The following is a 72,089-nucleotide window of genomic DNA, read 5'->3' as shown; positions in this document are numbered from 1 at the left end:
TCACGGACTGCTGTGCGGAGGGCACGCGAGACGTATATCCGGAACAGACGACTGGCAGAATGCCTGGTAAAGTGCGTATATCCCCGCTGGTTTCCATGATGTAACAGCCATGTGTCATGGAGCGCGAGGTCACGTAGCAGTGCTTGTAGAGCACCTTCGTGCTTTCCACTGTTGAAGAGCAATTCGGGGATGGCGACTCCATCTTTCAACACGATCGAGCACCTGTTCATAATGCACGGCCTGTGGCGAAGTGGTTACACGAAAATAACATCCCTGTAATGGGCTGGCCTGGACAGAGTCCTGACCTGAACCCTATAGAACACCTTTGGGATGTTTTGGAACGCCGACTTCGTGCCAGGTCTCACCGACCGACACCGATACCTCTCCTCAGTGCAGCACTCCGTTAAGAATGGGCTACGATTCCCCAAAACCTTTTAGCACCTGACTGAACGAATCCCTGCGAGAGTGGAAGCTGTCATCAAGGCTAAGGGTGGGCCAACACCATACTGAATACCAACATTACCAATGGAGGGTGCCTCGAACTTGTAAATCATTTTCAGCCAGGTGTCCGGATACTTTTGATCACATAGTGTATCTGTTACAGATCCCGCAGGCGTCAGCAGTACGATCCCAGGGACTCAGCCTTCCTGGCCAGCCTGTGGCTCTGAGCTGCTTGACCCGCTGCACTCAACAGCACTGGCCGGGCGGGATGCGTCATAGCGTGGACTGCGGCGCGCACTCTTAAGGCCGGTTCCCACTAGAGCGCGGCAGCGCGGCGTGCGGCAACGGCAGCGGCAAGCGTTTTCCGCTTTGACGCGGCGGCTCGCGGAATTGGCGTTCCCACCTGGAAGCGGCAGCCGCTAGCGGTAGCCAATGACGGACAGCCACCGAAACGACCGGTGTGTTTGAATAACGATATCTTACACCTACATGAAGGAAAGACGAAGTTGGGTGAAGACATACCAATTTTTCATTTTCTGTACAATGTACTCTTTCACATATTTCATTATTCGTGTTTTCTCATTTCAACATAAACATATTTCATGACTACCGTTCATGATTGTTCACTATCTCCTAACACGTTGAAACAATGTACGACAAAAGAGATTATTCAGATAGTTAAGCGAGACAAAAATTTAAAATGTGATACGGTAGCAGGTACAGGAAAACAGTAAGAACACAAAGGCTTGGGGGGAAGGGATGAAAGTGGAAGCCACCAGATAGAATTTCGCACAGAGCATAATGTAATCATCGCCAGCACCTTGCTTAAGAATCATGAAAGAATAATACATATTTGGAACAAAGTTTTCGAAACCAGATTTTAAATTATAAGACATTTCCTGGTGCAGACGCAAACCTACAATAATTTATTGGTTACGAGCTGCGGTTTACAACTAAAGAAACAGTAAACGGTGGCAAATTAAGGAAATGGAACTTGAATAAGTCAAGACCCACAGTTATTCGATAATCTTAAAGTTACCATAATGCAACGACTGACTGAAACAGAGGGAGGAATCCGCTAGAATACGAATGGATATCTTTGAGAGAAGAAGTGGTCAGTGCAGCAGAGTATGTGAACGGGAAGAAGGTACAGTAGAAATCGTTAGATAAAACGTGATATATTAAATTTGATACGAGGGAAAAATATAAAAATGCAGCAAATAAAGTAGGCCATAGGAAATAGAAATGTCTAAACATGACGCTGACAGAAAGTCCAAAATTGCAACGCGATTTTGCACTTGGAAAACATAAGAGAATGAAAATGAGAAAGAACAAAGTAAACTTTGCTCAAAGGAGAAGCAACTGTCAAGAACTCATTTGGCAAGTCAGAACTAAGCAAATAAGAGAAGGCTAGAAAGTGGAAGGAATCTGTAGAGAGGAGAGGGGGAGGGGTTGTACAAACTAACATAAGCACGATGTTAGATTCCTGTGAGATGTCTGAACATGCAAGGCAATACTGATCCTACCACTTAGCTAAGTAGACACACTGAAGAACTGCGAAACTGTGTTTATAGCATTTGCATGTTAAGAGAAAGGTTTTGACAATCTTAATTAAAACATTCCTTGAACCTCTGGAGATGTCATCGATAAAACACAGGGCCACAAGATTATCTACAACTTGTACAGAAACGAAATTGCATTCCTGAAACTTGAGTGACTTGAAAGGGAAGCAGTAATTGAGAAGGCAGAAGTAGAGAGGATATAAAATGAAGACTGTGAATAGCAACAAAAGCGTTCTGAAAAAGAAAATTTGTTCACATCGAATATAAATTCTAATTACTGGGTACTATTTTACAAAGGTATTTGTGTAGAGTGCGGTATTTGTGTGGAGTGCAGCCTTGAATGTAAGTGAAACGTGGGCGATGAACAGTTCTGTCAAGAAGACAATGGACGCTTTCAAAACGTGGTGATCAATAAGAATGCTGAAGATTAGATAAGAGGATCACGTAACTAAAGAAGAGGTACGGAATTAAATAGAGGAGGAAGAGGGGTAAGTTGACAGGACATGTTATGAGGCATCAAAGATTGAGGACAAAAGGGGTTGGGTGATAGTATTATGATAATAATCATCTGTTGAAATGCTATTCGACTATTTTATCTATTAATGTAAGCAGTGAATTTACTCTTCCATGCACTACTGCACAAAACATTTAAACCAAAACTGAAATCAGCTGAACACCAAATCTTTCAACCACTGTCTGACAACTACTGCATTCACTTTCAACTTTCTGTAACTATCACTGGCTAGCCACACACACATACAGATATAAGGAGAACAAAAATAAACAAACATTAGTTTTCAGCATATAATTCTTTAGGTTGGCAACATGTACATAAACAAACCAAACAGGAAGGGACATGAGGTGAACACAGTGTAGTTACGACTTCAAATCAGTGTTTTCGGTAAAATGTCTACAGCTAGTCACAAAAGAAAAAAAAAAGAACATGAAAATGTGGTTATGTTCCATAATATAAGTTTTAGTTCAACCTCCAGCATGTGACCAGGTGAGGGGAAACGCAGATGTCCGCCAAAAACTCGATTCACTGTAAGTAATCAGTTATTCACGTAAAAAAAGATGTGAATTGTTTTATGATCTGCAAGTATCACATATCAAAACAAAACTGAATCATTCTAGATTCCACCGAAGATGCCTTAAAGTAAAAGGCGAAACGCGTCTTGAACCAATCAAGCACACTGGATAAAGAAAAAAACGTTTGTTACTTCCAAAGGAAATAATCAATAGCTGTAGATAATTAGCAAATTACATCTTATGACATACCAGCAAATTAGTCTCGGTTTAAGTTCTCATTACACATGCTATTAAATGCTGTTTAAAAAAATTCGTCTATCCCTTCCGAAAAAACTAGTTTCTTTCATATCTTGGTAGTTAAACAGATTTTGGATATTTATCATGCGACGAAATACATGAGTTTTTACAAGTTATCGTTTGCAAAAAAAACACGTTTCGATTTCTTGAACCGTTTACGAAATTTGCAGTTGATACAACCACATGGTTTACGACGAGCAGGACGAAAGTATCGGTCGCGTAGCGAGCGACCCGCGCGCGGTCACCGCACAGCCCGTCCGTCGACATATCATCCAATATCTCGAGAACGGTGATAGCTATCGTTCTGCTCTCAGCTTTAAAAACAATTTCGATATGTTGACTAAATTTCATACGCAATAATGTATTACCTAAAATGAACTGTACGCAAAGTCCACGCAATGCGTTTTTACCTCTGCACACTCATTAAAATTTCGTGTAAAGGTTTACGTAAATGCGACACAGCAAGTAACCACGACGAATAACGAAAAGAAATTAGGTCCTTTATCGAGAGAAGATATCAGGCTGTAACATGCCCAAGAATCAAATTTTTCTACCGAATAGTTTCCTTGGAATCGGATGATAAGTATTTCATAGCTGCCGCCGCGTCCGCGCCAGCGGTTCGGCGAAAGTTCGTGTGGCCCGGGGGTCCGTACCTGACGTCACGCTCAGCGCGTTCTGTGATTGGCGGCGCGCACCTGGAGCGCGGCTCGCGGCAGCGGAAGCGGTTCGACATGGTCAAACCGCGACGCAGAGCCCGCCGCGCCTTGCCGCTGACGCCATTTCCATGGCAACCACGCCGCTGACGCGCCGTTTTGACGCGCGGCAGCCCTAGTGGGAACCGGCCTTTAAGGCCGGTTCCCACTAGAGCGCGGCAGCGCGTCGTGCGGCAGCGGCAGCGGCAAGCGTTTTCCGCTTTGACGCGGCGGCTCGCGGAATTGGCGTTCCCATCTGGAAGCGGCAGACGCTAGCGGTAGCCAATGACGGACAGCCACCGAAACGACCGGTGTGTTTGAATAACGATATCTTACACCTACATGAAGGAAAGACGAAGTTGGGTGAAGACATACCAATTTTTCATTTTCTGTACAATGTACTCTTTCACATATTTCATTATTCATGTTTTCTCATTTCACCATAAACAGATTTCATGACTACCGTTCACGATTGTTCACTATCTCCTAACACATTGAAACAATGTACAACAAAATAGATTATTCAGATAGTTAAGCGAGACAAAAATTTAAAATGTGATACGGTAGCAGGTACACGAAAACAGTAAGAACACAAAGGCTAGGTGGAAGGGATGAAAGTGGAAGCCACCTGATAGAATTTCCCACAGAGCATAATGTAATCATCGCCAGCACCTTGCTTAAGAATCACGAAAGAATAATATATATTTGGAACAGTTTTCGAAACCAGATTTTAAATTGTAAGGCATTTCCTGGTGCAGACGCAAACCTGACTGAAGACTGTCAATAGCAAGAAAAGCGTTCTGAAAATGAAAATTTGTTCACACCGAATATAAATGCTAATGGTTGGATACTATTTTACAAAGGTATTTGTGTGGAGTGCAGCCTCGAATGTAAGTGAAACGTGGACGATGAACACTTCTGTCAAGAAGACAATGGACGCTTTCAAAACGTGGTGATTCATAAGAATGCTGAACTTTAGACACGAGGATCGTGTGACTAAAGAAGAGGTACGGAATTAAATAGAGGAGGAAGAGGAAATTACGGTACAACTTTGACGACAATAGGGGTTAGTTGACAGGGCGTATTGTGGGGCGTCAAAGAGTGAGGACAAAGGGGTTGGGTGATAGTATTCTGATAATAATCATCTGTTGAAATACTATTCTACTATTTTATCTATTAATGTAAGCAGTGGGTTTACTCTTCCATGCACTCCTTAAAACATTTAAACCAAAACTGAAATCAGCTGAACACCAAATCTTTCAACCACTGTCTGACAACTACTGGATTCACTTTCAACTTTCTATAACTATCACTGGCTAGCCACACGCACATACAGATATAAGGAGAACGAAAATAAACAAACATTAGTTTTCAGCATATAATTCTGCAGGTTGGCAACATGTACATAAACAAACCAGACAGGAAGGGACATGAGGTGAACACACTGTAGTTACGACTTTAAATCAGAGTTTTCGGTAAAACGTCTACTGCTAGTGACAGAAGAAAAAAGAGCGAACATGAAAATGTGCTTATGTTCCATAATCTAAGTTTTAGTTCAACCTCCAGCATGTGAGCAGGTGAGGGGAAACGTATATGTCCGCCAAAAACTCAATTCACTGTAAGTAATCAGTCATTCACGTAAACAAAGATGTGAACTGTTTTATAATCTCCAAGTATCACAGATCAAAACAAAACTGAGTCATTCTAGATTCCACCGAAGATGCCTTAAAGTAAAAGGCGAAACGCGTCTTGAATCAGTAAAGTACACTGGATAAAGAAAAAAGAAAGGAAATAATCAATAGCTCTACATATTTAGTAAATTACATCTTATGACGTACCAGCAAATTAGTTTCGGTTTAACTTCTCATTCGACATGCTATTAATGCCATTTAAAAAAATTCATCTATCCCTTCTGAAAAACTGTAGTTACTTTCATATCTTGGTAGATAAACAGATTTAGGATATTTATCATGCGACGAAATACATGACTTTTCACAAGTTATCGTTTGCAAAAAAAAAACATTTCGATTTCTTGAACCGTTTACGAAATTTGCGGTTGATACAACCACATGGTTTACGACGAGCAGGACGAAATACCGGTCGCGTCGCCAAGCAACCCGCGCGCGGTCACGGCATAGCCCGTCCGCCGACATATCAGACAATATCTCGAGAACGGTGATAGCTATCGATCTGCTCTCAGCTTTAAAAACAATTTCGATATGTTGACTAAATTTCATACGCAATAATGTATTACCTAAAATGAACTGTACGCAAAGTCCACGCAATGCGTTTTTACCTCTGCACACTCATTAAAATTTCGTGTAAAGGTTTACGTAAATGCGATACAGCAAGTAACCACGACGAATAACGAAAAGAAATTCGGTCCTTTATCGAGAGAAGATATCAGGCTGTAACATGCCCAAGAATCAAATTTTTCTACCGAATAGTTTCCTTGGAATCGGATGATAAGTATTTCATAGCTGCCGCCGCGTCCGCGCCAGCGGTTCGGCGAAAGTTCGTGTGGCCCGGGAGTCCGTACCTGACGTCACGCTCAGCGCGTTCTGTGATTGGCGGCGCGCACCTGGAGCGCGGCACGCGGCAGCGGAAGCGGTTCGACATGGTCAAACCGCGACGCAGAGCCCGCCGCGCCTTGCCGCTGACGCCATTTCCATGGCAACCACGCCGCTGACGCGCCGTTTTGACGCGCGGCAGCCCTAGTGGGAACCGGCCTTTACTGTGGGGGCACCCGCTAAGCGGCATGCTGGTCGTGCTGCGACCTGCTCTCTCTCAGTTATTTCGCTAAATACCGAGCCGGCCGCTGTGACCGAGCGGTTCTAGGCGCTTCAGTCCGGAACCGCGCCGCTGCTAGGGTCGCACGTTCGAATCCTGCCTCGGGCATGGATGTGTGTGATGTCCTTTGGTTTGTTAGGTTTAAGTAGTTCTAAGGCTAGTGGACTGATGTCCTCAAATGTCCCATAGTGCTTAGAGCCATTTGAACGATTTTAAAGCCTAAATACCGACTCTAAAGCACTATGATCCGAGGCTGAAATAAAACTGCCAATGTGACCCGTGTTGGACAGAAGCAATTTCGAAATAAACGTAGTTTTATTTCACTTCAATAAATCAAAAGTAAAATAAACGTAGTTTTATTTCACTTCAATAAATCAAAAGTACGAGGGACAGTCAAAAGTAATAACTACTATTTTTTGCTCCTTAAATAAAGTTTATTTAGGGAAAATTTGATTTTGGCGCTATTCTGCAGAGCTTCTTCTCCAATCCACTGCAGTAGTAGCTTTCTGCCTCAATAGATGCCAGCACTTGCAAACTGGCTGAACTTGATGCTTGCATTACACAGCGTTGTGTGATAAGAGTTCTTGAATGCAGAGGATAAAACGCCCTTTTGCATTCGTGTAAGACTGAAAAATGTATGCAGTGTTGTGACGGTGGACATCAGCACTGTTAAACGATGGTTTCGACGCTGTAATGAAGCAGAAGCGCAAACACTATTGGCTGACGAAGCACGGAGCAGCAGGCTGGGCAGAGAGTGTGATTGTGATTGGTTTTTTGGAACTGGGGTGCACAATAAATTCTCTTCAATACTTCATAAGTCTCAAACAGCTTGAAGCACGTCTTCAGCGAATTCGCCTAACAAAAGGTATGGCACATTTTCTTTCTTTCCATGAAAATACATGGCCACACTCCAGTCAAAAAATGGTTCAAATGGCTCTGAGCACTATGGGACTTAACTTCTGAGGTCATCAGTCCCCTAGAACTTAGAACTACTTAAACCTAACTAACCTAAGGACATCACACACATCCATGCCCGAAGCAGGATTCGAACCTGCGACCGTAGCGGTCGCGCGGTTCCAGACTGTAGCGCCTAGAACCGCTCGGCCACCCCACTCCAGTCATCACACCACTGAGGAGGTTGTGAAAACTGGACGGAAAGTCTTACCTCGCCCCCTCATACAGCCCTGACCTCGTCGCCATCAGACTTCCATTGTTTGGGCTGCTAAAAAAAGCATGGGATTCACTTTCAAGATTAGGGAGCTGTGAAAACGTTTGTGTTTCAATGGATTTGGAACGAGGACCGTCAGTTTTACCACACTGCAGTACATGCCCTCGTTAAAAGCTGGACCAAAACTGTGAAAATAGAGGGATATTATTTACTATTAAAAACAGTCTTGATCACAATTTATTTAGTAAGGTTACCGGTTTCGACCACTACTGTGGTCATCTTCAGACCAATGAGTAAGAACCTCCTTCTGCTAGAGAATCACTACTGTGATCCTTTAGCACAAGGAGGTTCACTCCCATGTTGTTGTTGTGGTCTTCAGTCCTGAGACTGGTTTGATGCAGCTCTCCATGCTACTCTATCCTGTGCAAGTTTCTTCATCTCCCAGTACCTACTGCAACCTGCATCGTTCTGAATCTGCTTAGTGTATTGATCTCTTGGTCTCCCTCTACGATTTTTACCCTCCACGCTGCCCTCCAATGCTAAATTTGTGATCCCTTGATGCCTCAAAACATGTCCTACCAACCGATCCCTTCTTCTAGTCAAGTTGTGCCACAAACTTCTCTTCTCCCCAATCCTATTCAATACCTCCTCATTAGTTACGTGATCTACCCACCTTATCAAAATGGTTCAAATGGCTCTGAGCACTATGGGACTCAACTGCTGAGGTCATTAGTCCCCTAGAACTTAGAACTAGTTAAACCTAACTAACCTAAGGACATCACAAACATCCATGCCCGAGGCAGGATTCGAACCTGCGACCGTAGCGGACTTGCGGTTCCAGACTGCAGCGCCTTTAACCGCACGGCCACTTCGGCCGGCCTACCCACCTTATCTTCAGCATTCATCTGTAGCACCACATTTCGAAAGCTTCTATTCTCTTCTTGTCCAAATTCACTCCCATAATGTATTCAAAAGTAAGACGGACATTATACAGGAAAATGTAAATTAATCGTTGTTGTTGTGGCTTTCAGCCTATTTAGTTGGATTTGAAATTATTGACACACAAAATAAGAGGCACCACTTTATGACTGACTCTCGTAAATAGGAGGAAAATTTAGGTAAATCAAATACACAGCAAACGTGCAGAAACTAAAACCTTTTCACGAGTACAAACCACAGAAAACTGAACATAATGTGCGAAAATAGTTTCAGAATATGTTGCATGAGGCTTTCCCAACGTGATGTATGGGATGTGTTGAATCAAATATGGGTGAGAGAACGCCGGAAGTCGTCCAACTGGAGGATGGAGACCAATGAACACAACTCCAGAACCACACACATGGCCTAACAGCGCTGGAAATCGCCACTGAAGGCGCTTCACAAATAAAAGAAGCGAAACGCCGTATGACAATAAACAAACTGCCTGCAATTAGTTGCATAGACGGAACATACTACCAAGAATTTGCAACCTACTATGGAACGATGGAACCCAGAAAAAATACAGAAACAGCAACATATTCACATTTTTGAGCTCCTATTGGAGCGTTTTTCCGCTGGTTTTCTTCTTTTCCCTGCTGCAACTGGGCATGTAATTCATATGAATAGAAATGTATTGGTCTGAAAAATTTAGATAGTTTACTTATGTGAAACTGAAATGATGGAAAACTAATTTTACACCTCAGATCTGATTTTATGTGCAAGAAAATTTTGCGTGTGCTTCAATACTATAACATGGGGTTACCAGATGATAACGGAGATACTTTACAGTATGCATCCGTGCTACGCCACTTTATAAACTATGTTTTCGCCTAACAGCGGATTTTATGTGTGTGTTTTACGTTTACAAGTAGGGTAACTTTGAACCTCTTTACCTCGGAAACGGATAAAATTTTCAAGGTTGTACAAGATCAGGATCTTAGGAATAAGACATAAAAATTTCAGTCACTTGCTGTGAGTAGCCGCTTGGAATCTTCGGCTTGGTTTTGGTCCGCGGGTTACGGCGAAAATATGGTAAAAACCTTTTTGTGCGATTTTCCGAGGAACTGTCCGTGAACTAATGGCGCCTCCGTAAGTCGAATCAAGCCCACTGTAGACCACATCTTAGTGCAAAAAGGACCAACCGATTTGCTCCATTTGCCTAAGCAGGAGAAAGTGTGTAATATTCATACTTTGACCTTGTACTGTACGATAGTGACACTACGACGATCCTACTGTTGGATGTACAAATGGTCCCTAGCCCAAGGGCGTTTTATCACCAATAGAATCCGGGGTTTGAGCACTGTAAAAACCTCTTCTTTCGCGCCGCGTTCTGGGACATATTAGGTACGCATGCATACTGATACAGTTGCGGATTGACGCAATGGTGTCTATTCTTTCTAACTTCATTGTGATTTGCTAGGAGTACGACATATTTACTTAAACAGAATAGTCGCTAACTTAGCTACAAGCGTTTCAAAGAGAAGAAAAGGTGCCTCCCTACAAAGACTGTTGTATGACACACGCTGAGAGAGTCAAAGAAGAAATCCTAAGCTTCATAATCAAAGATAAGGCTGCCGGAAGACGCAGTGAAAGCCATCGATATTCCAGGAAGTCTATCCACTCTTGAAGGAATTGTCTTAAACAGGTAAAGGAAGGTATTGTGAGTCAAAGAACGTTTGTTGTATGTAGAAAAATTTCCACTACCAGTCACTAGTCACAATCTGTTGGGTACCCATTGGGCTAGCGGGAACAGACTGCTTAACTGCTGGATTGTCCTAACAGTTGAAATAGCAGAAGTTGGAACATGTTTGTAGATCATCATTGTACCAAAAAGTATAAGACAGTGATGACCTAACAAAGAGCAATGGTGAAATAGCACTGGCGTTTCTTGTAATTTCATTTGATGTTGCTGCTTCTGTTGAGTGAATGGTATTTGAGAAGAGTATGTAACATAGAAACAAGGAAATTACAAGTTCGTATATAAAAGAAAATAATAATGTTAAGAAAAGAATTACTAACCCAGCATACCTGAAGAAAGTAGAACAACACGTGAAAACACAGTGTCTTAAGATAAGTTACAAAAGGAGACCAAGCAGTTTATTAAATTATTTTACAAGGCAAAGAAGAACTGCAAGAATAGGGAATGTAGTGCAGAGGAAGGAAAGGATACTAGAATGGACAATCGAATAAAAATCAGAATAATAAGCATGAATATCTGCTACCTAATAGAAAAAAAGCTTTCACTGTGCATAAATACGTGCAGTTATTGAGGGAGGATCATGCTGTTAGTATAATGTTTGGAAAGTAGTACCTTTTTTTCAACAAGGTAATTGAAATACAATACAGTGATGCAGTAAGAAGTTATGTTATGGTGTGTTATGTTAAATGGGGACCTAGAAACTACGGAGAGGCTCCGTCCCCGCCGCAGCCACAGTGGTCCACAAGCCCACGTCGACTGCCGCAGCCCACTTCACAGCTCCGCCGCCCCACACCGAACCCAGGGTTATTGTGCGGTTCGGCCCCCGGTGGACTCCCAGGGAACGTCTCACAGCAGACGAGTGTAACACTTACGTTTGCGTGCTAGAGTAATGGTGGTGTACGCGTACGTGGAGAACTTGTTTGCGCAGCAATCGCCGATATAGTGTAGCTGAGGCGGAATAAGGGGAACCAGCCCGCATTTGCCGAGGCAGATGGAAAACCGCCTAAAAACCATCCACGGACTGGCCGGCTCACCGGACCTCGACACAGATCCGCCGGGCGGATTCGTGCCGGGGACCGGCTCTCCTTCCCTCTCGGAACAGTAAGAAGTTACTACAGCATTTACTGGAATTGATAGAATTAAAACAAGGAAGATATGGCACTTTGGCGAAACATAATGAAGGCAAAACTATTATTGAATATGGGGAAACAGGACTAGACAGAACTCACGAATAAAATGATAAGCACTTTTAGTTACAGAAGATGTTTATGTCATACTACTAAAAACAAGCACATTATAACCTCGCATTGTTAATGCAATTGTAATACTTTTCATTATGTATAATACTGTTTCCAACAAATTTGTAAAATTTACTGACATAATCGTTTCATACTAGCTATAAATTTTATAAAATTCTTATTTGCTAACGGAGATTACAACGAAATTCATACCAGCTTTTCGCTGCTGTTTTCAAGAGTCTAAATAGTTTCAAGGTACTCACAGAGTTTTTAATTTCGTCCCTCATTATTCGTTGCAGAAATTACCACATTACCTTTCTGAGTTCTGTGAAACTCTCTCTGCAGAGTATTTTTTGTACCAGAACTGTGTCAGCTTTTCAGTAAAGGTGCACATGTATCACAGACACGCTTTTCGTCAATTCCAAAGTAACGAAACATTTCTCAACATCTTTCTCCATACCTACATGCAGCAAGGTGCTGCCACATTTTCACATCACAGACGTTTTCATATACAGATTCTGACTCAGTATCACAGTCGTGCTTTACTACGTAACTGAGCGTCTACTCGGCTTTGACTTTCACTCTACGTCCTGCGAGGAACTGGACGATCGCCTGAGCAGACAGATACAGTACATAGGCTGCGATGGCGGCGACTAGTAGAACGAATGCGACGACGTCCAGCAGCAGCCGCTGCCACCAGTGCAGATCGAGGGCGGCACTGCGCAAGTGCGGGGCCCCCTTGTGACGTATCACGTACTCCAGCCACCACACCGCGCGCTCCACAGACTCCGCCTTGTGCTCGCGGAATATCGACGACAATGTCCTCATGTTGTCCTTGTACCTACAAATAAAAGAACGCTACATCATTGGGCCTTACACGTAAGTACAGTAACGCAATAAGAGAAACGCAGAAACAGGAAATTCGTCAAATTATAGCCAGAATGGCAATAGTGGCCAGACAGAGAGAGGTTATGTAGAGAGAGAGAGGTCATGCATGCGTGAGGTACGGTTGCCTGTGTGAACGTGCGCGTGTTTTCTTTTCTTTTTGGAAGAAGACTTCGGGCTGAAGGTCAGTGTGTAAACCACTTCAGAAATTCAGGTTTGGAATATAACTTTACACATACATTTGTTTACATGCTTGTTCTCTGAAACTTCAGAAGTATATGTTGTTATCTATGAACGGTACCTGTTCTCTTCCGCAACTTTTCATCGTTACAGATATAAACAAAATTGTGTCCTGTAACATACAAGAAATGCGACAGTGATTTAAAATTTTGTGAACCACTGCATGGTCTCTCTCTCTTTCTTACTCACACACACACACACACACACACACACACACACACACTCACACATATACATCTCTTTTTCATTCTCTAGTAGGTTTTGTCCTAAGCAGGAATTCCTCTTGTTGGAAAGTGCAGGACCTCTGACTTGCGTGAAAAGACGTGACTTGCATAAAAAGACGGTGCGGCTGGCATCGATTGTGTGGGAAGGCACCTAGTTTTTGTAAGTCAATGGCATGACGTGACAAACATAATTCTGTCAGCGCGGGGCAGCAGGTGGAACGACATTCTTCTGTGGGTATTCGAACGAGCCGATATTGCCAACAACGAGTGAATATGGCAGCATGCAACTGGACATTTCGATTGTTCCATTAAGTTCAAATATGTAACTATCGGGGCATAAATGAAATCGAGCAGATAACGATGTGTTCAACTGAAGTCGTCCTGATTTAGTTTTCAGTTTTATTCGTGGAGTTTATAGTTTTCGCAGTAACATCTCACTCCACTTCAGTTTAATCTTTGCCATGTATTCTGATCAATGAGTGTGACGTCAGTCTCATTTCGAATATCATTTCGCAGTGCTTGGCTTATAGTATCCTTGCATTTGACTCGTTGCTTGCGTTTACGCAGCCATTAAGAGTTGCCGGCCCCTGTGGCCGAGCTGTTCTAGGCGCTTCAGTCCGGAGGCGCGCTGCTGTTGCGGTCGCAGGTTCGAATCCTGCCTCGGGCATGGATGTATGTGATGTCCTTAGGTTAGTTAGGTTTAAGTAGTTTTAAGTATAGGGGACTGATGACCTCAGATGTTAAGTCCCATAGTGCTTGGAGCCATTTGAACCATTACGAGTTATACAATGTTCTTAAATGCACATGGCAGTCAGTAAATAAAGATCTTGTGAAAGCCCAAGAGATGCTCTTTGTGTGTTTCCTAGTAGAACTTATAGCATACCATTGGTATTTTCAAAGTTGTCTTATACATACGTGGAATAAATGTGTGTGAACCTTCTCAGAGATAGATGCACCACAACGGAATTATCCGAATAGGACATAAATCTTTAGATGTGACGTGCATATACAGACAAACAAATGATTAGAATTACAGAAAAATTGGATGATTTATTCAAGAGAAAGAGTTTCATAAATTGAGCAAGTCGATGACGCGTTGGCCCACCTCTGCCCTTATGGAAGCTGTTATTCGGCTTAGCATTGATTGACAGAGTCTATGGATATCTTCGTGAGGGATATTGCGCCAGATTATGTCCGGTTGGCACGTTAGATAGTCATAATACTGAGCTGGTTAGAAGGCTCTTCCCATAATGCTCCAAAGACTCTGAACTGGGGAGAGATCCGGCTTGTAGGCCGAGGTAGGGTTTGGTAAACGCGAAGACAAACAAAAGAAACACTCGCCGTGTGCGAGAGGGTATTATCCTTTTGAAATGTAAGGGCAACAAAACGTGGCATAGAATATCGTCGACATACGGCTGTGCTGTAAGGCTGCCACGAATAACATCCAATGTGGTCCTGCTATGAAATGAAATGGAATTCCAGAGCATTACTTCCGGTTGCCAACCGCTGCTCGGGGCGCTAATCCTCAGTCTTCTGCAGTATTTTTCAGAAACAAATGTTTGCAGGCATATTCCATACTGGTAATTACAAAGGTATCACTTTCAACTGTTCAACTGCGTGTGAATTCCTAAGGGACCAAACTGCGGAGGTCATCGGTCCCTAGTCATACACACTACATAAACTAATTTATACTGACTAATGCTAAGAACAACACACACACACACACACACACACACACACACACACACACACACATGCCCGAGCCGAGGGAGAACTCGAACCTCCGGCGGGAGGGGTCCGCAGTCCGTGACATGGCGCCTCACACCGCGCGGCCACTACGCGCGGTTATCGCTTTCACCTTCAGTACTATTTAAGCGCCATTTTTAGTAGCAATTTTCCAGTATGATCACTTCAGTAAGGAACGTCATGAATGATATGAATTTTAAAAATCATTTTTCTAATAAATGCTCCATATCATCGACCACTAAAATTGACCATTTTGTTTCTTTCTTTCACACGATTAAATATCTGCAACACACTGTGACGTAAGTCTAACTAGTTTATGTATAAAAGATGGATTGCGTGGTATATGTTCAGATCCAAATACTTGTTGAGATATGGGCCATTTTGTTGGGACTAAGAGGGCAATTTAAGTAGCAACACTCTCGTAGTGCGAACTGAGGTCTGGTTCGCACTCCGTCGGAAAGTAATACAAGGTTACAAACAGCTGGCTGGGATCCCCTTTTACATGATGCTGATATTCCAGATATTGGAGTGGAGAGAAAAATCCTCGACGAAGAAAGAGTTGAAATTGCCAATTTATTCGAAATGTAGAGCGTTTTCTGTCTGTGAATCAACAAATAGTATGTTATTTGGAACAAGGATAACACATAAAAATGTCACATGCACGTTCGTCAGGGAACATGTGTTGTTTTCTGTATCGACAAGCTCATAAACGCAGCTAAATACGTTGATTACGAATGTTTTAGTATTACATGGAGCATAGATCAGATAGAGTGTTTGTCCGCAGCTCGTGGTCGTGTGGTAGCGTTCTCGCTTCCCACGCCCGGGTTCCCGGGTTCGATTCCCGGCGGGGCCAGGGATTTTCTCTGCCTCGTGATGACTGGGTGTTGTGTGATGTCCTTAGGTTAGTTAGGTTTAAGTAGTTCTAAGTTCTAGGGGACTGATGACCGTATATGTTAAGTCCCATAGCGCTCAGAGCTATTTTTTTTCTAACCGCAGAAAACGTGCTTCCAATAGAAATCCATTGAGGAATGAAAGCTGTGTACGGCGATGATTGTATGGAAATCAGTTATGAGCGACGTTGGGTTGCTCGTACTCGTAATGAAGGAAACGGGGGTACTAAACTCAACGTGTATCTCAGAGCTCGGAGCGTTCTCAAAACTTAAAGAACGCCTTCGAGGACTTCACTTCTATAGTGATGCTGCGGTGCAGGCAGACGTGAGGTTGTGGCTCCGTCAGCAATGTCAAACATTCTACAGTGATGGTAACAACAAACTGGCCGCTGAGGGAAATGTGTTCGTCGCCAGGGTGACTATGCCGAGAAAAAAGTATCTTGACATGAATGGTAAAGACGTAGATCGTTGATAAAGTTTGTATTATCTAAAAAGCTTTAAGAGTTGTCACATAAAACATTCGGAAGCCAACTGATGATGATGAGATAGAGTGTTTTCCTCTGCAAACAGCAAGAATGTAACAAAGAGCTCTAAACCTGATGAGCTACAACCTGTATCTGAATGTATTATTTTATACTCACGTTTTCACAGACAAGTGATATCCGGGTCTCACACGCTTCAAACCATCAATACTGCACTTGAATTCGTAGGACCTACTGATCCGATCTGAGTTTTAATACTGCTTTTTAAGTCATGAAGATTAAGACCATTTGATTGTAATAATCCAATAGGTCGTCAAGTATGAGAAAAACACGTAAACGTTGACTTACTTGGAGTCGTGGAGGACGCTCCGCAAATCCCTCAGCAGGGTGTCCTTGGTGACGTCACTGTACTCCAGCCAGACTCCTATTCCCGCCTGCTGTATTTTGGCGGCGTTGTGCGCCTGGTCGGAGAAGAACGGGATGACGAGCAGCGGCACGGCGTGGTACGTGGCTTCATTGAGACTCTGCAGGCCGCCTTGCGTTATGAAGAGCCGCACGTTTGGATGGGCTGTAACAACAAAACAACCAAAACGTTATTACAAGTCTGAAAATTCCATAACGATTTCCGAGATTTAATGTCCCATGCGTCTAGCACCAACTACCATTCAACGTTGGAAGTCTGTTAATTCCCGTCGTGCGGTGATAATCACGTCCGAAACCTTTTCACATCAATGATCTGAGTACAAATGACAGCTCCGCCAATGCACTGCCCTTTTGTACTTTGTGTACACGATACTACCGCCATCTGTATTTGTGCATATCGCTATCCCGTGACTTTTGTCACCTCAGTGTCTTCAGCTAGTCGACAAACATTAAACTACTGTTGTGATTCCACTGTGCAGCAAGGGGACGGGCACCCATATGCTAATCGTGGAACGAGGACGGTCACTTAAAGCGCTGCCATGTCTACGTTGTAGCGGCAGTTGGACCGCGCGCCAATGACTTGGGCCGGTCGCTTTCTGTAGCTTGGTAAATGCTGTTCGAGGAAACGACAGAGAAAGGATTAGGGCTCCGTAACTGCGCGGTTCTGTAAAGATTCACCTTTCACCCTGACTATAGATAAGTGTCGGAACCGCCGCCGCATCGAGTAACCATCTTAATTTCCCGTAAATAGTGTGACAACCAAACAAACTGAAAATATAAGGGTCAGTCGAATGAAAATGAGACAGATGGTAAAAAGTAAGTAAAGCTCAATGCCTTCATGAAAAATGTTTGTGGTTGCCAACAGACACATGATTATACCCAGGCGTGCACCTGTTCGTCCGAAGCAAATGGACGGCCATGATTGTCTATCTACAGAGCTCGAGTGGGCAGAGATCGCGACGTGGACGATGGGTATGGGCTTCCCAGCGAAACTTCCACAATGTAACCAAAACAGCCTTGGCAACATGTGGACGGACACTGTCCAGGAAGAGAAAAATGCCGCCCGTCAACACTCCTACGCGTTTGGACTCGATGGCGCGCTTCAGTTTTTTCAAACTGTCCAAGTACCACCGTGCATTAGTTGTGGAGCCGTGTTCCAGAAAGTCAATCAGCAGCGGGGTCTTGCAGTCGAAGAAAATGGTCATGATGACTTTACCGGAGCTGGCGTGTCTGTTGGTTCGACTATGCTGCAGAAATTTCGCTGGGAAGCCCTTATACATCCTCCATATAGTCCCGATTTCTCACAATGCGATTTCCATATTTTTGGAACCCTGGACAAAAACATTCGTGGCCGTCGATTAGCTTTGGACGAAGAAATGGGCGCCGGGGCACAATAATGGTTTCGCAGGCAACTGCAAACATTTTTCCATGAAGGCACTGACCATCTTGTCTCACACTGCGACAAATGCATTAGCAGTTATGGCGATGACTTTTGAAATAATAAACGATTTACTTAATTTTTCATCTGTCTCGTTTTCATTTGACTGCCCCTTGTATACAGGGTGTTACAAAAAGGTACGGCCAAACTTTCAGGAAACATTCCTCACACACACAGAAAGAAAAGATGTTATGTGGACATGTGTCCGGAAACGCTTAATTTCCATGTTAGAGCTCATTTTAGTTTCGTCCACCTACGCTCAATGGATGACGTTATCATGATTTCATACGGGATACTCTACCTGTGCTGTTAGAACATGTGCCTTTACAAGTACGACACAACATGTGGTTCATGTACGATGGAGCTCCTGCAGATTTCAGTCGAAGTGTTCGTATGCTTCTCAACAACAGATTCGGTGAGCGATGGATTGGTAGAGGCGGACCAATTCCATGGCCTCCACGCTCTCCTGACCTCAACCCTCTTGACTTTCATTTATGGGGGCATTTGAAAGCTCTTGTCTAGCCGGTCGAAGTGGCCGTGCGGTTAAAGGCGCTGCAGTCTGGAACCGCAAGACCGCTACGGTCGCAGGCTCGAATCCTGCCTCGGGCATAGATGTTTGTGATATCCTTAGGTTAGTTAGGTTTAACTAGTTCTAAGTTCTAGGGGACTAATGACCTCAGCAGTTGAGTCCCATAGCGCTCAGAGCCATTTGAACCATTTGAAAGCTCTTGTCTACGCAACCCCGATACCAAATGTAGAGACTCTTCGTGCTCGTATTGTGGACGGCTGTGATACAATACGCCATTCTCCAGGGCTGCATCAGCGCATCATGGATTCCATGCGACGGAGGGTGGATGCATGTATCCTCGCTAACGGAGGACATTTTGAACATTTCCTGTAACAAAGTGTTTGAAGTCACGCTGGTACGTTCTGTTGCTGTGTGTTTCCATTCCATGATTACTGTGATTTGAAGAGAAGTAATAAAATGAGCTGTAACATGGAAAGTAAGCGTTTCCGGACACATGTCCACATAACATCTTTTCTTTGTTTATGTGTGAGGAATGTTTCCTGAAAGTTTGGCCGTACCTTTTTGTAACACCCTGTATAGGTATTGCTAATGTCGCAATATTTCCCCTCGCTCTGCGCAATGTAAAATCTGCAATTTTCTAGAGTCGCAGACTGCTAGCAGTTCGCCAGAATCCTTATATGAATAAAAAAATCTGTACTCAAATCAGATTCCAGAAGGGGACGAGCACCGCCTCTTGCTACACTCACGGGCGCCAATAGTTAGAAATAAGAGAAAGCCTGAACGCCCTAACGATGTTATCTGTAAAAAATGCATAAATGAAAATAAAATAAACTATTTATAACAGTATAATTTAAATAACACAGGGTGAATAGGTCCGATTTGAATCCGTGGCTGACTTGGAGTGCCGTCTTCGTGCATAGCCTGGCCAGCCAGCTGTGGGACGTGACACACTAATGAGAGAGTTGAAGCCAGTTTCGGTGTTCTGAATTCTGGGCCCTCTTTGGGACCGCCAGGCTTCAGCTTCGATTCGTGAACTTCAGTTAACTTTTGGATTTTTAGGTCTTAACTGTTATTTTCTTATTGATACCTAAAGGTCTGTTGGGATCACTGCGATTTCTTAGCTGCTCTGTGTCACCACTAGTTGGTTCCTTGAATTGTGGCTGTTGTGTGCTTTTCCTCAGTCGATACTGGCCTGGGTTGTTTGTTAACAGGATATCTTAAATATGGCCGGGTGCCGGTTTCGGGATACCTTCGGGCATTGCAGACGTCATCGCTCTGTTAATTATATTGGATTAGGAGGTGCCTGGGTCTCAAAATTTGCAATTGCTGAGGCTATGTAATTGGGTTTGGCAGCCTAGTTTTCTTTCGGGCATTTCATCGTCGTCCTAGAAGTGGTATCTTGCAGTGACACGGGTATACAAACTGGCTAGTTGTTGCTTTCACGTTATTAACCTTGCTGTGTTAATATTTGTTTAGCCGGTCTGTACCCAACGAAAAGGGCCTTGGAAGTTCGGTCCTCTCGTTGTAACCTTTCTTGGCCATCCTATTTGGTGTAGTCTTGTGCTCCTTGCTATAAGCCTTCTGGTGCATCCCGTGTGAGCAGGCAATTCAAACTCTTGGTAACTTAATGAAGGAATTACTCATGGAAGCCTTCCTGTTTTGTACTTGGTAGTCTTACTTAACTGAAGCAGTTATTAAAGGAAGCCTGCTTGTTTTCTATTTGGTAATTTCACTAAACTGAAGCTATTATCATTGAAGGCCTGCCTGTTTTCTGTTTGGTAATTTTACTTAACTGAAGCTGTAATTACTGACGGGCTGCCTGTTTTGCATTTGATAATTTTGGTTAACTGATGCTGTCAACATTGAAGGCCTTCTGTTTTCTTTTTGGTAATTCTAGTTAACTGAAGCTGTTTTTATTGAAGGCCCGCCTGTTTTGTATTTGGTAATTTTACTTAACTGAAGCTGATGTGATTGAAGGCCTGCCTGTTTTCTATTCGGCAATTCTACGTAAATGAAGCTATTGTTATTGAAAGCCTGTCTGTTTTCTACTTGATAATTTTACTCAACTTAAGCTGTAATTATTGAAGCCTGCCTGTTCCCTTTTAATTATATTGAGAGTTGTTTCATAATAAAGGTTAGCTGAAACTCTTATTAAAATTGAAACAATTGCGCCCTCGGTCACAATGGGCTGTTCGTACCTGCCAATAGTCGCTCGCTTTCACGCATTACTGTTTATATATTTTGTAACTAACGCCCTTCTGGCCTGTTAACTATTTTATATGTGACATGTAAGTACTGCCTCTGTCTTTTACTGTTAGACAGTACTTACACTTTTTATATAAAAATGCCTTTTCCTATAATTTTGTAACTATGTTATAGGCCATTTTAATTGTTTCAATTCTGATAAAGGTACTCTTAGAAGTGTTGAAACTTAGTCCCTAAGACTAAAAATAATTGTGACCGAGGGCTCAATTGATTCAATTCTAATTTAGAAACGGTCACTGAACCAAGCTGCCATGTTTAAAACTTTGCGAAACTCTTATTAATCAAGGCCTACTTGTTTTTATTGCCCTATTATTGAAATCTGATATCTTACTCAGTCTAGGCTGTAAGTAACTGAAATTGTGATTGCCAAAGGCCTACCTGTTTCAGAGGTATTTGTGTCAGTAAGGTGGTAACAGAAAACGATACATGATGGTACATGGGCCCTGACTTTTTGTCTTACACCCCCTCATCTATAATTTCAGGTTTCACTAATGAAACAAAGCAATAAACACAGAAACAGAAGGAATGACGAGCTGCACAAGAAAACTGAAGAAATAAATGTAACGATGAGTAAACGTAGACTGATGTTTTACTGCCATCTGGTACGGGTGAATAATAACAGCACATGCAAGAGAGATTTTCAACGCGCCCACCGCCAAAAATATCCAGGATGTAAGTGGCTCCAAGAAATGAGATCTGAAAGAGGTGAAGACCGTAGAACATGGAATTCACAACAGTGATAGCTTTCGAAAGAACGTTTTGGATTCCAATCTCCAGGGAAAAGCAAAAAGAGAAATTGGAGCAAAGTTTTCAGTTCACAAACAACAGATCTGTGACGCGAATGAAAAATTATTGGAAAAACCGGAAGTTAAAACAGATGTAGTTATTTACGTGGTCCGTAGGAGACCCAAATTGTGTGAAGAGTAACAACAGCAGTAATTTTGGATTTACCGTCTTCGAATTGTCAATAAGAGCACTGTAGACAATTGCAACTGAGGTGCTGCAGACTGAGAGTGCTATCAACGTCAATAAAAACAAGAACATAGGGTGAGAACTGATAAAGTGTAAATAAAGAAACATTTTATTTACTGAAAAATAGTCGCATCATAATCTAGAAGGCTATCAAGTTACTATTAGGCTAAGACAGACTCAGAAGGGGATTGTACAAACTTCCAATCACCGATTTGGTTCAGATTCACTGGATGAGCAAGGCTAGACTAGTACTGCAGCATATGTAAATAGGAAGACGCAATTCTCAACTGTTTTTGAGATCGAGTGTGAAAACTTTAGGAGTGTTTATACACTTTGTCTACTCACAAATATAAAACCAGTTCGCAGCCAACCAATTAAGCACATAGCTTCATAAGAATGAGGTCTCTGGATCGAATCTGGCTGATGACACTTTTTTCCATTCTCACGTAATTCTAACAACAGATTTATTACGACTGTGAAAATTATCAATATTTAATGATTCTTTTTTTATTTAAACTATATCTATCCTGAAAAGGAGAATTTTGTTTTTCATAAGCAGATTGGAAAAAAAGAATATGATACACGAGACTTTCAATCAAATAAGTATCGTCATTTCATTTATATTATTTTATGTACATTCCTGACAAGTGTAATATGTAACCTATGGACATGGCGCGAATCAGGATGATACTGATTGAAGAAAGATGGAAAACAATAATTATTGCGGCATACCGAACGTGTGATGAACGCCGAATTTTTACAAGGGCATGGTTTTTCAGTGTGTCCATTGCAAAGCAAACTTGGTTTACATTCGTTAATGGTTCTTAGTCATCACACAGTTTAGCGACATACCACGTACTTTGTCAGAAGAAGTGGGAATGACGTGTCAGAATAACGTACGACTCAGCACTTATGAAACTAACAGCTTACTCGCCCAGTTGTGGGTTACTTGGATGTTACCGGTCATACAAAATATATAATGAAGACTAAAATTTCCAAACTTGATTTTCTCGAAAACAGTTGAGAGTTGCGTCTTCTTGGTTATATATGGTGAAGTCCTAATCACGTCCAAACACCCTGTCAATATGAATCAAATCGCTGGGGGGGGGGGGGGGGGGGGTAAGGTCCCTTTTCAGCAAATATAGCAAGCTACGTGCCTAGTATGTCCTGCTGCGGCAGCCACTTGCTGACCATGAGGTTGTTTGGCTGACCAGGAAGGGAGTCGTTTTCCCACTTCCAGAGGACCCTCTGGGGCAGCTCCCGGAATGCTTCGACGAACGCCTGTCGCTTCCACTCTGGCATCGCATTGCTGCGTACGTTGGAGCCCAGGCTGAAGTAGATCACGCCGTCTTCCGCCTCGTCCAGGAACTTCTTGATGTCCTGAAGACAATGCACATACAAACTGTCAGCCGCACATGTGAGTATATCCTGTATGCCGAGAGATGGGAAGGCGCTGCTGCACGAATTTGTTGAGGCAAATGTAGTATCGGTACAGCCTTGTTAGGCACAGATTCCCGATTTATTGCTTAACGATTTCTTTTTGCCCTCATATGTCACATAAAAATTGATTGAACAGCAATTTTCATTGGCTCAAGCTTTCCAAAACAACGTTTTTGACATGCCAACATCAGAGTGTAAAAATATTTTCGCAACTGTTGCGAACACATGCAGAAATGTTTAAATTTTAAAAGCGAATGTTTTGGGAAAGAATAAAACAAATTGAACCAAAAATGTTTTCTTTCGTTAGTTTTGTATACAACCCGAAAGACGACCTAGTAACCCCTTGTTTCATACAGTAGTGGAAATCATGTAAGGCAAGGTTACGTGAAAGTAACAGTACAATGTCTGAAGCATACATGTATCGAATCGTAGATACATAAAAGACATAAACAACCATGATGGAATTACAAAGTTTCTTTCAAGACACGAGTAACAAGTTAAAGTGTTTACACTTCCTGGATGGAAATTGGGATAAAGGCACTCACCGGCCTGTTGTGTTATTGCACTGTTAGTACTTTGTCCAACCTCCGTTCTTCCTAATTACTTCAAAAATTCTCTTTGGCGTCGCTTTTGTAAAGGTTTGCAATTCTTTCCACGTAATTGTTGCCCACGCTTCTCGTACCTCTGTTTTCGGCTCACATACGGCCTCAAACTGCCTTCCATTGTGATAAACACGCCTTGCAAGTATTCCACAAAACCTTTCCACGGGGTTCAATTCCAGGCCGGGGCAAGACATCGATATCTTTATCTTCAAACCACTTTTTCGTTCTAGCACAACCATATACAGATGCATTATCTTGTTGTAACATTAGACTTTCATTTCCTAGGTCCTCACATATTCTATCGATTTTGTTTGCAGCATCTCAGTATACACAGAGTTCATTCAAGCGCTCAGCCAAACAATGCGTGATTTAGTTCTAGGGCAGGAGGCTGCCGAAACCATAATATTTTCATCATCAAAACTTCTCCTCATTCTCATCTGCTGCTCTGCCCTCGGATCATGCCAATAATACTGAAATCCATCCTGCCCACCTAAATTAAACGTCGTCTCATCACTGAAGACCACTTTATCCGATTCTGAAGTCCGTGACATATATTTTTCAGCAAATTCCAATCTAACCTTTTTTTGTTTGAGTGTTAATGCGGTTTTCTGCAGTCGTTTCCTGAATGCAAGATGTTTGTCGTGTGACAACATGTGTCCTACACGTCTGGCAGTTACTGGCAACTGTAAATCAGCAACGAGTTGATGCGAATAACGGTTAGCGCTCCTTTTTGCGCTAAAGTAACTCTGTCTATGCCTCAGATAATTTTTTACTCTGCCCATATTTTTTGGTTTTGTCCACATCCCGCGCTCAGTCCAAAGAAATTATCGGTAACTGTACTTGACCAGTTCATATTCTTGGCAATTTGAGGATTAGAGAGTCCCATTTCCTTGCACATCACACTGTAACTATTTTCCGCGTGGTATTGTCACAATCGTGGTTTATGTATACAACATTCATTGTCACTAACGGCGTCTGTTTTCTATCTGCAGTAAAGGCACGTACGCACACACTAAAACCACACAGAGCTCACTGCCTTTATACCGAGTTCCATCCTCTAACATCTGAATCGTTGTTATCTTGTCATATATTGTACTACTGACGTCAAATGCGATGCTATTTGACTGCATATGTCGGTATACTGGGTTTCATGCTACTGCATGGCCATTGACCACAACTATTCCAATGGATAATGTTAATTTTCCTGCAAACATCCATGCTTTTATGCTGATTTCCACTACTGTGTAAGGAATTGTACTTTAACAGTGTAGCCTTGCGGGATTAGCCGAGCGGTCTGAGGCGTTGCAGTCATGGACTGTGCGGCTGATCCCGGCGGAGGTTCGAGTCCTCCCTCGGGCATGGGTGTGTGTGTGTGTTTGTCCTTAGGATAATTTAGGTTAAGTAGTGTGTAAGCTTAGGCACTGATGACCTTAGCAGTTAAGTCCCATAAGATTTCACACACATTTGAACATTTTTTGTAACACTGTAGATATTAAACACAGCAACGTTAGCCTCAGCAGAACAAACCTTGGAGAGAGACTATGAATAACAATACCTTTGGCAGAGGCTTCTGTTCTGTGGCCACATGGATTCCGGTAACCTCGATGATGTTGGGCAGGTGCGGGCGAGGATATTCCAAGACGAAGTGGTTGACTGTTATGAGCAGACTGACGTTCTTGTCCGCTTCGTAGACAGACGGAGGATTTGGACCAAAGTACTTCCTCATGACTTCCTCTTGTAAAGGCATGGCCTGGTAGAACCACATGTACATCAGCCGCAGGTAGAAGTATGTGTTGTACAGCCGCTGCCAGAAGTCCATGCGGTCCGAGTAGCCGAGCCACATGTCCGGCATGTATGCCGGCTCCATAGGGCTTCCGAAGTTGTAGTAGACGGACGATGGAGCCGTGAGAGTCAGAAGCTTCGCCACAGGCGGTGAACCCATTCTGTGTAAGAGTCCGTAGTACGACATGAAGGCGAAACCCTCCAGTACTGCGAGGTCAAACGTTTCACCAGACCTGCAACCAAGAAGACGCCGGGGGCCGTTTAATGGCCGAAAACGCAGATAGTGCTCGTCTAACTTACACTACTGGCCATTAAAACTGCTACACCAAGAAGAAATGCAGATGATAAACGGGTATTCATTGTACAAATAAATTATACTAGAACTGACATGTGATTACATTTTCACGCAGTTTGGGTGCATAGATCCTGAGAAATCAGTACCCAGAACAACCACCTCTGGCCGTAATAACGGCCTTGATACGCCTGGGCATTGAGTCAAACAGAGCTTGGATGGCGTGTACACGTACAGCTGCCCGTGCAGCTTCAACACGATACCACAGTTCATCAAGAGTAGCGACTGGCGTATTGCGACGAGCCAGTTGCTCGGCCACCATTGACCAGACGTTTTCAATTGGTGAGAGATCTGGAGAATGTGCTGGCCAGGGCAGCAGTCGAACATTTTCTGTATCCAGAAAGGACCGTACAGGACCTGCAACATGTGGTCGTGCATTATCCTGCTGAAATGTAGGGTTTCGCAATGATCGAATGAAGGGTAGGGCCACGGGTCGTAACACATCTGAAATGTAACGTCCACTGTTCAAAGTGCCACCAATGCGAACAAGAGATGACCGAGACGTGTAACCAATGGCACCCCATACCATCACGCCGGGTGATACTCCAGTATGGCGATGACGAATACACCCTTCCAATGTGCGTTCACCGCGATTTCGCCAAACACGGATGCGACCATCATGATGCTGTAAACAGAACCTGGATTCATTCGAAAAAATGACGTTTTGGCATTCGTGCACCCAGGTTCGTCGTTGAGTACACCATCGCAGGCGCTCCTGTCTGTGATGCAGCGTCAAGGGTAACTACAGCCATGGTCTCCGAGCTGATAGTCCATGCTGCTGCAAACGTCGTCGAACTGTTCGTGCAGATGGCTGTTGTCTTGCAGACGCCCCCATCTGTTGACTCAGGGATCGAGACGTGGCTGCACGATCCGTTACAGCCATGCGGATAAGATGCCTGTCATCTCGACTGCTAGTGATACGAGGCCGCTGGGATCCAGCACGGCGTTCCGTATTACCCTCCTGAAGCCACCGATTCCATATTCTGCCAACAGTCATTGGATCTCGACCAACGCGAGCAGCAATGTCGCGATACGATAAACCGCAATCGCGATAGGCTACAATCCGACCTTTATCAAAGCCGGAAACGTGATGGTACGCATTTCTCCTCCTTACATGAGGCATCACAACAACGTTTCACGAGGGAACGCCGGTCAACTCCTTTTTGTGTATGAGAAATCGGTTGGAAACTTTCCTCGTGTCAGGTGTCGCCACCGGCGCCAACCTTGTGTGAATGCTCTGAAAAGCTAATCATTTGTATGTCACAGCATCTTCTTCCTGTCGGTTAAATTTCGCGTCTGTAGCACGTCATCTTCGTGGTGTAGCAATTTTAATGGCCAGTAGTGTAGTAATAGCGGTTCGCACAACACGCCACCATAGGATTATTTACGCGGTGAATCACATAAAACTTGCACCGCAAATATTGCGCGAACTGAAAGTGCTACTGGTGTGCGGTTTTGACAGAATGGATTGGTAGAGAGCGGCTCGTTTTGTTAGCCAGTCAACAGACTGTAATAATACTCAGAAAGAGTATTTTTTGTGCAAACATACACTTTTTTAAATACAGCAATGCCTATTGACATTTACAAACTAAAAGTAGGGTAAATCAGAGTGTCAGTGGTGTTTATTGCAGGATTCAAGTGCGAGTCATTTACAAGACACCGTATTTTGAAAAGTTCCCACACCGACTGTTGTACAGTACCTTAGGCAGCACACACTACTGAATAACACAAATGTATACACTAGTTATGTTGATGCTGACCTGTAATGAGGGAGTTTACTATCGCAGGTTGTGTTCTTAATGTTCACTGGTAGGAGCAGTTCATGCTTCCAGTCTACTATGGAACGACTGCTGCACGAGTGCTATCATTTCAGAGCAGATGTCCGAGCAGGACGCAGTAATATGTCGATGTATATCATCGGGTGCAGTTGGTATGTCCTTGTAGACAGCGTCTTTCAGCTTTCCCCACAGAAATGAGTCTACAGGCGTCAGATCCGGGGCGGCCTACGTAAATGTCCTCTGCGTCCAGTCCAACGATTTGGAAACAATTCGTGAAGACATGCTGCAGTAGTCTGTGGGCTATGGGCTGGACAGCCATCATGTTGGTACCACGCGTTCCTCCTAGTCTGCGGAGGAACGTGTTTCAGCATCTGTGGAAGACGGTCTGTTAGGAGACTGCCAACTTGTGCGCGTTCATTGCTCCATCTATTCCACACGGGCCTGCGAGCTGATGGTTCACTATCCCAAACCACATGTTTACATTACATGGACGCTGACTTTCCACCCGACGAAGCCAACGGGGATTGTCAGCAGATCAATAGAGCACGTTTCGGCGGTTTACCTTGCCATGATTGCTAAATGTGGCTTCAAAAAATGTTCAAATGTGTGTGAAATCTTATGGGACTCAACTGCTAAGGTCATCAGTCCCTAAGCTTACACACTACTTAACCTAAATTATTCTAAGGACAAACACACACACCCATGCCCGAGGGAGGACTCGAACCTCCGCCGGGACCAGCCGCACAGTCCATGACTGCAGCGCCTTAGACCCCTCGAAATGTGGCTTGATAACTAAAAACGATACATGATACTTCTGCTGTATCCTGCCTTAGTGCCCATGTACAGAAGTTAACACGATTCTCATAATCATTTCCAAGCAGCTCTTGATGGAGAGAGATGTGATTAGGGATGGAACTTATGTGGATGGAGAATGCGTAGAACACTTGCCTGACTCATGCCGCTTCCTCGTGTTATTGCGAGGGAACTAACATGTGGCTCAACTGCAACAGCAGCAACGACATTGATTTCTCCCTCTCCTGTCGTCGTTTGTTACCTTCTGTTACGTTGTTCAAAAATGGTTCAAATGGCTCTGAGCACTATGGGACTCAACTGCTGAGGTCATTAGTCCCCTAGAACTTAGAACTAGTTCAACCTAACTAACCTAAGGACATCACAAACATCCATGCCCGAGGCAGGATTCGAACCTGCGACCGTAGCGGTCTTGCGGTTCCAGACTGCAGCGCCTTTAACCGCACGGCCACTTCGGCCGGCTGTTACGTTGTCTAGGTGTTACACTACCGCTCTCACGTAACTGACTGAAGAGGTTGATAAGTAATTGACGAGATGGTTGACATCTGTTGGGATATCTTGCCGCAAACACCGCGCAAAAAGGAGCTGCATTCTTCCTTCATTCGGATTTTCTGCGGAGTGAATCCCATCGTCCACTCAAGCTCTACTGCTTGGACTGTCGTACACTAAATTACTTGCGAGTCGCAGTGCACTCAAGGCTCACACAAGCATACTGCAAGCATACATGACAACATCGTACCTAGCAACTACGCAGGCTGAATGGCACAAACAAGTGGCGGCGTCGAAACTTTTCGAAACACCATATCTCGTAAACGACTCGCACTAAAATCCTCCAACAAACACCATTGACATTCTAATTAACGGTAGTTTTAGGTTGTTCATGGCAAAAAAGTTCATGTTTGAACAAAAAATACGTTTTCTAAGTATTATTACAGTCTGTTTATTGGCTAACAGTACGAGATCATGATTACCAATCAATTCTATGAAAATCGCACATCAGTAGCACTTTCCATTTCCGCAATATCTACGGTGCAAGGTTTATGTGATATACCCTGTACAACCATGGAGCTGAGGTGCCCCTTGTTACGGTGTTATCTCAACTGCAGAATTTCATTAAACACATTTTTTAATCAAGTGCTGCCAGGAAACAATATATAGGTTGAAACTTCCTGGGAGATTAACACTGTTTTCGCCTGAGCTACCCAGGCAAGAATCATGACCCACCCTCAGATAATTCTCTTCCCTTCCAAATTTGGTGTCCTTATCCAGCACACACTGTTTGCCTGCCAGGGATTTTCAAAACAGTACACACTTCTCTGCCCAGTGAAAGACCCGCTATGGAGGATGGAAAGTCTTATAAAGAAAGTGTCACATATTTCTACAGGCGGTAGTATCGGCCAAAACTAGAACAAAAGTTCCTATAATGATACGTCCGGAAATCAGTACCTGTTGAGATATGGGACACTGTGGCAAGTATTATACCGTAATCGCTGGTTCAAAATGGTTCAAATGGCTCTGAGCACCATAGGACTTAACATCTGAGGTCATCAGTCCCCTATAACTTAGAACTACTTAAACCTAACTAACCTAAGGAAATCAGACACATCCATGCCCGAGGCGGGATTCGAACCTGCGACCGTAGCAGTCGCGTGGTTCCGGACTGAAGCGCCCAGAACTGCTCGGTCACAGCGGCCGGCCGCAATCGCTGGTGTAAGCCAGCTTAACAGGTGCTGTGTATTACAGTTTCTGGGCTCTGTATATCCACCGCTATTGGGGAATGTTGCCCTTGCAACACCTGTCATTTTGCATGACTTTTAACCGCCCCATTTTCTACGGATCCTGCGACAGTACCCCACCGCAACGTTTCATTGGCGACGTATCGTTCGAACAATTCCGGTAGTATGGCCTCCCCGTTCAACGGGCCTGATTCCGTTGGATATCTGACTATGAGGACATTTAACCTTCTCAGTCCGCTCAAGGAGTTAATCTGCCTGAAATAAGAAATACTGCAGAAGTGCGCTAGCTCCCCACAGCGCCAAGGTCGTTTTGCCTTCAGTGCACGCCAGTTCCTCTGTGTCAGCGCATGTGGTTTTAGTAAGGGCGCTTTCTGTTGCACTGTTGTCAGCACAGAAGAACAAACTCTAGAGGTAAATGAATTGTAATGGGTTATTGCCGTAGTTAAAGAATACAACTAACAAATTAAGGTGTACCGTGCACAATAACGTAAAGTTTTAAACTCTTATTGAGCTTGTATAAGAACACAGGTTATTCAGTGTGTGTGTCAACAAATTTTGATGGCTTTTTTCACAAAGATCTGATTTGTCACGTTTTTCTAAACGTCTGAACTTTGAGCTGTTTCGCCCTGTACATATGGGGCTATTTCCACTCAATCAAGTTATTAGAGTGATTGGTGCTTTACTGCGAAATTATAGAGTACACGTTTTCTTGGTTTCTCATCAGGTGGTCCGTACATACAAAAGGAAACAACCAAGTTCTTCATGGTCCGAGGAAAATATGAAACAAGCATTAACAAGTGTTACAGGCAGTTCCTCTGGATGAAGTACCAGCAATGTGCTACATGGTTCCACGAAGTGTGTGGCGTGCAAAAGGACGAAAAGGTTTTACTCGTGGTAAATTCTTGTGATTTTGACAGTAAATGTCGTGTGACTAGGGTCTCCCGTCGGGTAGACCGTTCGCCGGGTTCGAGTCTTTCGATTTGACGCCACTTCGGCGACTTGCGCATCGATGGGGATGAAATGATGATGATCTGGACAACACAACACCCTGTCCTCGAGCGGAGAAAATCTCCGATCCAGCCGGGAATCGAACCTGGGCCCTTAGGATGAACATTCTGTCGCGCTGACCACTCAGCTACTGGGGGCGGACGTTTTGACAGTGAAAAATACTGCTCAAAAGAGCTTCTTGACTGGGTGGAATAGCCCCACAATTTTTATACATTGTGTTTTCTGCCTTCTTCATATGTTTGTTTAAGACTTTGTACGTGTTAAGGCATTTCGACTCTTTATATACTGGAATGTTCACAGAATTCAAATACCATAATTGTATCACATTGACAAATTTTTTAAGATGTTTCATGCCATATTATGCAGGGCATACAGGTGAAATGAACGGAATAGCCCCTCTGTACCTTATATGTTACATCCAGATTACCTGATTGTAGCGTATACGTTTCACCATGTGCTTTCAGTGCATCGTTTCTTTTCATTTCTGCATGTTCCGGGCAGGTCGCAGCCCCTGCTTAAAACACACTGTTTATATCAGTGTCAGCACGTCTTCGGGAAATAAAGGTGATTTCTCTTAGTTTTTTTGTAATTTTGTACTAGAATGTGTTTAGAACGTGCTGGGATAGGCTAATAAGTCCCATACTATCGAATAAGTGATAGTTAATTTCAGCACAACAGTAACGTGATATAGGTTTTTCTATGCAGCACTGCATTCGGCAACGATAAATACTGGTGCTTGGTATTGAGTTTTACAGAACTGCACACATTTATTTTATTACACACATAGTGTCCGCTCTAAACACGTTCTAAAATTTTGGTGAATCACACCGGTTTTTTTAAATTCAGTATTTTAATCTTATTTTGCCCAGAAAAATGCACTGAAAAAAATTACGTTTTGATTCATAAAAATCTAAGTTTAGGACTAAGGAGACTGATGGCACTGGTGTATGCCCAACCCATCGACGATGTACAGACGATACAAGAGTGCGTGACTAACGCATGTGATGCAGCTGGAATGGTGCCAGGTAATCTGAAAGGGTGCGTCATTAACTGTGAAGAAGAGCTGAAGGACGGACCAGGACGCATGGTCACCCCATGCAACACTGCCTATACTGTTGCTTCTACGTAAACACACATATGGGAATGAGAAGACAGACTGGTACTGATTTTCAGATGTGCCATTATCAGAACTTTTTTTTAGTTCTGGCCAATGTTACCTCCTGTAGTAATATGTGACTCTTTTTTAAACACTCTGTACAGGATATTCAAAAAAGATTCAGCCGATTTCACATTTTGTACATGAATGAAGACAGACACTTGGGGTGAACAGTTTTGCAGAAGAACACGAAGTTTTTATTTCCAAAAGAACTATCCGATTTTCAAGACCGTATGCTTTTGTGCCTGCTTGTACAACACTGGTCTTCTCCCTACAATCGCGTTTATATTGGAATCAACAAAAATATTATGACTTAAATAAAAATGAAAATTTTAAGTGAATCAGTAACTTTTTTCAGACGATTCGATGGTATATTTAGACAAAAATAGTGATGCATACAAATAAATACCTTTGTAAACATATATAAGCAAATAATGATCCAGATTATTAAGAAAAACAACGGGTGTAGGGAAGGACAGTACATCAAGCTCTGCGGACGACATGGAGGTGTAATGAGGGGAGATGGCGCTACCGAGGCGGTTGGGTGCTACAAAGTTGCGGTGTATATTGCTTTGAAGCTGGCGCCGCCATGTTCGATGCCCCAAAACATTAGCAGACAACTCTTTACAATTGCATCACATTCTTAATTTCTGTTGTAAGCACGCAACAGTTGTTTAAAATAGTAAATGTTACAGTGCTTTCGTGAATAACATAGTGTCAGGATGGCATTTTATGGTCTTACATGCATATTTGATCCAGTAATAATACATATTTGTTCTCATTGCAGTAACTTTCTTTTTCTTATACGTTTATAACAACAAACAGAAGAAGTAAGTTATGCAAAGAGGCAGATTTAGCAATCCAGTACTTTGCTCAATGCGGATGGGGGAAATTAATGTTCAGTCTGTGTTCTCTTCCTAAAAATACTGAGAATATAATTTGCTATGTTTGGCCGGTTCCCAGTCTTTCCTTCTCAGAGCGTTTACACAGACAGAATTTAGATCTGGACTGATAAGAAATCTAAAGTAAAACGACAGATATAAAACCAGCAGTTTAAAAGTAAACTGCGTATCTGAAATTCATCTACAAGAAAATATCTATGAACAACTCCACTAACGTATGGAATGTTGTTCCTTTATATTTTATGCTATCATCAGAGTGGTTTGTACACCCTATTGATATTTTTTTTATAAAGCCCTTCTACCAGAAGCTAATGTTTGGGGCAACTGACAAGGTGGGCAACGGTTTCAAGTTTGTGACGCCGTGACTCCCATTACAGGCTAACGATATACGGGGTGGTCCATTGATAGTGACCGGACCAAATATCTCACGAAATAAGCTTGAAACTTAGGGTGGACTTTAATGCAAGATGCTTTTGCACAACGAAACCGTCTCGAAACCTGGCAGAAAATCCAAGGAAGCTCTAGTCGTATGTACAGAACGTCAGCGGTAACACACAATCAATACATTCATTGCGTGGTAGAAACGGTAATGACAGTGCCACTAAAGGGGAGTTACTGAACAAGGTTTTCCGAAACTCCTTCATCGAAGAACTCGACTAAAGAACAACAGCCATCATGAGCAACTTAGAAGTGTATATCGTCGGTGTAGCGAAGAAGCTTAAACCATTTTATAAAGACAAGGCTGATACAATTAACTCCTTAATTAGCAATCGGTCGACAAAAGAACCGTACCTAAGGACTGGAAAGTTGCACTCAAGAAAGCATATAGGAATAACCCGCTGAATTACAGACACATGCCACTGATGTCTATTTGCATTAGGAATTTGGGACATGTACTGTATCTGAACATTATGAGTAACATCGAAAATAACTATTGCGTGCCTACGGCGTATCGTCTCAGTTGTGCGTCTCGATTCGTGAATTGCTGTCAGAAACATCACAGTACGTAGTAAGTGACAGAAAGTCATAGAGTGAAACAAAACCTCTGGCGCTCCACAGGGAAGTGTTATAAGCCCTCTGCTATTCTGATATAGACAAACGATCTAGGAAAATCTGAACAAGTCTCTTAGGAACCTGTTGCAAAATCATGGTGCGAAAATTGGCAGTTGACAGTAAATAATATGGGGTGTGAAATTATCCACATGGGTACTAAAATGAATCCTTTAAATTTCGGTTAGCATACATGATAAATCACGCCAATCTAAAGACTGCAAATCAACTAAATACGAGGGTTGCCGAGAAACTAATTCATCGCACTTTTTTTTCAGCCGAAAACAATGCTACGAATACGAAACCTTACGTATGTATTATTTGAAGTCACCTGAATGCGTGCGCCAGGTTTCTGTTATTCCCGACAATAGCGTAGCTGCAGGACAGTTTCAAAATGGCGTCTGTACGTGATGTACGTTACAAGCTTCGACCATAAATATATTAGACTGGCCCTGACGTCATTTTCATGGCTCCAACATCTCTGGATTAAAGTCACGTGAATGTTGGCAAAACATGGTTGTTTCGTGTTGCGCTTATGGCTGTATTCAGTGTTTTGTCGAGGGAAATGGCATTACATTTCACGTGTAACTGTTTCTATGTTAGTGCAGATGCGTTTATTGAAATCTGCTGACGTGACTTTTATATGTTTTTTTGCACTTGAAATAAAGTATCACGTAAATTAAAGTGTTGAAAGTGATGCCAGTAAAGTCAGACTCATATTACATTTTGGAAAGTATCTGTGATAATTCGGTTACAGAAGTAAGTGTAACTGTTTCTCGTTCCTACTCATAGGTTCCCTAAGGATGAAAACCGAAGGCAGCTTTGGAGACAGGCCCTGAAACGGAAAAACTTTAAGCCATCTGCACATACGCGCCTTTTTGTATATACAAGTGAGATTATAATAAGGTAAGAGCACCTATAGTCGACGCATGAAGAGAATTTTTTTCTACCTTCTAATACTATTAAATAAATGTAGGCTCCAAAATTATTTTCTGAAATTTCAAAGTCTCACCTTTCATCTAAAATATCATTTTTTTAAACTGATAGTTTAAACTTTTGTAAAAATAGTAGGAACTGAACCTTTGAAGTGCACCTAAAATTGATACTCTAAAATGGACCTGCTCCTAAAGTCGACAATTTTGGCACCTATAGTTGACATAATTCCCATATCCCATTTTCTTTTATAAGTGACTAAAGCTCAAAACGCGGCGAATCCAATGTTTAAAGTTTTGACACGAGCCCACTCTTACTGTTTAAAAGAATTCTAACGACATTTTACTTTAACTGATAGTTTATAGTAGTTTCGTCCCACTGCCCACCAGAGGGGCGTTCGATGTATTTGTTAGATTTTATAAATGGTACTGTGAACAAATCCAAGTCAAATGTAGTTCTGACACAATTTTTCGCAAATAAAAAATTAATTTTTGTTGGAAGCGTTTGGCAGTCAATTGAGAAATGTGGGTTAAATACGATACAAACATAAGATGGCAGACAGCTGATTTGAAACCCCGCCACGTTTTGCCAACAGTCACGTGATTTATGTTGGAGCCACACCAGCCCTATAGCTTTTGCACAGCAAGGCCAGTCTACTAGTACAGGGTTATTACAAATGATTGAAGCGAGCCGGCCGAAGTGGCCGTGCGGTTAAAGGCGCTGCAGTCTGGAACCGCAAGACCGCTACGGTCGCAGGTTCGAATCCTGCCTCGGGCATGGATGTGTGTGATGTCCTTAGGTTAGTTAGGTTTAAGTAGTTCTAAGTTCTAGGGGACTAATGACCTCAGCAGTTGAGTCCCCTAGTGCTCAGAGCCATTTTTTTTGATTGAAGCGATTTCACAGCTCTACAATAACTTTATTATTTGAGATATTTTCACAATGCTTTGCACACACATACAAAAACTCAAAAAGTTTTTTTAGGCATTCACAAATGTTCGATATGTGCCCCTTTAGTGATTCGGCAGACATCAAGCCAATAATCAAGTTCCTCCCACATTCAGCGCAGCATGTCCCCATCAATGAGTTCGAAAGCATCGTTGATGCGAGCTCGCAGTTCTGGCACGTTTCTTGGTAGAGGAGGTTTAAACACTGAATCTTTCACATAACCCCACAGAAAGAAATCGCATGGGGTTAAGTTGGGAGACCGTGGAGGCCATGACATGAATTGCTGATCATGATCTCCACCACGACCGATCCATCGGTTTTCCAATCTCCTGTTTAAGAAATGCCGAACATCATGATGGAAGTGTGGTGGAGCACCATCCTGTTGAAAGATGAAGTCGGCGCCGTCGGTCTCCAGTTGTGGCATGAGCCAATTTTCCAGCATGTCCAGATACACGTGTCCTGTAACGTTTTTTCCGCAGATGAAAAAGGGGCCGTAAACTTTAAACCGTGAGATTGCACAAAACACGTTAACTTTTGGTGAACTGCGAATTTGCTGCACTAATGCGTGAGGATTCTCTACCGCCCAGATTGGCACATTGTGTCTGTTCACTTCACCATTAAGAAAAAATGTTGCTTCATCACTGAAAACAAGTTTCGCACTGAACGCATCCTCTTCCATGAGCTGTTGCAACCGCGCCGAAAATTCAAAGCTTTTGACTTTGTCATCGGGTGTCAGGGCTTGTAGCAATTGTAAACGGTAAGGCTTCTGCTTTAGCCTTTTCCGTAAGATTTTCCAAACCGTCGGTTGTGGTACGTTTAGCTCCCTGCTTGCTTTATTCGTCGACTTCCGCGGGCTACGCGTGAAACTTGCCCGCACGCGTTCAACCGTTTCTTCGCTCACTGCAGGCCGACCCGTTGATTTCCCCTTACAGAGGCATCCAGAAGCTTTAAACTGCGCATACCATCGCCGAATGGAGTTAGCAGTTGGTGGATCTTTGTTGAACTTCGTCCTGAAGTGTCGTTGCACTGTTACGACTGACTGATGTGAGTGCATTTCAAACACGACATACGCTTTCTCGGCTCCTGTCGCCATTTTGTCTCACTGCGCTCTCGAGCGCTCTGGCGGCAGAAACCTGAAGTGCGGCTTCAGCCGAACAAAACTTTGTGAGTTTTTCTATGTATCTGTAGTGTGTCGTGACCATATGTCAATGAATGGAGCTACAGTTAATTTATGAAATCGCTTCAATCATTTGTAATAGCCCTGTATCTATGGTCGAATGTTACAAGCAACGTGCCGCCATTAAATTTCTCACTGCAGAGAAAGAAACTGTGGGGGATATTTACAAACGCGTGTGAAAAGTCTGTGGATCATCTGCTGTCGACAGAAGTACATTTAGTCGCTGGGCACGGAGGGTGAGATCATGAGAAGGCCACTCGGCGGAACTCCACAATTTGCAGCGGTCATGGAGACCATCCACGGCTCTCACACCTGACATGTTTCAGCGAGCTGGTGTTGTCATTCGCTACTAAAGGATGCCATTCGTGGAAGATATTTTGAGGATGCTGAGGTGATTCACACAATGAACCACTGGCTCCGCCACCAGGACAAGGATTGACACCGACAGGGCACACACGCCCTTGGCTCTCGCTGAGGAAGGCCATAGAACGGGATGGAGATTACGTGGAAAAATAGGGTGTATAGGTAAAACACCATTATCACTTGTGTGTAATTCTCATTATGTTCAAGAAAGAATTTTTGAAGAAAAAAATACGGTGCATTATTTTCTGGGCAACCCTTGTACTTAGAGATTACAATTACAAATAACTTAAACTGGAGTGAACACATAGAAAATTTGGCGGGGAAGGCAAAATAAAGACTACGTTTTGTTGGCAGAACACTTAGAAGATGCAACAGGTCTACTTAAAGACAGTGCCTACACTATGATTATCTGTCCTTCTCTGAAGTATTACTGTGTGGTGTGGAATCTGCATCAGACAGCATTGACAGAGAACATCGGAAATGTTCAAAGAAAGGAAGCTCATTTTGTCTTATTGCGAACCAGGGGAGGGAGTGCCATCGGTATGATAAGCGAATTCGGGTGGCATCCTTGAAACAAAGTCGTTTTTCGTTGCGGCAGGACCTTCTTATGAAATTTGAATCACCAACTTTCTCTCCTGAATTCAAAAATATTTTCTTGACTCACACATTCATAGGGAGAAATAATCATTGTAAAAAATGACGGGAATCATAGCTCGCACGGGGAGGTTTTTGTGTTGGTTTTTCCCGCGCGCTGTTCGACGGTTGAACAATAGACAAATGGCTTGAAGGTGTTTCGATGAACCCTCCTCCAGGCAACTGTGAATTGCAGTCTAATCACGTAGATATAGAGATACCTATTCGTCGGCACACTGAAATCGATATTAATTTCAACGAAACAATAGTTAAACCTAAATAATATATTTACCTTATGAATTTCTGAACCGACGGCTCACTGAATTGCATGTCGGCTGAGGCATGGGCAATGTCACGCATCATTGTCATCGACTGCGTCGGCGGTTCTTCGTATGTCTTCACAAAATCATACTTTCCTCTTATGTAGCTGTAAGCTACCGATAAGTCAATATCTGTATAGTTCTCGTGGGATATCTGAAACGAGAATTACAGTCTCAGTGATTCAACTTAAAAGATAAAAAAATGCGTCAAGATGGTACTCATCTCCGGGAACAAAAAAATTTCAAAGTCTCGAAAATACGTTGTTTAATCTGTAATGAGATTTCAAACATTTTTACCCTCACATTCGCTGTGGTTAATGCAAATATCGCAGGACTTTTGCAGACTGGCATTTATGAGGACTACTCTACACGGTTGGTAAGTACACAGAGCATCTATCAAACGAATAGTACACGGTTGGTAAGTACACATAGCAGCTATCAAACGAATAGTAATTTTACAAATAATGGACAAAGTGATTTTCACTATTAGCATCTTAAATAATTTCTTTGTGCAATTTTATTTAGTTTCAAGAAAAGTTCGACTGTGGATCCATTGCGACATAGTTACCAACAGGTGTTCCAAAGCCTTATGGTCAAATTGTAAAGATGGTAGAGAAATACAAAGTGATCACTTTGATAAGTGATACGAATTATCAGTGCCTGTGTTACTAAGGAGTACGATGCAATGTTCCTTCGGTCTGATATTTCGTATTTATTCGCCAATACAAGGCCCTCGACTCTCAATACATATGTCCTTCCTGGACGGGAATATATGAAACGTACGAGTGCAGTTCATGACAGTTGAATGACATACGGAAATTTGGTTCAAATGGTTCAAATGGCTCTGAGCACTATGCGACTTAACTTCTGAGGTCATCAGTCGCCTAGAACTTAGAACTAATTAAACCTAACTAAACTAAGGACATCACACACATCCATGCCCGAGGCAGGATTCGAACCTGCGACCGTAGCGGTCACGCGGTTCCAGACTGAAGCGCCTTTAACCTCACGGCCACACCGGCCGGCACGGAAATTTGGATCTGGCCGAAATTTGTGCACGGGTAGTTGAAACGGTTAAGGTGATCGATCGCGTAAAGCGGAAAATCCAGTTTCGGGTCCCGTTCTGGCACAAATTTTCATTATTGTCATTCCAATATCCAGTCGATATATAGGATGAGCACAAAGTCTTGCCCTGATTATAAAAAAATTATAACAGAATAAACGTTTGACATAATAAGTTACATTTGATGCCGTTACATAGGTTAGTGTTACTAGTTGTTGTGACCAATAGATGGCACCAGTGCTCCACAACACCGACGCGGTCTATTAGGTCACGTTAGTTGCTGGCGAAATGGCGTCGAAGCAGGAGAAATCGCAATGTGTGCTTTGGTTTCACGAAACGAAATCGCCCATCAGGGTTCAGGGTAAATTTCGGGCTTCTTATGGACGCAGCCCTGCTGAAACTAAATCAATAAAGCGATGGTACGCAAGGTTTAACGAAACAGGCAGCGTTGAAGATCGTCCTCGAAGTGGCAGGCCTCGTGTGAGTGATGCAACTGTTGATCGTGTTCGGCAATCGTTTCAACGGAGTCCGTCTAAACCAACTCGTCAAGCATCACGTGAACTTCAAATACTGCAAGCAAGGGTGTTGAAGGTTCTTCATGAAAGGCTTAGGTTGAATGCTTACAAAGTGCAAATCGTGCAGGCCTAGCAACCGAATGATTTGCTGACACGTGCTGAATCTGCAACTGAGACTGTCAACAGGATTGATGGCGCTAACGATTAATTAAATCGCATATGCTTTACCGATGAATCCACCTTTCATGGCAGTGGAATGGTAAATAGCCATAATGATCGTACATGGGGTTCAGAGTCTCCATATACTACTGTGCAGCTACAACCAGACAGCGAAAAAGTGAATGTTTGGTGTGGCCTCATGCATAATATGGTTTTTGGGCCGTTTTTTTCGCGGAAAAATCCATTACCGCTAACGTTTACTTAGACGTTTTGCACAAGTTTATTGCCCCACAGTTAGAAGAATATCAACCATGGATACTTTTCCAGCAAGGTGGAGCACCCCCCCCCCCCCCCACCTCCCCCCATCCCTCCCCCACTGGGCTTTGATTGTGCGTGATTTCTTGGATGAAACATTTCCGGATCGGTGGATTGGAAGAAACGGTCCAACACCCTGGCCACCCCGCTCTCCAGACATTACGCCCCTTGGAATTTTTTTCTGTGGCTATATCAAGGACAGAGTCTTCGTCACACCAGTTGATACGTCGACGAACAGAAGGCTAGGATACAAGGCTGTGGGTACTGTGACAGAACACATGTTACCAAACACCTGGCGGGAACTGGAATACCATCTCGATATTCTCCGAGCTACCAAGGGAGCACACGTTGTGGTTTACTAACGTAAGTGGTCTTAAAAAAATTAGTAACACTAACGTATGCAACGGCATCAAATGTAAATTATTATGTCAAACGGTTATTCTGTAATAAATTGTTATAATCAGGGCAAGACTTTTTGCTCACCCTGTACATTTTACTGTCCAAAGCTCCCGACATTGGTCGAGAGCTTTGGCCTGTTCTCCGGCTCTTGAACTATCAGATAGACCTACGTGTTAAGTTTATATCCACAGCGATGAACTGCTTCAAATTAGAAGGTTAAACTTAAATATGAGTCCGATCTAGAGTAAAGTCCGCAACTGTAACTGGGAGTTGTAGCAACTGCTCCTGTGGATTATATACGAACTAGCTTAACCAACCGATGGTATTAGCTCCTCTTTTGGTAAATGCGCAAATTGGAGGAAGAGTGGCTGTGGTAACAGACTGACCTGTAACGTAGCCCGAGGTCTAGGTTAGGCTGGAAGGGTGACAGTTCGGTTGTGCGTTGGCGAAGCCAACGATTGTGTATGAAAGAAAATTGACTCTGGTGGAAAACGGATATCTATCGTAGCCCAAGTTCTAAATGAGGTCATGTGAGGTTGGCGAAGCCAACGAATGCGAATGTAAGAAAATAGGTTGTTGTGACTAACAGATCTTTTGCATAACCCGAGGTCTATGTTTAGTTGAAATGCGACACTTATGGTCGTTTACTCGCAGCAGCCAGATTTACACTGATCGCTTCAATAACGTTGTGGAGTATTTTCAGAATGTCCCGATTTCCAACGTGGTGGCGAGGAATGTGATTTAACGTAAGAGTATAGCTTAAATTTTACGCAGCATTCAGTTTTATATGACATAATTCTGCAGAGCTATATTTTATTATGCCGCCATGTATTTCATAATGTCGGCAACGTACTAACGTTTAACGAACGGTATTTTCTCACTGGGTCGCCATCTTATCTAACTAGTCAGGACTACCCACTGCGAATTGCTGTTACTTGTTTGACGTAATTTTCTTAAAATACAATTTTCAGTGCACTGTGAATGAACTGTTATGATTTGTATTAGTGGGTGTACTTCTTAGCTGCATCTGAGTGCCAGTTAATTGTCTCCGGATGAATTCGTAAGTGTTACCCAATTGTGATGTCTCGAAATTTTCCTCTGCTCATTCGATTGGCTTTCCGGGCACTACATCCTGTTGCACGATACAATAAATACACGTCTGTAGCTTAATGCGAAGAGTAATGCTGCAGCTTCGATTACTAGTCATGACCTGTGAAGAGGAGTAAACTCCACGAAGTACAAGACACAGGCGACTGTGTGTTGTTTCTCAAGGCAGCGACACTAACGACGATGAGGCAGGCAGTTGTTTTATATGAAACATAATTAGTTTATGGATATCAGTGAATACCCACCCCCACTAGAGTGCTAACGGTATTTGACTTCGTAACCGGTTTCGGCTTGTCTACTGAAACCATTTTCTAGTGTAGTTTGTACCGAGCGAGGTGGCGCAGTGGTTAGACACTGGACTCGCATTCGGAAGGACGACGGTTCAATCCCGCGTCCGCCCATCCTGATTTAGGTTTTCCGTGATTTCCCTAAAACACTCCAGGTAAATGCCGGGATGGTTCCTCTGAAAGGGCACGGCCGACTTCCTTCCCAATCCTTCCCTAATCCGATGAGACCGATGACCACGCTGTCTGGTCTCCTTCCCCACACCAACCAACCAACCTAGTGTAGTTTGAAACTGATATTGTAAATACATGATTCAATGAGTATTTAGATACTCTACATAGCAGGAATGTAGGAGTTTCGACACGAAAAATTTACGTTTACATACATTTATGTGTTCGCAGTTGCGAATGTGGACAACTGTCAGCTGTAAAACAGAATCCGTACACGAGTCATGGCTAGCCCAAAACTTCCATATATCGTCAACCATGGGTCTACAACCTGTTTTCTCGTACATCCATTATGTATATTTGCGTACAGGTGAGACAATTTACTTGAAGGCAGCTAGCCCGGCGTCAGCGGGAAAATACGATATTGAGTGCCTCTGTTATTCTGAATTACTATCCAAAGTACATTTGGACACGCATGCATGCATGCATTCATGCAAGCATGGTGCTGTGGTGAAGCAACGTCAGATAATTATGAAAGCAAATGTCGTGCTGATTGAAAAGTGACGTGCCCAATAATATCATAGGATAAATGAGCGCGACTTGATTATAACACACAGTGCATTTTGATAGAATAAAAGTACTGGGATGCTTTACTATTGTAAGGAATTGTATTTCGGCATGTTCGAAATGTTATATTACATGCTTTACCAACGAAAAGCTACGGGTTACAGTAGATGGTACGTCCAAGTTGAGCGTAAAATTTCACCCAGCGTGAGCGGGCAAAAGTAACTGCGTTCATTTGTTAATAAACATGCTCTTATCTTACACTACTGGCCATTAAAAATGCTACACCACGAAGATCACGTGCTACAGACGCAAAATTTAACAGACAGGAAGAAGATGCTGTGATATGCAAATGATTAGCTCTTCAGAGCATTCACACAAGGTTGGCGCCGGTGGCGACACCTACAACCGATTCCTCATGCACAAACAGCAGTTAACCGGCATTGCCTTGTGAAACGTTGTTTGACGTTTCGCGTAAGGAAGAGAAATGCGTACCATCACGTTTCCGACTTTGATAAAGGTCGGATTGTAGCATTGCGGTTTATCGTATCGCGACATTGCTGCTCGCGTTGGTCGAGATACAACGACTGTTAGCAGAATATGGAATCGGTGGGTTCACGAGGTTAATACGGAACGTCGTGCTGGATCCCAACGGCCTCGTATCACTAGCAGTCGAGATGACAGGCATCTTATCCGCATGGCTGTAACGGATAGTACAGCCACGTCTCGATCCCTGAGTCAACAGATGGGGACGTTTGCAAGACAACAACCATCTGCACGAACAGTTCGACGACGTTTGCAGCAGCATGGACTATCAGCTCGGAGACCATAGCTCCGGTTACCCCCGACGCTGCATCACAGACAGGAGCGCCTGCGATGGTGTACTCAACGACGAACCTGGGTGCTCAAATGGCAAAACGTCATTTTTTCGAATGAATCCAGGTTCTGTTTACAGCATCATAATGGTCGCATCTGTGTCTGGCGACATCGCGGTGAACGCACTTTGGAAGCGCGTATTCGTCATCGCCATACTGGTGTATCACCCGGCGTGAGGGTATGGGGTGCCATTGTTTACACGTCTCGGTCACATTTCTTGTTGTGTAGCTATTTTAATGGCCTTTGTGTAAAAACAGTCCACGTTGCGTGAGTGACATGCTAGTGGTCTCTACAACACCATGTGTTGTGACTATGTCCGGTCACACGAAACGGCGTAACTTTAAGCTTGACCTGGATACCCTGTAGCCCGGAAAAAATTTAGAATTTCGTTAAATCTAAGCAACTAGCTGCAGCTTGTCATTGGAAAAGCTTGCAATTAAAAATTTCGAACATGTCACAACAAAATCCCTTTTAATACTGAAGTTCGCCAGTAGTTAATAATTTATCAAAGTGTATAATTTTTTTATTGTTATGTCACTCTGATTTTTCCTACGACAATAATGGGCACATCATCTTTGAATCCGGTGCTAGGCGCTTCAGTCTGGAACCGCGCTACCGCTACGGTCGCAGGTTCGAATCCTGCATCGGGTATGGCTGTGTGTGATGTCCTTAGGTTAGTTAAGTTTAAGTAGTTCTAAGTTCTAGGGGACTGATGACCCTAGATGTTAAGTCCCATGGTGCTCTTTGAATCTACCCGACTTTTACTTTCGTAATCGCCAGGCGCTGGTTCACCACAGCAAAATGTAAGCTACGTTCTTTGTTTTTCTTTCTCTTGCCGAACCGATTACATTCCTGTTACGTAAAGTATTTAACCATTCGCTTTATTAGGGATTTACAATTTCAGTTTCAAATTCCACTAGAAAATGGCTTCAGTAGAGAAATCGGAACCGGTCATAGATTAATATAAAGAACTTTTTAACAAGTGGAGTGGATATTCACTAATTAAACACGCAGCTGCAATATGTGTCAGCACGACACGTTTCGGCTTTCTGCTGCCAACATCAAGTGTTTTGCAGTTATATGTATATTAATTTTTTGGTTATAGATTCCTGTGAGAGTGATAAGGTCTATTTACTGGGCATAACTGTGAGGTTGTGTAGAGGAGTTAATCAATTTTTGCTGAATATGTTCTTCGCTGAAAGAGACCCATATGTCTAAATATAATTCCTTGAAATACTAAAGCATCCCAGTACTTTTAATCTATCAAAATGCACTGTGTGTTATAATCAAGTCGCGCTCATTTTTCCTGGGATATTATTGGACACACTCCCTTCACATTTTCGATTTTAGTTGTTCACATTTCCGTTTTTTAAAATGTAAACACAATAACAGCAACAGACCCTTTTTTTCAACCTTTCAAGTTACCACTGAGTTTGTAGCTATCATTTTTCCGCTCCTTCGCTTCCAATGAAACTGTTGTTAAGATCTCTTTTTAGTACACTAGAAATAGACCCGAATCTACTTTTAAAATGTTCAAATGTATACTTCGCTTTCGTAAGCGTGAAACGTATGCTGTTTGCAGTGATTTTTCTCGTTCGCAGAGGAGTACTGTCTTTGTACAAAGTGCACTACTGGCCATTAAAATTGTTACACCACGAAGATGACGCGCTACAGACGCGAAATTTAACCGACAGGAAGAAGATGCTGTGATATACAAATGATTAGCTTTTCAGAGCATTCACACAAGGCTGGCGCTGGTGGCGACACCTACAACGTGCTGATATGAGGAAAGTTTCCAACCGATTTCTCATACAAAAACAGCAGTTGACCGGCGTTGCCTGGTGAAACGTTGTTGTGGTGCCTCGTGTAAGGAGGAGAAAGGCGTACCACCACGTTTCCGACTTTGATAAAGGTCGGATTGTAGCCTATCGCGATTGCGGTTTATCGTATCGCGACATTGCTTCTCGCGTTGGTCGAGATACAATGACTGTTAGTAGAATATGGAATCGGAGGGTTCAGGAGGGTAATACGGAACGCCGTGCTGGATCCAAACGGCCTCGTGTCACTGGCAGTCGAGATGACAGGCATCTTATCCGCATGGCTGTAACGGATCGTGCAGCCACGTCTCGATCCTTGAGTCAACTGATGGGGACGTTTGCAATAAAACAATCATCTACACGAACAGTTCGACGACGTTTGCGGCAGCATGGTTCATCAGTTCGGAGATCATGGCTACGGTTATCCTTGACGCTGCATCACAGACAGGAGCGCCTGCGGTGGTGTACTCAACGACGAACCTGGGTCACGAATTGCAAAACGTCATTTTTTCGGATGAATCCAGGTTCTGTTTACATCACCATGATGGTCTCATCCGTGTTTGGCGACATCGCGGTGAACGCACTTTGCAAGCGTGTATTCGTCATCGCCATACTGGCGTACTACCCGGCGTGATGGTATGGGGTGCCATTGGTTACACGTCTCGGTCACCTCTTGTTCGCACTGACGGCACTTGAGGAACTGTGGTATCGTGTTGATGCTGCATGGGCAGCTGTACCTGTACACGCCATCCAAGCTCTGTTTGACTCATTGCCTAGGCGTATCAAGGCCGTTATTACGGTCAGAGGTAGTTGTTCTGGGTACTGATTTCTCAGGATCTATGCACCCAAATTGCGTGAAAATGTAATCACATATCAGTTCTAGTATAATATATTTGTCCAATGAATACCCGTTTATCATCTGCATTTCTTCTTGGTGGAGCAACTTTAATGGCCAGTAGTGTATAACTTTGATTAGCAATTACCGTATGATCTATGTATGGAAGAAATAATTATAATGCATAATGGATTCAAATGCTTGATACGCTAATGTACTACTTCGTCTTGTTGATTATGAACATTTGGCTAGAGTACCTTAAGGGAGTCCGTTGTCATGAGGGTGACCTGGTGCCCTCTCTGCAGCAGCGCCTTGGACAGGATGTGGAACGGCAGCTGGTGGCTGATGGATGGAGTTGGTGCGATCATCAAGATCTTGGCTGCCGACGAGGCGCTTATCAGCGCCAGCAGCCACACTGTAACCACTCGCAACATGGTTCCTCCTGCAATAAACAATCTCCTCTTTCAGCAGATACGTAGGTGATGTCTTTTGGGTAACATACATGTAGGGGTAACGTGGGCCAACTGTTAAAATATCAATGTTAATATTAAGCTAACAGTAACTGGTTATTTTTTTAAGCTACGGCAACTAGTCCACCAAACAAGACATCATCAGCATCATGTGTGAGGTACTACAGAAACGTTGGGAGCCATTCCAAACCAACCTATGTGTTCTGAGGCTGACCGTTTCAACACAGTTTGCTTTACTGTTTCTCAAGATCTTCACGTTAAAATGTATAATATTTTTCATATGTTGTTGTGTACACTAGAGCGCGCCCCGCTAAGCACAACAGCGTAGACGCAGCGCTCGTCCATCTCCGCACTATGAGATGGCGCTGCCATAGAGACGGACCAAATTCTGCTTCCGCCGATCCGCGTATTAATATGTAACGCAGCCAATGAGATTGCTACTAGTAGAACCTTTTCTCTCGCCGATCACACTCGCGCAGTGATACATGAACGCGTGAGGTATTATAACGAGTGTACAGACCTTCGATTAGTCAGTCTGCATTTGTCTGCACCAGTGGGTACGAGTTCTACATGTGTCTGTACCAGTCTATAGCCAAGTTTCAGTCTGCGCCTAATAAGATTACCATATTCCTGTACATAGCCATGAAGAAAAATGTATAGGCAGTTTTGTCAAGTATCAGAGATACATGTGAGAATAAGATTAACGTACCAATACCAAAGGAACTTCAGATTGTCAATTGTAAATAGCATCCAGACCCAAGTTAAGTAAGTTTTATGCTTGTTATTATTTTAATAAATGTGTGTGAAAATTAATCAAATTCTGTTTAAAGTTGGCCACCGTCAATCTGCTACTCTAAGTGTGCAAGTGGCATTTCTATCGTCTGACCCAACGGCAGAAGATAAACACGCCATGATAAGACCACGAGACATATTGCTGACACTCGCCTACTTCATTAGAGCGACAAGTCAAATAATCTGATGGCGTGTGAACTGAAGGTCTTACAGTATGCACACCACATACGTTTAAGCGAATTCTGGAAACATTTATCCACTCTCACGTCAGAGCTTCAATAACATTGCTTCGATATTATGCAACAATTGCCTGAGGTGTTAAAATTCGGTTCCTTTTTTTTTGTTTGACATAAGGGGACCAAAAAAGTCTTTAGACGTCAAATCATCTGAATATGGGTAATGATGTATTATTTCGATGGTTTTTTTCGTCAAATAATCAATTTTGTGACAGCTGTTGCTAACGTGATGAAGAATGTCCGATTGTTCTCCTCGAAGACATTTGACAAATACATTGTTTTGTATTACTCAGAATTAACTGCTCTTCGGTCCTCTAATGCAACGTTGCGACATGGCAAGGCTAATCAAATTGAGAAGCGATAATTTTCTTCGAACTGCATTGCGAACGATCCACATTTGTTGGTTTCGGTTCATCTGGAACACTCAAATTGCTGCTTAGTTTCCTAAGCTTACGAATACGCCCAGGATTTGTCCCCTGTGACGGCTTTTCCATTTCGGCAGTCGAAATCTTACAGAAGACGGTAGCCAAATCATATGCCGACCTTCTCCAGCCACGTTGCGCGCAGCTTTGATGAGATTTGGAACAACCTCCAAGAAAGGTGTCGCTGATGGGAGCAAATTTGTGCTGAAATCCTTCAGAGCCATTTAAACGGTCTATTCTGAAGGCGCTTCATTGCAGAAAGGTGATCGGGGTGACTTGACTCATCGGTGTTTTTTTTAGGCCTTCACGAAACATGTAAAAAAGAAAAGACACATAGGAAAAAATCTTCATGTGATCTTTCTTTCCTTCACCAATCTGTTTTTTTTAATGCCCACTGAAAGCAAACTACCAATAAAAGTTTTGAATTATAATTTTATCAATCACAAATTTTAAAACAATAGTGATGTCCCACCTCATTATCGCCATCTGATGGTGTTTTGTAAAAACTGAAAACGCGACCTTCGAAAAACCTGATACCTGCTCCATTCGTTATCCATATCCGTTTTCATTCGGTTTTTGACATCATAGCTGAATCTAGTTGAAGGCAGAGTGGGCTAAGGCCGTTACTAGCGAGTTGGTGTGGAAATAAAATGCACTCATGAAGTGTCATGCTGGATAGTGCATTCTGTTGCATTGTGTCTGTAGCGCCAGCTCCCTTCTTGAACGAGAAAATCTTTGAAAATTAGAGATCAGGCTCGTACGGGCAAGGGTCGATTGTTGCAGCAGCAATGACAGTCGATCCTGAACGTAAATAAATGTAAAATATTGCGCGTAAATAGGCAAAGAGGTCCACTACTGTTCGATTACGATGTGGGTGTAAACTCACAGAAACAGTAACAGCCGTAAAATACGTACTGCGACCTGTAGTGAAATGATAATATATATATATATATATATATATATATATATATATATATATATATATATAATATACCAAGAGAATCTGTCAGGCTGAGAATCATTTCGACCTTGTTAAGTCATAGTAAATGAAGTAATAAGTAAATAGATAAAATAATGCTGTGTTCTGTCATCCACATGGCTTACAAAAAACGTACACGATAGATTCCTGAATACTGCCCATCAGTCCGGCACCCTTAACAAGTAAGATTAACGTAAGAGATGGAAAAGATCCAACGAAGAGCTGCGCCTTTCCTCGCGAGATCGTTTAGTAACAGTTACACAAATGCTCAAACTACAGTGGCAGGCACCACAAGAGAAGCTTTATGTATCACCGAGAGGGTTACTGATGAAATTCAAAGAGCATACGCTCGAAAGCGAGTCAAGGCAAAAAAAAGGCTCCGCGTTCTCACCCAGATGCACCAATCTGAACCGACCGATCGCCATGTCATCCTCTGGCAATGACTTGATTTTAATGTAGTGACGAGGGGTATGAGGTCGACTACATTGAACTTGAAGCTGCTACTTATCAGTCAAGTAGCTCTTCAGCTCACATCAGGATGCTGAGTGCACCCCACAGCAGTCCAGTCCTCCACCACCATGGAAAAATCCCTGGCAGTTACGGGAATGGACTCCATACACCAGTCAGACACACTTACCACTGATCTACGGAGGTGGACTGAAGAAGGTTCGGGAACATCAGGAAGCATATTACTTCCTCCAACGTATGTCTCGCGAAACAACCACGACGAAAAAATAAGAGAAATCAGAGTTAATAAGACTTTCATCGGCAATTGTTCCTACGCACCATTCACGAATGGGACATAGAAGAGGTAAAATGACAATGGTACCGTAAGTAGCCTCCGCCACACATCGTAACAGTGCTTGCGGGAAATAGGCGTAGATATTAGGCACTCGGCAATATGGAGAATGTAGAAGTGTTAGAGTAAGTGATGTGCCACTGTGATGGAACAGACATAAAAGCTCGGTCAGGATGCAAAGTTTCTGTAATCTCACGGCGTCAGCACTCAACAAATCAGTGCACAGAACACAGCATTATTTTATTTATTTTTGCCGGTTTTGCTCATCAGATGCGGGCATGCTCAGACACTGATTGCCTAGAGGCACAAGTTAAAGCCACCGCTCAGAACCGTCGTCGACAGAAAGTGGTGAGAGATGGCTCTAATAAATGCTGTAATTCAAAACCTGTGGCTGTGTTACAACGGTCGCTGCGTTCCCTGTAGACGATACCTATGTTTTATAACTCCATGAATTTCTGTAATTAAAGGCCAGAATGAGACGCAAAGATATTCTGCGACCTGTTGCAAGCACCAGGGACACGTCAGCAGTGCTCAGTAGTTGAGCAGGTAGTAAAGCACGGTCCAGTGATTACTGGCGCTAACACTGTCGAATGTTAGGAACACACAATTATGTGGCTAATGTGTGGCAGATGGTCAAAGAAACTTACACTAGAAATCTGGCAGCTGTTTGAAAGCTACGAGAGGGGCGTTAACCCGCAGGAGAGAAGGCACGTCCCCCGTGAACTGCCGGTCTTCCTCCGTCCACTAGCCTAGTCCGACTGTCCCTGACTGGCCTCTCTCTGTAGCAGAGCCCTATTATACACATCCGCAGCCGCCGTGACCCTGAGGCGACTCTGCGGACGGGCGCGATAAAAGGTCGGCCACGCGACGGCGTGCAGTAGGTTATGCAATGTGTCGTCACAGCTTCCGCAGGATTGCCCGGTAACCCAAGTAGCTTTTCGTTTTCTAGCAATGTTTGCATGCCGGAAGCGAGTCACCACTTGAGTGGCGATAAGAGGTGAGCAAACCGTGGCGATGTAAGGATCTTTCTCAGAAAGAAAACGAATCCTTTTTGCAGCTATTGAACCGTGATTTATTTTCAAAGAATATTCTAAAGAATTTATTTTATTTACTAGCAATTCATCAAGAACATTAACGCATTTAATCACACTATGTAAGCACGGAAGTAGTTGACAGGGAGTAACTGATGAAATCATAACCAAATTCTTTTTAACAAATGGGAATTTTATTCACTTTAATAGCGCCTAAAAGCATTTTTTAAAAGAAACAGATTTAAAATTATAATCAGAAAGCAGCCTCTAGATATCAAAGTTACAATTCTTTCAGAGGCATAAAGAAACAAGTTTTGACTGTATGAGCTTTCGGGCAGAGAACCTTGCCGCTCCCTTTTAACACGGCCGTAGTTACGACCGCTCACAACAGCCTCTGAAAGACTACATTGGTGCAAATCTGCAACACACCAGACAACTTTCAACTTTAACAATTTATACAAGCACACAAACTATGCACCCCCCGAAGGAGGGATGGAAATGGTACAAAACACTAACAATTAAAATATTAACCTTGCCACTGAAGGTGCAACTTGATTTTAACTTCTGAGAAAAGTGTGAATACTTTATATACTAAAATGATCATTTAAATAGAAGCCCATGAAATGCAATCTTATATAAAATTCTACAAGGTTGGCCAAACAATAGTTACGATGCTCTACAGTACACAGATACCGCCTCTCAAGATCATAGGCAATAATATCAAAGTTTCCAAAGATCAAAACATATTTCAGGTATTAGGCCGTTACACTCCAAGCAATAAATTCGTTAACACACCAAATCCGGCAAACATGACAGAGGCAGCTATTAATGTACGGTAGATTCATAGGGAGATTACCGAACAACCCGAACCGCAGGTTGCTCTAAACCGCCCCTACTCCACAAGGGATAAACGGACCACCCAATTTATAAACAACTACCTTCCCGCGGGTGGGCAAACGGAGAAGAATGGTGGGACGACCCCAAAGCAAAACGGGTGGTGACCTCACCAAGAAAACAAGTAGAATTTAACAAGAATAAATCAAACAACATATCACCAATCACTTAACTTCTAATAAACTACGATTTCTCGAGAAGACCTGGCGCAGCACCCCCCAAATCGCTCTCCCGAACCGTCCGCTGCCAGCCACTTCAACGGACGCAGGAAGGCGCGCTGATCTCCCGTCTCACGGCGTCGCAGCTCGCACCGGCCAGACTGATGTCGTGGGTTGACTCCTGTTGCTCTCGTGTCGACAGCGAAGTCACTACCCCTCGCTATACGCCGCGGCCCACTGGACTCATGTGGCGACCTCACATGCGCCGACGCTCAAGACGGACAAGCCATCTTGCGTCTCAGTGCGCGACCGACCAACCGATCGATCCAACTGCCCATGAGCATTGCCAGTTCTCTTACTGGCGGAGTGGAAAGACTCTCATTTTGCCGGCTTTAAAGGTTGATCCGTACGATAGACAGTCACTAACTGCCTAACAAATGCGGACGAGAGACAGACTAGCAAGCTGGGGACGAGAGACTGGCCCAGACTGACTGACTGGCGAGCTCATAGCGCCCCTTAAATGCACATGAACAGGCAACCTTTCCCCTTTCCCACCAGAGAGAGACACCAAAGCTGCGATTGCCACAGCGGCGCCACCGCCAGAAACAGAGGGCGACTGCTTCACACTACGCGCCGCGGCGCGCTCTTCAAAACAGCAATTTTTACCACGGCTCAGCTATATTTCGACAGGTATGACGCGTTTCGAGAATTCATTTTCATTTTCAGTTGCTTTTTACTAAACATTTTCATTTCTGATTGTCTAGTCATGTGTTATTCTCGTGCTGCCTTTGACGTTTAACTTCCTCACGCAAAATCTGCAATAACCACACACACTTACACAATGCATGACATCCATTTACAGACTTGAAATAGGGTCTTAAGATACTCTATCAGTTAAACTAAGGTTAAAGAAGGCATTTAATATTGTAATTAGAAATATGTTAGCACCAAAAAAATTAGTAAATTATGTACAGAATGAAAAGTTTGAAATTAATTCAGAAATCCTAAAAATAAAGAAATAAGAAATTGGGTGCATCATTCCATCTCAGACATCTGATAAACTAATGTTGATACCGTAGTACCACCTTTAAAAATGATATTTGACGTAAACTTGTTTTTCTCTATAGAAAATACATAGTCTTCGACATATCCATGACATCGTCTAAAATGTGTTTCACATCCTGTGACGAACATGTACCAGAACGAATTGCTGCAGCGCCAACTCTCTGTTATACAGTAAGTCACTCCTACCACACGTTAAATGCAATTTAAATAGTTTTAAATGAGGATTTTTGGTTTCTTCTTCGCATTACATTAAAAAAAGACAGAACAAGACGTAAAATCACACGGCGCAAGCATGACACAAGAAAACGGAACTGCTTTAATGAGCCCAGACACAAGACTGTGAAATTCAAAACAGAGATATCTTACACTGGAGCAAAAGCCGTGCAAAAAAGTCTTTAAAAATAATAATTACAAAAAAATTAAACAACTCTCAAAATCACTCTGATGGGAAAGTACATTTCGTCTGCAATACGGTGTGAACCAAGTTGTGGAGTACCATACATGTACATCTGCGTCTACATGAATACTCCGCCAGCCACAAAAATGGTTCAAATGGCTCTGAGCACTATGGGACTCAATTGCTGAGGTCATTAGTCCCCTAGAACTTAAGAACTAGTTAAACCTAACTAACCTAAGGACATCACAAACATCCATGTCCGAGGCAGGATTCGAACCTGCGACCGTAGCGGTCTTGCGGTTCCAGACTGCAGCGCCTTTAACCGCACGGCCACTTCGGCCGGCCCGCCAGCCACCATATGATCCATGGTGGAGAGTACCTATATCACTACTAGTCATTTCCTTTCCTGTTACATTTGGAAATAATAGAACGAGCGCAAAGCGAGTGTCTATATGCCTCCATTGAGTGCTGATACCTCTTACCTTCGGAAAATGTACATTGGTGGCAGTAGAATCGTTCTGCAGTCATCCTCAAATGCTGGTTCTCTAAATTTTCTCAATAACGTTTCGTGAGAAGACCGTCGCCTTACCTACAGGGATTCCCATCAGGGTTCACGAAGCATCTTCGTAATACTCTCGTGTTGATCGAACCTTCTAGTAAAATCTGGCTGCAAACCTGCTTCGATGTCTTTCTTTAATCCGAACTGGGGAGATCCCAAATACTCTGGCAGTACTCGAGAACCGTTCGCAGTAACGTTCTGTACGCGGTCTCATTTATAGATGAGCTACACTATCCTAAAATTATTACAAGAAACCGAAGTCGATCATTCGCCTTCCATGCTACAGTTCTTATAGGCTCGTTCCATTTCATATCGCTTTGCAGCTTTACGCCTGGACATCGACGTGACTGTGGCAAGCAGCATACAAAAAAATGGTTCAAATGGCTCTGAGCACTATGGGACTTAACATCTGAGGTCATCAGTCCCCTAGAACTTAGAACTACTTAAACCTAACTAACCTAAGGACATCACACACATCCATGCCCAAGGCAGGATTCGAACCTGTGACCGTAGCGGTCGCGCGGTTCCAGACTAAAGCGCCTAGAATCGCTCGGCCACTGCGGACGGCAAACAGCATACAACCAATGCTGTATTTAGACATTGCTTTTCCCACTTATCTGCATCAACTTATTTTTTCTATGTTTAGAGCAAGCTGCTATTCATCACATCAATTAGAAGTTTTGTCTAAGTCATCTTGTATCCTCCTACAGTCAGTGACGACATCTTCCCGTACAGCAAAACGTCATCAACAAACAGCTGCAGATTCCTCGTCACGATATCCGTCAAATCATTTCTGTATGTACTGAATAAGAGTGGTCCTGTCACACTTCCGTGGTGCATTCCTTACGATACCCTTGTCTCCGGTGAACACTCGCCGGCGAAGACAATGTACTGGATTATATTACATAAGCAGTCTTCGAGCCACTCACGTATCTGGGAAGTTAACCCGTATGCTAAGATCTCCTTTATTAGTTTGCTATGGGGCCCAGTGCCAAACTCTTTCCGGACATCTAGGAATACAGAATCCGTCCATTGCTCTTCATTCATGGTTCGTTGGTTATCATGTGAGAAAACAGAAGTCTTAGTTTCGCACGCGATGCTTTCTAAATCCGTGCTTTTCCGTCTCAAGGCACTTTATTGTCTTGTTAAGGAATTCTTCAGCAAACCGATATTAAGAATATTGACCTGTAATTTTGCGGATCGTTGTTTTAGTCTTTTTATATCTAGGCATCGTCTGCGCTTTTTTCTAGTCGCTTGGGACTTTGCGCGGGGGAGAAATTCGCGATAAATGAAGCTATGTAAGTGACCAGTACCGTACTCGTTGGGATTCCATCCGGACCTGGCGCCTTAATTGTTTTCAACTCTTTCTGTTGCTGCTTTACGCCAAGGATGCCTATTACCACGTCCTCCATACGGGAATCTGTACGACCGTCAAACGATAGTGAGTTACTACAATCCTCCTGCGTGTATGATTTCTTAAGCCCGTAGTTTGCTCTCTTCTAGTGCCACAATAGAGTGTTCAATGAGTGACAGTATAGAAGCCCTCGACCCGCTTAGCGATTTTAGTAGGATCAGAGTTCTGAAAAAGATTTTTTGCTAAGGTATGACGGTGTAAATTGTAGTAGTACGTATATCGCACCGACCTTTTTAGTGACGCTCGAATTTCTATCAACTTTTGCCTGTTGTCGTTTGCGCTCTCTGTTTTGAACTGAGGGTGCAACAGACTGATTCCTCAGCATTCTCTGAATTTTGTTATTAAATCATGTTGAATTTCTTCCGTACTTAATCCACTTACTCAGCACGTACTTCTACAGAGCCCGATCGGTTTAAACTTTGCCCATAATCCCTCTTCGTCCGTCATAACGGAACTGATTTCTATGCATTGTCTAAATGGGGTGCTAACAACTGATTACCTGTTCTTTCTAGCAAAAAGTACTCTCCTCGTCTTCTTGATGGACCTATTAATTTCAGTAACCATCGTCGCCATGATGACGTCATCACCACTAATCCCTTTCAATTTACTGACACTGTGGATAAAGTGAGGCCTGTTTGTAGCTACAAGGTCTAACAAATTTCCATTGCGTGTGGGCTGCCCAACTAGCTACTCAAGACAGTTTTACGAAGACGTATTCGAACCTACTTCACAAGACTGTCTGTGAGTATCATCTGCAGTGAGTCCAAAACTATACTCAGTGGGTTAAAGTCTCCTCCAACTAAGACTGCATACTCTGGATATTTCCGCGCTGCTGAGCGTAGACTTTCTTTGAATGATACTAAAACGGCACGGCGGAATCGAGTGGCTAGTAACGACACCCGATAAAAGAATCTACTCTTTAAGTAGCCTGCTGCCTGAGTAAGTCGTTGCTTTGTGTAGTGCACCTCTGACATATCAAGGGGAATGCTAAAATTTTCCATCCTATAACGCAAGTCTAGCAGCCTGCAACCGCGACCGTCACAGAATTGACAGAGCCTTGGTTGAGACTCTCCACTCGGCTCCAAATCTTCGATCAACTCTGGGAACAATGCTGAAAGTTGTGAGCTCTGCTTGCACACCGCGAGCGAGGCCAGCAGTCCTCACTACTTACGCCAATCGGCCGTACGAGATTGGGGTGTCCTCAGAACAAGGCGACAGACGTTCTCGGTGCCGACAGGAGTCACAACTTCCAAATGACTGCTACGGTGCTCGACAGCCTCAGGCAGGGCCTCTTCCAAATCTCGTATGAGGTTCCAGGCAGACACACCAAACGCACGTTGAATTTCTCTCTGGCCCTGAAAACTATTTCCCTAAAGGGTTCCATTACGTGCCTAATATTGGAGCTCGCCATAGCTACACTGGGCAACACAGTTAAAGGATCACTTTTTTCCCATTGGGACGCAGAATTCTAAACTTGGCTACAACCTTTGCCTACAACTTTTCTCTGTAATGGTGCAAAACCGTGGTGCCCTGAGAAATCACCCTTGGACTTGGTGAATCTTCAACGAGCAAGATGACGACACATGCGAAAAAATGGTCAGAGCTCAGAAGTTCATCTGAACTGTAAGGTGGGTTAATGATGTCGCATTGACACCAAATTTCATCACTATTTTGCGTGACACCACCGTGGACGTGTCCCCCCATCCCACACTTATCAATATCTCATCTCTTCTCTTGATGCCTCTGCGATGGGGGTCAGAACCACAACGCCCAGCGTAGAAATCACGCGGCTTTCTTCTGGATGGCTGAGGAAAATATTTCACACAGAGCACTACTCAAAATCCACATGAACACGTCTCAGGAACTGGCGTAGGGGGCGTCAATGAAACCGCCCATTCCCTTGGGGCTTTCACTTACGCACACTCCACGGCCGACAGTTTGCTGTTAATTGAGCAACAGAACGACGTTCTTCAGAACCTCAGACACAGCTGACAAGTCCTGGACGATTCAACCTTTCTCTAAGGAAATAGTGAGCCCGCTCCAGTATTGAACGTGAGCTGACTCTTTGGAGCAGAGCGCGACCGCAATTTTTGTTCTGGTGTACAGGATGGAACCACTACCGACCTTTGAACGCGACGCGACGAAGCAGAGGATTTTTATGCTTTTTCAGCACTTCCGTTTCGCGCTCTCATGTGGCGAGACCAAGGGGGAGTGAGACATTGAAAAGCACGCAGAGCAAAAAGTCCCTCTGAGGAACAGTGGGGATGAAAACGTATAAACATCCTTTGCTGTTTCGGAACACATCCAAATTTCGTCGAATGGTTTTGAGCGTTTCCTGTGGATTCCTCCTGTATATGAGAATAAAAATTGCGCTCGCGCTCCACTCCAAAGGGATCAGACCACGTTGAATGGTGTCGCTGCCCCACGATATCCTTAGAGGAGGCCTAAATTGTCCACAGGGTGTCAGCAGTGCATAAGATTGTCAAGGTGATCGTTCTTTTGCACGCTCCAATGGAAAATGTTATTTTCGACTGCCAAATAAGTGTAAATAAACGCTCCTAGGGCATGGGTGGTTCCATTGACGTTACCTACGCCACCCCCTGATGACTTTCCGTATCGATTCTGAGCGGCGGTGTGTCTCAGATGTTTTCTTCGGCCACCCATAAGAAAGACGCATGATTTCTACGCTGAGTGCCTCAGCTCTGACTTCCATCGCAGTGGCGTCAAGGAAAGGAGTGAAATGCTGGTAAGATGGGAGGCGTGTGACAACCCTCCCATCGTGCGAAACGAGCACGGTGGCACTAGGACAAAACTGTGATGAAATTTGGTGCCTCTTGGCATTGTTAACCCACCTTACACCTCACTCGAACTTCTAAGCTCTGGCCTTTTTCTTGCATATGTCGACATCAAGTAGTTGCCCATTTTGTGCTAAACAAATGGATTTCTCCATTAAATTTCGCCCATGCAACCGTACAAATAAAACTTCTTCCGCTAGACTATTCATTACGCAGCGGAAAGTTGAAAATGGATTTGTCTTGTATAATTATTTCTTTAGTTACCTGTTTACTGTAGTATTCCTTACTTTGACTTCAATTTAAACATCACACCGATTTAAGTAACTGTTAACAAATGTGGGCGCTACTGACAATATTCCAATTTCTTAATAGATTAACAATGTGTTCCACACTGGGGCTCGAACGCGGACTGGTGCTCATGGTGGACAATGCTGTCACCAAGCGTGCTCCCCGGCCAGACACGAATATTGCGTCTCTATCTGTGCGTCACTTCCGCTTTAGAAATTTCACTTGCATGCCTGCCTCAAGAAGCAATCCTGGCAGGGAGAATACGACGGAAAACGGCCTAGCCACTGCATAAAGGTCGTTTACTTTGAGTGTCCAGTGCAGTATTGAATCATCCATACAGCTTAGAACAATGTACTGGGCCAATAATCGAATCTACGTCTCGTCTTCGCTGTGAAGACCTTCACAACTGAGTTATCAAGGTCGTAAAGTTGCAAGTATTTAATGTTTGAAAGTTTTTATTCAGCTGCAGAGTGCATGTCCCCTTCTAGAAATATCGCCGCCTTCGGCCATCAATCCTTTCTTCGTATACGCGCTTTCCATTACATGATGTTATACTTAGTTCACACTGCGTGTATATCTTAAGTGAATGCACTGACCGATTTTTACGTGAAAGTTTACGTTGATATGCAGCGAACTCGATGATGGAGGTCGATGTAATTGAGTTTTGCGAGGCTTTCATGTACGCCGTCTGCGGCGTTGCTCTTCAAATGCACTACAGATGAAGACAGTTTGCCGCCAGCATTAACCCTTCGACTACCAGTTTTATTCCAACTCCATTAATGTCTTAGACAGAACTAACAAAACGAAAATAATATTTCCCGCCGTTTCCTTTTTCCGCTGGGATTGGGTGGCGGTGTGGGGTTACGACATACTGGTTTCTTCATGAGCACCTCCAAGGTTTCAGGAGACGACTGCACATTCTGAAAACAGACACACACCAGTGGACCTAGCATCTCTCCAAGTTAGTAACTCACATTACAGGTGTTCAATATGGGCATTGGGTGTGATGTGGCAAGCGCCAATTCATAGGTGCAAATCGTTGACACGATGTGTCCGAGAAGCCATGAAGGCAGCCCGCTTTGCGAATCTGGTAACTGGGTTGCCTGTCTAGAGGTGCAAACTAATTCGATGAGAATATGTGGAGACGAGGGTTAACAATGAAACTTGAGGACAGCACAACCTGGAAGTGCTAACCATTAGCAGGAGTCTGTTCACCTGTGGGACATTGGTGCATAGTGGAAATGCCGTGTGGCTAGGACCTCCCGTCGGGTAGACCGTTCGCCTGGTGCAAGTCTTTCGAGTTGACACCACTTCGGCACCTTGCGTGTCGATGGGGACGAAATGATGATGGTGAGGACAACACAACACCCACTCCCTTAGCGGAGAAAATCTCCGACCCAGCCGGGAATCGAACCTGGGCCATTAGGTACGACATTCCGTCGCGCTGACCACTTTTTTTTTTTTTTTTTAATAAAAACGCGGTTCCTCCGCTTTATGGTCCAGCAACGCGACCACTTCTTTTTTTTGGGAACAGGAAGGCAGGGTAAACAAACAGTCTTTATTCGTACAATTGTGCTGTCCTAGGGATAAGAAAAGTATCGAGACAGCAAAAACATTTTGGAAACCATAAAATCAACGCAAAGGCCGCCCTCTTTTTTTTTCATTTTTTGTAACAGGAATAAAGTAAATGACAATCCTAGTCACGTGCGGGAGTGAAAATGAAGTTATCATCTGCAACACAATCCTTGCAGCACGCGGTGTCGCATCATAAACCTGGCAGAAAGCCATATGATCTTGACCATTTCTGCCAGTGTGGGCGGTATTTATTTCTCCTGCGTCGACCATTCGAAGGACCATTATCTGAGGCGGTTTCAGTGTTTACCATCGTTGTGTGTGTGTGTTTTTTTTCACGTTAACATAATGTAGTCATAACTGGCCCCAACAGGTAGGGGCCAGTTTTCTTCTCAGTGTGCTATATGCCAATATAATTGAACCGCGCAATACTGTCTCTAGTCGTTCTGCTGCAGGAGTCTTCTCACTTCTGGGACACCCCAGCTGTCGGGCGGGTTGTGAAAAACACTTCCTAAAAAATTGGAAAAGTAAGTCCTGTATTTCGTATGAGCTCATGTTGTTCTTGTAAATACATCCAATAATCCATCACGGACTTAATATCGTACGAATACAAATATTTCGTCGCATGTTCAGCGATCCATTTGACCGCATACGTCTTTTGTTTGGGAAAAAAGGTCTTGTCCGGTAGAAAAATTACATCCGATGTGATTTCTGTGTAGTTAGTGCGCCGAAGGAAGGCCAGTATTCGACGCGTGAGCATCCAGACGTTCCTCGCTGCGCCACACACTAAACCATATTCTTCCGTTGCTAACAGTCCACAGTTTGTGCAAAGAGGAGAATCGACCATATGAATTGTATGTAATCGACTCCTGGTCACAAGTTTACGGTTTATAAGAATATACCACATCGATCTCGCTGCCGTTGACAGTAATGGAGTATGCACTGCACACCAAATGTGGTTCCACGTTCTCGACGGATATTTGAACTCCATTATGCCGCGGCCATGGTGATCCATCAAGCATCTATAGATCTCCCGAGTCGTGGGTATTCTCGTTGAAGGTACTTTCATACGAACATAACTGTAATCAACAAGAAATGAGGCAATGTGTGCAAGAGAAGGCGAAATATTGCCCACCGCAATAGGGGGTTCGTACGAAGGCGGAACAAATACTTCTATCAGAGCTGACGTTATGGTATGCTTTCTTTGTTGCCAATTTCGTATCATCGCTCGCATGTAAAGCGCCAGAGCTTTGTTTCGCACGTTTGTGAGGTTGAGGCCACCGTTCCGGAACTGTAGCGTTAACGTATCATATTTGATCTTAAATAACATCCCAGTACTAACATAGTAACCAAAGGCAGCCATGAGGCGGTCTGCAGTACCCTTCGGTATTGGTAGGATCTGCGCTAAATGGGGCAGTCGTGACGCTATGTGAACGTTGGTGTATGCCACACGTTGGATCAGGTCAAAGGCTCTCAGTGAGTTGTTGCGTATCGTCAGACGAACATTCTGCAGAAGCCGCCGAGAACTCGCCGCCGCTGACCGCCGTAGTGAACGGGCAAATGTAATCCCCAGACATTTCAGCGATTCCACCGTCTGAAACGGTCCCGGTACGTCTTCCAGACCCCAATGTGCATAATTTTGGATTTCGTCATGTTAACGACACTGCCTGCCGCCGTCCCGTAAGAGTCTAGATGTTCAACAGCCTGACGCACTTCATGTCCTGATCTGACAAGAAGGATCAGGTCGTCCGCATATGCGCGACAAACGAAAGAGTTCTCATTAAGCGCTATCCCAGTGAGTGAGCGCCTCATAACACACATCAACGGCTTAAGCGCTATCGCAAACAGCATCATGGAGAGTGGGCACCCTTGTCGGACTGAGCTGTTAATAGGAATCGAGCCCGCTTCCCGACCGTTTACAATCACCTTCGATGTAGCCCCTCGTATTAGCCTCATAACGATGGAGATGAAAACAGGTGGAATCGCCATTCGGCTCATGACTGACGCCAAGAAGTCATGGTTTATCCTGTCGAACGCACGATCGAAGTCCACAGATATCATCGCTGCTCGCATTTTACACGTTTCCGCAAGGGCGATAACGTCACGGTATTCACTTAACGCCGAGGAGAAGTTGCTTCGCACCCCTACGCAAGCCTGATCAGGGGATATTGTCCTGGATATCGTCAGCTTGAGACGAGACGCTAGTAGTCGTGCAAAGATTTTATAGTCGGTATTTAGCATAGTGAGAGGCCGATATTGATTAACACTGCGACTCCCCGCCCTCTTCGGGACGGGAAGAAGAAAGCCCGTCACAAAATCCGACGGTAGGCGCATGTCCGGACGCATCGCGTCATTGTACATCGACATCAACTGTGGCATCATCATGTCCACGAATTCTCGATAAAACTCTAGCGTAATCACATCTGGCCCGGGTGATTTATGGGCCGCTCCTTTTGTGAGTGCCACCTTTATATCGTCTTCTGTGAGTGGCTCCATAAGCGCTGCCTTATCCGTCTCTGTCAGTGCCGTTTGCGGATGTTGCAGTATCTCTTCCCCCACCAGACGGTCCGTCGGTGTACCGGCATAGAGGTGGCGGAAATGCTCTAAAAATTCATTTGCAATGTCCTGTTGTGTTGTCAGTTGACGGCCATCTAAACCGTGGAGCACTGTTACCAACGTTTATGGCGGTAACGTTTATGTTCCCGCGACACATGGTGCATCGAGGTACGTTCCCCAGTGATGGTGTCGAGACATCTTGGCCGTATTGGGATGCCACTCAGTCGTCGTCGCGTAATCGATAGGATTTGTGTCTTGACACGATGAACTTCCGCATGATATTCTGCAGACGGCACCTGGAAGGACAGGTCACGGAGCATGGTGTAATAATAATCAAGAGTGTCTCTTTGCCATCTCGTCTTATCTCGACCATACTGTATGAGAGCTCTTCTTATTGCCGGCTGGGTACACTCGAGCCACCATTGAAGCACGGAGGTATATGTTGGTAGACGGCGTTGACATGTGTCCCATACCTCCTCGACTCTCTGACGACATTCGGGGTCCGCCAAAAGTGACGAATTGAGCTTCCATGTCCCGCGGCTTCTCCACACACTTTGCCTAGGGAGTGATATGGTACAAATGTAAGCCAGATGATCAGTAAATGCCGCAGGCCATCGTTCCGCGTCGACCACCTTATCCTGTAGGCCAACCGAAACATATATTCGATCGAGTCTGCTCGCCGAGTGACTGGCATAAAAAGTATATCCCTCACGGTTCCTACGAATCATGTCCCAGGTGTCGCTTAACTCCAGATCCCGGCATAGCACATGCAATTCACGACAGGTATTGTAATGTGGAGTCTGGTCTTTTTGGGCTAAAACACAATTGAACTCACCACCTATAATGAAATGATCGAATCTACCGGTAAATAAGGGCACAATCTCTTCCGAATAATATCTCGCACGCGCCCGTCTGTTGTCTGTGCCGGAAGGGGCATAAACATTGAGAATGCGAATTCCATTAACAGTTATCGCCAGTCCTCGTGCCGAAGGTAGATAAGCCAGGTCTCGGACCGGAATCGCGTCCCGGACCAATATCGCCTTTCCACAGTCGTTGTTCGAGTGCGGCGAGGTGTAGGAGATGTATCCAAGGACTTCCTGGAACTCAGGATGTAAATTTCCTGCACCATCAGTATATCTACATCCGACCCATATATCATGTCCCTAAACAACTGCTGTTTCACGGGCGATCTAATGGTATTTACATTCACTGTCCCTATTCTGTATGCCTGGGGTAGAGTAGCTGTCATCTCCACATGATGTTAAAATGACGAAGTTTCACTGTATCGATAGTCCCTTTGCACATCCGCAGAGGGTCGCCCGACGGACGTGTCCCTGCGGCATTAGGTTTCTTGATGCGGACGGATGCGGGTCCCCACCAGTAGAATGGTCCGCATCGATGATTTCGTCGTCCTGCTCATACCAGCTGATATTACTGGGGTGCTCCAAATTTTCCTGTGCGGCATTGATGTGTGACATCTGTTGTTCTTTCGCAGCTTTAGACTCCACTGCAGAAGGGGTAGCAGGCCCCTGAGCGGATGCGTCGTCTGAACGACATATCTTTTCACTGTCCGAATTCATATGGTCTGCGACGTCCGAAGCTTGTGGTTCCAAGTCAGACAGGTCCATAGTGTTAGACTCATCTGGGCTCCCAAGGAGAGAAGGGAGCGTCTCCGCAGAGTTGAGTCGGCGCTTCTTGCGGCGCTTTGGCGAGCGTTGTTTGCGGGCCCTAACTTCGGCCTCTGGTGTTGGCGAATCTTGCATCACCTGCGCTCTCGCCGCCGCCACAACGCCCTGGGGCCGTTCCACTTCAGCTTCCATGCCTGTTGTGATGCTGTCATCCTCTTTCGCGAAGCGCCGCCACGTAAGTCATCGGCAGTGACGTTGGTGTAGTCGGATTCTGGAGGTCTCCGCTGGGGAGTTGCACGAGTCTCCTCTGCATACACGCAGATCGAAGATGTCCTTCACCACCACACGCGGAGCATGACCGGGGCTGTCCATCATAGATGACAATAGCTCGACAGCCGCCGATGCTGATGTACGATGGCACATGTTTCGTAAGGGCAATTCGCACCTGTCGGACACCATTGAGTACTGGATACGTGCTAAAACTTGCCCAACGTTCGGCCGTATGACTGATAAGTCTGCCATATGGCTGGAGCGATTCAGTGACCAATGATTCTGGTATCTCGAAAGGCAGCTCGAAGACTCGAATCGTACGCACGCCCAGGCCCGAATGAGCGACTAAAACTTCGCCGATATGACCATCGGAGTGTCGGAACTGGAATCCTCGTCTGGCGGCTTCAATGATCCTATCGCACGCTGCGTCGTCAATCATCTTTACGTAAAGAGTGCTGCTCACGATCGATAAATGAATTCCAATAATCTCCGTGTAATTAAGTTGCACTTCGTCCCTCAAGAAACGTTCGATTTCGAAAGCCTTCGGTCGTGCATACTCGTTACAGAACGTGAACTGTATCGTGGTTTTTCGGAAATTGTGTGCCATTGCGTTTGATTCAAACACTAACACACGCGAGTGACGACGGTGTAAACACCGCTTCTTCCGCGAACGTTCGCAGCCGGGACGTAAACAGGTCCGAGCTGCTCCGCGGCTAAAGGCGGACTGCCCACTCAGCTATTGGTACATAGTAACAACATGTAACAAATTCCAGTTGGTTCTCTGATAACTTGTCGTCGGACACATACGTCCCGATGGAAGTCAAAGGGTTAACAACCTTGTACAGTTTCGTCTCAGGATCGTGCATTGATTTGCATATTCTTCACGAGGCGCTAACGTTGATGTCTGACACACGTAATTGGAGCTCCATGAGGTCTCGAACCAGAGTGCAGTTCGTTGTAAACAACATCGCGGGGGAACGTCGCACCACTCATATCGCGGACATCTACCGGTAGTCCTGATGTCGGACGTTGGTGGCTTCTCAGCTGCTGACATGTGGTCTTCCTAAGACTTGGTTGTTGGTAGCACGGTCCTCTCACTTGATCTTTAGAACTGCTCTTAGCTTTTGCTCGTGAAAACGCCCACATCATTTGATATCACAACGTTTTAGCGTCCATGTTCCCCTACTATATACGAGTAGTTACGTGCAGACGACGAAAGCTTGGAGTGTGGTATGCGCTTTTAGATCTTTGATCACGAAGACGTGATGTAATAACTTTCCAACGACTGTGTGAAATGTATCTATCCTCAGTAATATGTGTGAAGATAGCCTACCTTAGATAAACTATTACTCAGACAGGGAAAGAAACGTAGGTAGAGTCCAAGAGGGTTGTGCCACTAACAGGTTGCCCTCAGAACTTTTATTTGCGTGCTAAATCCGAATGTGTTGGTTGGTTGGCTCATTCGGGGAAGGAGACCAAACAGCAAGGTCATCGGTTCCATTGGATTAGGGACGGATGGGGAGGGAAATCGACCGTGCCCTGTCAAGTGTTGTTTACAATCATGTTCAGGTTGGTGGAAGCTCTGTAATGGTGTAGGGCATGTGCAGTTGGAGTGATATGGGACCCCTGATACGTCTAGATACGACTCTGACACTGAAGAGCTAAAGAAACTGATACACCTGCGTAACATCATTAGGGCCCCCATGAGCACGCATAAGTGCTGCAAAACGATGTGACTCGACCAATGTCTGAATTAGTGGTAGGGGGAATTGACACCATGAATCCTGCAGAGCTGTCCATAAATCCGTAAGAGTACGAGGGGGCGGAGATCTCTTCTGAACAGCACTTGCTGTTGGGGATCCCATATCACGCCAACTGCACACGCCCCACACCATCAGAGCCTCCTCCAGATTGAACATGCCCCTGCTTACATGCAGGGTCTATGAGATTCTCTCCATACCCGCACACATACCTCCGCTCGATGCAATTTTAAAAGAGACTCGTCCGACCAGGCAACGTGTTTCCAGTCATCAACAGTCCAATGTCGGTGTTGACGGGCTCTGATGAGGCGTACAGGTTTTTTGTCGTGCAGTCATCAAGGGTACACGAGTGGGCTTTCGGCTCCGAAAGCCCACATCGATGATGTTTCGTTGAATGGTTCGCACGCTGGTACTTGTTGATGGCTCAGCATTAAAATCTGTAGCAATTTGCGGAAGGGTTGCGTTTCTGTCGTGTTGAACGATTCTCTTCAGTCGTCGTTGGTCCCGTTCTTGCTCCATCTTTTTCCGGACGCAGCGATGTCTGATATTTGATGTTTTACCGGATTCCTGATATTCACGGTACACTCGTGAAAGTGACCACTTCATTGCTACCTCGGAGATGCTGTGTCGCAACACCCGTGCGCTGTCTATAATACCACGTTCAAACTCACTTACGTCTTGATGACCTACCATTGTAGCAGCAGTAAGCGATTTAACAACTGCGCCAGACACTTGTCTTATATGGGCTTAAACGACCGCAGCGCCGTATTCCGCCTGCTTTGCATATTTCTTCACTACTGGCCATTAAAATTGGTACACCAAGAAGAAATGCAGATGATAAACGGGTATTCATTGGACAAATACATTATACTAGAACTGACATGTGATTAGATTTTCACGCAATGTAGGTGCATAGATCCTGAGAAATCAGTACCCAGAACAACCACCTCTGGCCGTAATAACGGCCTTGATACGCGTGGGCATTGAGTCAAACAGAGTTTGGATGGCGTGTACAGGTACAGCTGCCCATGCAGCTTCAACACGATACCAGAGTTCATCAAGAGTGGTGAGTAGCGAATTGTGACGAGACAGTTGGTCGGCCACCATTGACCAGACGTTTTCAATTGGTGAGAGATCTGGAGAACGTGCTGGCCAGGGAAGCAGTCGAAGATTTTCTGTATCCAGAAAGGCCCGTACAGGACCTGCAACACGCGGTCGTGCAGTATCCTGCTGAAATGTAGGGTTTCGCAGGGATTGAATGAAGGGTAGAGCCACGGGTCGTAACACATCTGAACTGTAACGTCCACTGTTCAAAGCGGCGTCAATGCGAACAAGAGGTGACCGAGACGTGTAACCAATGGCACCCCATACCATCACGCCGGGTGATACGGTAGTATGGCGATGACGAAACATGCTTCCAATGTGCGTTCACCGCGATGTCGCCAAACACGGATGCGACCATCATGATGCTGTAAACAGAGCCTGGATTCATCCGAAGAAATGACGTTTTGCCATTCGTGCACCCAGATTCGTCGTTGAGTACACCATCGCAGGCGCTCCTGTCTGTGATGCAGGGTCAAGGGTAACCGCAGCCATGGTCGCCGAGCTGATAGTCCATGCTGCTGTAAACATCGTCGAACTGTTCGTGCAGATGGTTGTTGTCTTGCAAACGTCCCCATCTGTTGACTCAGGGATCGAGACGTGGCTGGACGATCCGCTACAGCCATGCGGATAAGATGCCTGTCATCTCGACTGCTAGTGAGACGAGGCCGTCGGGATCCAGCACGGCGTTCCGTATTACCCTCCTGAACCCACCGATTCCATATTCTGCTAACAGTCATTGGATCTCGACAAACGCGAGCAGCAATGTCGCGATACGATAACCGCAATCGCGATAGGCTACAATCCGACCTTTATCAAAGTCGGAAACGTGATGGTAGGCATTTCTCCTCCTTACACGAGGCAACACAACAACGTTACACCAGGCAACGCCGGTCAACTGCTGTTTGTGTATGAGAAATCGGTTGGAAATTTTCCTGATGGCAGCACGTTGTAGGTGTCGCCACCGGCGCCGACCTTGTGTGAATGCTCTGAGAAGCTAACGATTTGCGTATCACAGAATCTTCTTCCTGTCGGTTAAATTTCACGTCTGTAGCACGTCATCTTCGTGGTTTAGCAATTTTAATGGCCAGTTGTGTATAGTTGAATACCCATGCCTATACCAGTTTCTTTGACGCTTCAATCTAGTACGAAGTGCCGTAAGGACCAGCAGCTGTGTGCCCCGAGCGCCTGTTGCAGGGCCTCCATCCGACGGCCTGTAGCAGCGTCGCCGCAGACGGTTAGATTGGGCAGTGACCCTGAAGTGACGGCCGAGTCTGCAAGTCATCCAGCAGGCGTGCGGCAGCCACTTCGCATAGTGATGGGCTAAACTGCGATTTTCCGATATCAGTGATTTCTGTGAATGCTACTTTTCAGTATCTGTTATTCTTAACTGTGATTTGTCGCAGTTAAGAGTCGCAGTTAAGGAACATTGGTCGTGTATCAAATTTTCCGCCACTTACTTATTGGTAAACACTTGTTGGAGAGTGACGTGCCGCCCCCCCCCCTCCTTTCTCCACAATCTTGGTGTGACACTGACCTGTAACATATCCCGAAGTCTACAATATGCATTTTGAGGCTGTTGATATGAAAGTGGGAAGTACAGATCTTCCAGTTAAATCAGGAATAGCTTAAGTCCATTACTTGAAAGTAACACAGGGAAAGCTTACTTATGTAGGTGGTAGTAGTGTCGGCAAAAAGTTCTTGTGTGTGAAGTTGCCATGTAGAACACCAGGTGTAAAACTTTTCTCCCGAGTCTTGAACAGTGTCGGAACAAAAGTGAGGCATTCATATAACTGTTTTCATTTCTCTACACTTATACAGATGTCTGAGTTCTGCTGTGTTAACATTGCAAAGTCCTGTAGGCATGTGGAGTATTAACCAAAACTGTCATATTGGAAGCACAATCAAACACATTTGTTACGTTACTTGATATTTTCAGGAGAAAAAGGCAATGTTGCTTCTTATTAATATAATACACTCAGAGTCACAGCAGTATTTGACTAACCATAACTGATGATGAATGTGCATGTCGTCATATAATATGAAGGGCTTATTTCAATAGTGGTACAAGTCCATTACCTCCACTTTTCTGTCTATAATGCTTCTGAAATTAGTGATCCAAACAAACATAAATAAAGGTTCATCTCTAGCAAGAAGCCATATGCTTGAATATTTCTGGTATCTCAACTGCAGATTTTTCAGCGCTCATTTAACTTTACGACTCTGTATCTCAAAATGAACAAAAATGGACTTGTACCACTATTGAAATAAGCCCTTCATATGCACACACAGCACATCGATCTCGTGAGGCAAAAGGCTCTCATAACGAAGTACGTACGTCGGTCAACAGATGACACTCGGAAAAGTATGTTAACTGCGCTTTTTAGTTGCTACTTGCGACTCTTAGTTGCGATTTGTCACAGAAATCGCAGTTTGACTCAGTAGCGAATAGCGTAGTATGAACTTTGCTCAACAGATGGCAGTGCTAACTGCGCCTTTTAGTTGCTACTTGCGACTCTTAGTTGCGACTTATCACGGAAATCGCAGTTAGACTCGATACCGTATCGCAGAGATGGACGTAGTACGAACTTTGGCCAACAGATGGCACTGTTAACTGCGCTTTCTAACTGATACTTGCGACTCTTAGTTGCCACTTGTCACGGAAATCGCAGTTGGACTCCATAGCGTACAGCAGAGATGGACGTAGTACGAACTTTGGCCAACAGATGCCACTGTTAACCGCGTTTTTTAGTTGCTACTTGCGACTCTTAGTTGCGACTTGTCACTGAAATCGCAGAAAGCAGTGCTAAATTCGATCAATAGATGGCTCACGTCTTTGAATGTGAAATACTACTTGCGACTGCTAACTGTGACTGAAATCGCAGTTAGATTCTGTAAAGTTGCTACTGTGATATCTGTGACTTCTCAGTCACTGTGATTTCTAAGAGATACGCGATTTCCTGCCCACCACTTAACTTCGCACGTGCTGTCGCGTCGGACTGTGCAGTACGCTTCGGGTTCGTCAGTTACGATGAAGTAAATATATTCAAGTTTTGATTAGCCTATGGAATGTTATACCGCTTGAATATCAAGATACATTGCTAGTTGACAACAACAATGTAACACAATGCATTTGAGGCAGTATGTACGGCGGGGTTAGTTCAAAGGAAAGCAGAAAGCAGACTTTGATGGTTGCGTCTTTGTCAGTACAATACATTGCAACGAAGTATTTAAAAAGGTACATGTCGGTTTTTAATGTACTGCACTTTTTTGTGTGTGCCTGAGGAAGCAGTGTTGAAGGTCCACATAAGTACGTAACAGGCGGTTTGTACTCACTGCTTTCTTTTGCATCATTTACAGATCGTAAATTGCACTGCGGTTTGGGTGAGATAAGAAGTACAAATGCTGAAATATTGTACGTTATGTGCTATCTAAAACAGCCCATTGCAATCGTTCAGGTAAGTGACTTATTTTTCAATAAAAATAAGTAAATATGTAGTTCCCGTCTCCCTGCAGAAGAAAGGAGTACGGTTATCGTTGGAGGTCACAAATGTTTCATTTAAGCAAGAGAAGATTTCCAAGTAATTAGTCGTTTTGCAAGTTGTGACATAGTGACGAAAAAGTTTTAAACGATCCTGGAAACTTTTTGCTTAGTAGAATTCCCATCCTGGATCACAATGTTTATTTGTAATCAAGTAATTCAAAAAAATGGTTCAAATGGCTCTGAACACTATGGGTCTTAACTTCTGAGGTCATGAGTCCCCTAGAACTTAGAACTACTTAAACCTAACTAACCTAAGGACATCACACACATCCATGCCGGAGG

The 72,089-nt window shown here is 44.0% G+C and overlaps 1 protein-coding gene across 1 annotated transcript; it reads right to left on the bottom strand.

Moving 5' to 3' along the window:
* Positions 1-11,977: 11,977 nt before the first annotated feature.
* On the bottom strand, positions 11,978-51,538 carry LOC126456975 (UDP-glucosyltransferase 2-like). Its single transcript, XM_050092919.1, has 7 exons — positions 51,423-51,538; positions 47,335-47,519; positions 38,948-39,129; positions 25,586-26,045; positions 23,146-23,368; positions 16,710-16,929; positions 11,978-12,735 (listed from the first exon to the last, which is right to left on the bottom strand). Exons 2-7 carry the CDS (start codon positions 47,509-47,511, stop codon positions 12,456-12,458), a joined length of 1,542 nt encoding a protein of 513 aa, XP_049948876.1. The 5' UTR covers positions 47,512-47,519; positions 51,423-51,538; the 3' UTR covers positions 11,978-12,455.
* Positions 51,539-72,089: the final 20,551 nt, after the last annotated feature.

Source organism: Schistocerca serialis, chromosome 2, assembly GCF_023864345.2.
Source record: "Schistocerca serialis cubense isolate TAMUIC-IGC-003099 chromosome 2, iqSchSeri2.2, whole genome shotgun sequence".
In the NCBI taxonomy this organism is placed as follows: Eukaryota; Metazoa; Arthropoda; class Insecta; order Orthoptera; family Acrididae; genus Schistocerca; species Schistocerca serialis.
Note: the sequence above shows the minus strand (reverse complement) of the source record. Positions and strands in the feature narration are given on the sequence as shown.

Coding starts and splice junctions, on each gene's coding strand:
- LOC126456975 (XM_050092919.1), bottom strand. CDS start 47,511: ATGTTGCGAGTGGTTACAGTGTGGCTGCTGGCGCTGATAAGCGCCTCG. Junction 16,930..23,145: donor GCCGCAGCAGGACATACTAG/GCACGTAGCTTG, acceptor TTGTTGTTACAG/CCCATCCAAACGTGCGGCTC. Junction 12,736..16,709: donor AGCGTCCTCCACGACTCCAA/GTAAGTCAACGT, acceptor TTTTATTTGTAG/GTACAAGGACAACATGAGGA.